General features: G+C 43.0%; 3 protein-coding genes across 4 annotated transcripts; 2 read left to right on the top strand and 1 right to left on the bottom strand.

The window, feature by feature from the left end:
* The first annotated feature begins 8351 nt into the window (after positions 1–8351).
* Positions 8352–25586, top strand: LTA4H (leukotriene A4 hydrolase). Of its 2 annotated transcripts, XM_080363584.1 has the most exons (19): positions 8352–8547; positions 10061–10191; positions 12263–12383; positions 12872–12940; positions 13611–13715; positions 16001–16053; positions 16682–16754; positions 17065–17205; positions 17424–17447; positions 18290–18360; positions 18474–18585; positions 20498–20642; positions 20728–20831; positions 21143–21213; positions 21795–21849; positions 22706–22801; positions 23327–23409; positions 24644–24748; positions 25057–25586. In XM_080363584.1, exons 1-19 carry the CDS (start codon positions 8392–8394, stop codon positions 25175–25177), a joined length of 1836 nt encoding a protein of 611 aa, XP_080219710.1. In that variant the 5' UTR covers positions 8352–8391; the 3' UTR covers positions 25178–25586. The 2 variants fall into 2 exon arrangements, with proteins under 2 accessions (XP_080219710.1, XP_080219711.1); XM_080363585.1 differs by lacking the exon at positions 17065–17205.
* Positions 25587–28144: 2558 nt separating this feature from the next.
* Positions 28145–40549, top strand: HAL (histidine ammonia-lyase; the record flags this gene model as incomplete). The annotated part of the gene is made up of 20 exons (XM_080363754.1): positions 28145–28391; positions 28808–28868; positions 29039–29066; positions 29371–29445; positions 29556–29628; positions 29712–29778; positions 29975–30012; positions 30092–30217; positions 31503–31642; positions 32377–32424; positions 32840–32987; positions 33072–33167; positions 33287–33345; positions 34153–34233; positions 35261–35326; positions 35419–35584; positions 37981–38115; positions 39158–39266; positions 39359–39428; positions 40400–40549. 20 exons carry the CDS (start codon positions 28145–28147, stop codon positions 40547–40549), a joined length of 1983 nt encoding a protein of 660 aa, XP_080219880.1.
* A 3844-nt stretch (positions 40550–44393) lies between these two features.
* On the bottom strand, positions 44394–57476 carry AMDHD1 (amidohydrolase domain containing 1; the record flags this gene model as incomplete). The annotated part of the gene is made up of 9 exons (XM_080363757.1): positions 44394–44508; positions 44954–45114; positions 45511–45604; positions 47687–47811; positions 48839–49064; positions 53604–53881; positions 54481–54545; positions 56039–56145; positions 57340–57476. The coding sequence occupies 9 exons, from the start codon at positions 57474–57476 to the stop codon at positions 44394–44396; spliced, it is 1308 nt and encodes a 435-aa protein (XP_080219883.1).
* Between the last annotated feature and the right edge of the window lie 13518 nt (positions 57477–70994).

Raw genomic sequence — 70994 nt, forward strand, 5'->3', positions numbered from 1 at the left:
AGGTAGAGACCTGCAGAAGTCAGGCACTTACAAAATAAATGTATTTGAGCATGTCTTCTGAAGAGGACTCTCAAATTTATTATTTCCCCTTAGTGAGACCATGTGATCCAAAATGACACCAGCTCCTGCTGAAAAGACCCATCTATGTTATTTCTTCGGTCCAGGCTCTGCAGTGTCTGTGCAGGCATCTCAGTGAGTGCTCAGGGTGAGAGGATCCCACTCTTCAGATGAGTCCCACCAGTTACAAGCAGTATTTCTTAACACGCCTTAGGGCCTGCCTGTACCTTAATGCTATTCTTGTTCAGTCAGAGGTTTCAGCTCAGATCTCTTGGGCTTTCTCGAACCTTTTTCTCTGCTTGAGATAGTTCCAGACAACTCAGCAAAGACCTTCCTTCAGATCGTGTGCTGAATAAAATGAAAAATCCTCTCAGTCAACCCTTGGCCATCTGAACTCAACCAGTTGCAGGCAACAACGTTACAGCCTCAAAGTTTTCCCCTGGGCTGGGGTTGTGCCCCACCTATTTCAGCAGGGAAGCCAAGGGGTATAGGGGGAAAAGTTTGCAGCTCATGGCCCTGAATGGCTCTTTGTAAATCTTCACAGGAGCCCTTTCCTCTGGGTGCATGCATGGCCTTTCCCAAGAAAGTCCTGCTTCACAGTTTTGGAGCTATCCCTGCACAGAAAGGGCAAGGTTATGGGCAGCCTGGTAGTAGCAACATCTCTTGGCCAAGGTCAGACATGGTTGGCCAAGAGGGGAAGACCAGTCCTTCTACTGAGGCCACCGCAGGCATGGAAACCTGGATGGACACTTGGAGTGCTCCACAGGTTTTTAGTGAAGAGGGTGCCACCTGAACAGCAGACTTAAATAGTTTGCAGGTTATGTTGCCTGTCATGCAAGAAGTTGGGGAAAAGACAGGAAGGCACTTCTGCCTTATGAAATAGCCATGACAAAAACAACGATGGGAGGAATATGAAAGTCACTGCCTGTGTTGTGAAAAGCTGACCATGCTTGTGGTAATCGCCTCCAGCTGTTCTCAGGCTCGGGACAGCCCCATTACAGATGAAGGGGGAAGTTTGCAAGCACATCCATTTGGGGAGTCTTCCCTTTATGGTGAGAACACTGTGTGGGCTTTGTGGCTGTTCCCGCAAAGGAACTGAGATCTCTGGGGCAAAGGAAGAGCAAATAGAGACAACTAATGAAGAGCATTGCGGGGAGCAGCACTTCAGAGTAAATGGTGGGACTGGTTAACCAGTAGCTTCAATAAGTGAAGGTACACCTGGGTTTGAGAAATGAAGAGGAGAATGAACTGTGAAGAAGTGGTTGCTGTTCACACCCTCACAGTCCTTCACTGAGAAGTGATCAAGACTCACATTATCATCCAGTGATTTTGGAGAAAGCATTTCTCTTCAGCAATTTTGATAAATCATTTGCTTCCTCTTTTTTTTTTTTTTTTTTTCTTTTCCCTCCTCTACAATAAAGTATTGTTTAATTAAACCTCTTCCATTGCTTACTGTGAAAAAGCAGAGTTTGTTAAGCGCTTGACCTCTACAAGTTGAAGCCAATGCTGCTGCCAGGCAAAGCCTAGCAGAAGGGTCAAAAAGGCAAATTCTGGTTTAAAATCATGAGATTCTTCTGTGCCAGACACAAAACCTTTGAAATTTGGAGGGACTGGCAACACCACGTAGGCATATGCAGTAATATAAACATTAGTCTAGTGCCAAGTCTTCAGACCGCACTCCAAGTCCACACTTAAGAGGGGGCTGGAATGTAAAATCAAATGGTCTGTGAAAATTTCCATTGGTTGGTGCTGCATTAACAGCAGAACACTGCAGATGATGTGAATGCAGTAAAACACACAGAATAAGCAAGCCCTCTGCAACCTCAAAAATTGTATAGAGAGGTACTGTCATGCTGACTGGAAAGAGGAAAGCACATGACTAAGTTTTTCTTCCAAAATTGTAACAGAAGCTTTTGCTGTTTAGTAAATATTTCTTCTCTGCTCCCATTCTTGAGTAAAGACATCTGTAGTTGAGATGTGTGAGATTTCTGCTTTTTGTTGAGGCCTTTGGGTAATATGGTATTTTCTTGCACAAATGTTTAGTTTCTACTTGTGTTCTTGGTCTGGTTTGCATTCCTGCTCTGAGCTTGGACATGAGGGACAAATATCCAGATAATTACATGCAAAATCTCCAAGAGGCATATATAAATAATAAAAAATCTTGTCTAGCTAAGGGAAATCCAACCTACTGATCTATAGACGTAGACTATTGGCTCAAAAGCAGCCTAATTACTGGATGTTACACTGACCAGAAGCCATTGTCTCATGTGGAAGTGGGAGAAGATGGATTTATTTCTGTGCATCTGTTGGTGAAAGGCAGCACCAGACCTAGATGCAATTTAATAACGCTCCTACCCTTAAGACAATACCCCGAGTTTATCCACAGGTCAGTTTGTATCGATGTCCACTTAAAGCTGAACTCTATGAAAACAAACATGAAACCTCACTTTGGAAACCTTTAGATAATAAACAACAGAGACAAAAATTCCTTTTGTGATCATGGAGTTTATTCTGCCAGAAGACGAGCATCTGCATCCTATTCAAGCAAAGTGCTTATGAATATGCTTTGTGTGAAACATATATACCACCCCTTATGTTTCAGTGTTGATTCCTGTGTGCTTAAAATCAGTATAAGCTTGTTTGTTTGGTACCTCATGGAGCAGAAATGACCCAATCACCCAGAAGTAGATGTTTTTAAAATGGATAATTGAGAAGATTATGAAGCTAATAATAGCTATAGATACATAGAAAACTTAGATGATTTCTTCATATACTGCAATTGTCTGTATAATGAAGTTTTGTGCATGCTAGTGTTCTCAGATGGAGAAGGATGCTGCAACCAACTGTTGGTAAATGTGAATAACGTGACCAGAAAGAGGGAGTGTTGCCATCCAGATTTTAAAGGTTTTAACAAAGAAAATATCTGAGCATAATCAAAGCTGTTGTAATAGACATTTAGCATCAAATTAACAGAAGAGTTAACAGTGCATCATCTGTATTTTTGTTTTTGTCCTTATCTGAGCCTGTTATGATGATGCCCCGAGGTTGCCAGATCTCTGCATACAATTAAATAACAGTCTCTGGAGAAGAAAACACACTGCACACCTTGAAGTGGTAAAAATGAATCATGTCATAACTGTGTAGAAATGCAAATATGGGCAACTCCAGTGGCAACTTTAATATTAGTTACTTAATAATGTAACCCAAAGTTGTAGGTTAACATTTTCAAATGTGTATTGTGATTTTTGGGTGCTTTAATTTTGAAACAAAATGAATGACTCTGAATATCAGGTCTCTAAAGTACTTCAAACACAGCAGCTAAAAACCAAGGCTAGTCATTCTGGTGGTGTAATCTGTGTGCATGCCTAGCAACATGGAAGCTCAAAATAAAAGAGGACTGCCTGTGCAAAAGTATTTTAAAAATCAGAAGGAGGAACTTAAATAATTGCAAAACAGCTTCCCTTGAAATGAAAAGGAGGATGATGGAAATGATATTTAACAGACCATCTGACATGTAGTAAACAGCTGTATGAAAAGGTTGTTGGCTTCTGCAAGGAAGACAGGACTGAGAAACTGTCTTTTTCAGCAAACCAGAAATAGAATAGATGCCCTAAAGCTGCTCAAAAACAAATGCAGGATAAACTATTAACAAGATATTGCTTTAAAATATTTTCCACTCTAACTGTCTCAGAAAACTGGATTTGCTACTGGTCGTTCATGTACAAAACCAAACAGTTCCTTGTAAATCATTATACTGGAGTATTAAGTGCTCAATATGTTAAGAGCTACTGAAGAAAAAGTGGACATCTAATTTACTTTCATTATAAGCTAACGTGGAAGGGTGCCAGGCTAGTCTGGAGGAGTCATAAAACCACAGCATGCATTGGAATTGAATGCCTGATGGTGGCCTGAGTATTTTTTAATTGGCAGATAGATCAGCATCCCATCTGGTTTAGATTAGTTTTGCTCCACTGACCCAAGTGGGGCTGCAGCCACGTGCAGCTCCTTCAGACCCAGACCTGTGTGAAGACATTGGAAATTTTCAATGAAAAGACTCAGTGGCCACCTCCTCGATGGCACGCCATGCCCACAGACCCACATCCCATGCCAAGCAGCCATGGCAGCGGGCTGCTCCTCGGGGACTGGTGGGGCCGTGCTGCAACCCACAAGGGCACAGCCCTGCAGCACCCACACCAGGTAAGCAGGACAGGGACAGTGGCAGTGACCAGGGACAGCCACGTCCCAGCTCTCATCCTCATGTGGCTCTTTTCCCAGCAGCCGATCCAGTGCTGGCATCATCGGGGCTGGTCAGGGGCACTGGCAGCCAGACTCCGCAGTGCAGGGAGAAGATGGCAGAGCTCATTGGGGTCCTCGCTGCCGACACTTAGTGGATGCTAATGATGACAGGCTAAAACTTTTCGAATTAAGATTAAATTCTTCCAGGATGGTTGTTTTTGTTTTTGTTTGTTTGATTGTTTGTTTGTTTGTTTGTTTGTTTTGTGGGATTTTGTTGTTATTTTATTTTATTTTATTTTTGTTTTGTTTGTTTTTAATTTACATAATCAGCTGGTTCACTATGTGCAGTGATCAGAAGCCTATAGCAGCTACTGGTGCAAATTGTTTCAGCACCTTCTGAGGGGCAGCCACATTCCTCTCTCCTCTTCTCAGACAAAAGGTTTAGCACCAGGAATCTCTGTATAAAAATCAAGGTGGAGAAGAGGGCTTATGACCTCCTAAATTGTCAGTTCATGACACTTACGTTGGATGTCCTGACCTGCAATAAAGCTTCTGAACAATTTGCAATTGTCTATTCCTGCTATTAGCCCTTGCTGAGCACTTACTGTGACAGTTTTTACTCTGCTCTACCTGATCACTCTATTCATTCATTAGTTTCCTTCTACGTGAGAACACAATTAGCATATTTTCAGTAGCTGGTTCTGTTGACGTTTCCCCATTGGGTCTGCCTGGAACAATTGAATTTATTGCTATAGTTATAAGTTTAAGAAGGAGGTCGTCTCTTCCTTGCTCTTAGAGTAACCAACAACATAAAACTTCCAAGATTAATAGTGCTCATGAGTTTGTGTTTCCTCATTACTAATGACATAAAGCAGTTTCCAACATTTGCAAGCAATATTTTTCCTTCCAAAAATCTCCCTGACAAAGGTTAATTAAAATGTTTGGCAGAGTTAAGCAGACATAAACCACACTCAGTTAAATACACATATGGATACAACACACAGAATACACAGTTACACAGTACCAAGGTCCTGAACATGCTTAAACAAGATGCTTTAACAAAATGCTGTTAACATGCTCAGGCTGAGCCTCCAGCCCACACCTCCCCTCAGGGCTTCTTTGCTACCCCCGCTGCACGATTTGCAGGGCTGCAAGTGGTATTACTTCACTTTCCAGCCTGCTCTTTTCTTGCCAGTTTGGTCACAGCTTTCTCTCCAAACATAATGCTGACACTGGCTCTCCCTGAGCTTTTGATAAGGTGATGATAATAAAACACACCCATGACAGCAAGCTGAGTGGGATGACTAGAAGCATCAAAAGAGATGCAGATGAAAGTTGGTAATTCAATAGGCATTCGAAGAAGAAATCAGGGCAAGATTTCTACTAGCGATACAACAGTGTTTGCTCCTCCAGATTTCGTCAGTGTCTGCTCTCATTCAAACTTCTACTCTGCAAAGACTGCAGGAGGCTTCCTGCCCGTGCTCCCTCACCTTGTGCCTCCTGTGGACTTCGCCCATGAGGAAGCCAGCCTGGACCTCACCATAATTCTCAGGGAGGTCCAAGGTGGTGTGAGCAGCTGCGGCTGCACTTGCTGGCATTGGGGGAAGAAAGGCTGACCTTGTAAAACCCTGCTCAGTGCCCTGAGCTCCTTGTTCCTCTTCTTTTTACCTTTGCCCTCTCACAAATGAGAATGACTTCCCAGGACTCTAGAAGCTGCATGTGTATAGCAAAACCTTGCCTCTTGGGTGGTTTGCTTGTGCACTGTGAAAGCGTAATCTAAAAGCAGGAACCCTGACTAAGCAGCTATGGAGGTGCTTGCAAGACTTCTTTTATGCCTGCAAAGCTCTGTCAGCATATTGCTATTTTGAATTAACTGCTTTTCTAATCGCTTATTTGTTTATGACAGCTGAAATTGCCTCACTGGATGCCAACACATATGAACTACTAAATGTTTGTTACATCTTACTTTGTGGTCCATCTTCTGTTTTGAAATAAACTGCCTACTAAACAAAATCAGTTTCCTTGTGTTTCTGGTAACATATATATGTGGATTTCGAGAAAGGGAAGTGGGCATGGGAGGAAATTTAGAAAATGCAAAAGGGAAAAAAGTCGAGGCTATTTTTGTCTTGTTTCTTTAATATGTGTGGCAATAGACCTACAGAAACTCCCTCTCCTGTCCAGGTTTATATGGACTTCTCTGTACGTGGCCCTGGTCCAGCTGGTTTATACAAAGCTCCTGAGTGTCACTGTGGATGACACTCCATGTCACATCCCGTCTTCTTCATGTTTTTCTTACATTCCCATCTCAGGGTCTCAACTGGATGGGACAGCTGGGGCAGTGGGATGCTCTCAGGAGGCCCATGGGCTTTGCCACCAGCAGGTAAGGCCATGGAAAGCACCTGTTGGTTTTGCACTGTACCTCAAGCCTTGAGTTCCCCCTGTGCCTGCAGCTCCTGGTGTGCTGCTCCCACAGCTGTGTGCACACAGGGTGCAGATGTGCTGTTTCAGGAACTGGGCATAAAGGTTAGGTTCTGCATTTGGCATTACATGTCTGTGGCTTCCGGCAATGTTTTGTCAAGAGCAATCGCCCTTGGTTGCCAAACTTTGCTATTAAATTGGATCTTAACTCTTACTACACAGAGATAATTTTTCTTATGCATGTCCTCACTTGAGCGCTTGCTGCTGCGTTTGTGTGGTTGATGCAAGTTCACCTGCGGTACAGAATAGTTTGTTTTCAATGCCTGGGTCAGGGTGTCAAATTCATCTTACTGAAACTGTCTGAGGGGACAAAGCCAGGGCTGGAGCAGGATCCCCTAGGCCCCCCGTGCTGAACGCCAGGCACACACAGCCCCTCACAGCCAGGGTGCCTTGGCCTCTTGTCTTGGATACTAATTCCTCACCCCTTTTACATGTGATCAGTGGCAGGGATCTTTCCTGACTTGGAGAAAGAGAAATATGGGCAGTTGCAATTACTGCTCAGCATCTGCTGTCCCCCCACAGAAGAGAGGAGATCTCTTTTGGTATCCTTGTGTTAAAACGTTAATCAATAAATAAATAATGCCTTTTGCCAGAAGGATTGAAAAAAAAAGGAGAGGGGTGAGTGTGCAGTGCCTAAAAAAGTCTTTCCTAGGATACTAAGTGAATGCAAGCAGGGGTGCTGGAGCCTCACAGTTTTTCAATGCACTGAGCTGGTGCAGCCGGCAACACCGACCTGCTGGCTGGACACACAGGCTCAGGCTGGGATTTGGTACAACCCTGGAGCTTCCCAGGCTCTGAAGTTCTTGCTTGGAGGATAAGAATGTGTTACCGCCAGCCAGAAGACTGTCATCAACCTCCCACCTTCTCTTATGCACCGTGTCCACTTGACCTGTCCTTCCCAGTGTTTCCACCTCACAGGTTTTGGTGAGGTTGTTTTTTTCCCATCTTGGTTTAAGAGAAAAGGTGAATGTTTTTGGATGGCTTAATTACCTGCCCTGTTCAGCTGTTTGATCCATTTAAATATGAAAATACTTTCCCCACTCACTCTTTCAGTCAGGCAGCTAAGCTTGTAAAACCCTGCTGGCCACCAGCTGCCTCAGGCCTGAAGCAGGTAGGCAACCAGGCAACGGCCATGTTATTTTCCTGGTTTTAAACCATTATATTTTTCCAGCGGCTGTCTGGCAGCGGCTTTGACTTCACGAAGTGCTTTTTGCCTTCGAGGTGAGAACCACACGGGGGAGGATAACAGCAAAACGAAAAGTTTGCGTACCTCCCCGTCGGGGAATCGAACCCCGGTCTCCCGCGTGACAGGCGGGGATACTTACCACTATACTAACGAGGAACAGTACAATTACCGTTACCTTACCGGCCACCAGATGGTTTCTCCAGACTCAGCCCGGTTGCGCGCCGGCCCCGCCCCTCGAGTTTCCCGGCGCCCCCCGCGCCGCCTTCCCCGCAGTGCACCGCGGGGGTTGTAGTTCCCCGCGCTTCCCGGGGAGGCCCGAACTACGCCTCCCATGGGCGGCCGCGCGGGCCCTCCTCCCCCAATCCCGGCAGTGGGCGGGGCGGCCGCGGCGTTACTCGGGGCCGCGCGGCGGCGGGGCAGACGGCGCGCGAGCCATGGCGGCGGAGGAAGACCCGTGCTCCTTCGCATCGCCGTCCCGCTGCCTCACGCGGCACCTCTACCTGCGCTGCCGCGTGGACTTCGGCACGCAGGCGCTGCGGGGCACGGCGGCCTTCACCGCGCGCGCCGAGGGCGAGGCGCTGCGTTGCCTGGTAAGCGCGCGGTGGGCGGCTGGTGAGGGGCGACCCCGGAGCCGCGGCTGAGGGAAGGGGGGGTGTCGGCGTCTGTGCCCGGGAACGCTCCGTCTCCTCCTGCCTCGGCGTCGCTTTCCCTCAGACGTCTCCCCCCGGTCCTGCCTTCCCTCACGCTGCAGTGGAGGAGTGGGGCATCTCCCTTATGAGGAAAGGCTGAGGGAGCTGGGGCTCTTTAGCTTGGAGAAGAGGAGACTGAGGGGTGACCTCATTAATGTTTATAAATATGTAAAGAGTGAGTGTCACGAGGATGGAGCCAGGCTCTTCTCGGTGGCAACTAATGGTAGGACAAGGGGCAATGGGTGCAAACTGGAGCACAGGAGGTTCCATTTAAATATGAGAAGAAACTTCTTCTCAGTGAGGGTGACAGAGCACTGGAACAGGCTGCCCAGGGAGGTTGTGGAGTCTCCTTCTCTGGAGACATTCAAAACCCACCTGGACAGATTCCTGTGTAACCTCATCTGGGTGTTCCTGCTCCAGCAGGGGCATTGGACTAGATGATCTTTTGAGGTCCCTTCCAATCTCTAACATTCTGTGATACAGCTGCTGTCAGCTGCCACCTCAGCCTCCTCTGCCCCTTTGGCCTGCTCTGTCCATGCTCTCCTGTGGCCCTGGCGTGCCCATCACCCCTGGCTGACAGCGCCTCACTGCCCCTGGGCATCCCGGGCTTGTTGCGCTTCAAGCCAGCGCTGTGTGTAAGGGAAGGGCAGAAACAGGTGTTTTCCTGTTAAAATGGTGAAGAGCCTGTTGCCAAAAAGAATCATAGAATCATTTCAGTTAGAAGAGACTCTCAGGATCATAGAGTCTGACCATAACAGATGGGAACCATAAAGATGGCAATAAACCAGTGAAAAGCTGTGCCTATAACCTTTTCTCCTGTGTTTATAGCATGCCAGCTACTTTCTTGGTTAGCTATGCACATAAATGTATACACCTCTTTATATTTCCTTTACATGCAAAGTGAAGTTTGGGGTTTGTGGTGTTTTTCTTTCAAGCTGGCTTCATCAAATCCTTTTGTGATTGGCAGGAAGAAATCCATCCTGTTAATAGTGAAGATCAGAACTTCCATCATGCTGCGCATGGGAGTGCTGCAGTATTTCATTCATCTTCTGTTGTTCGAAAGTCCTGATTCACAGTGGCAAGTTCCAGGATGGAAGCCTTGACAGGGGCCATTCTGTTATTCTCCTTATTTCATAGTAGCCCTGTGGAGACTTTTGCCTTTGTAGTTTACTTAGTAAACTCTTGTATCCACTTTTGCAATCAGAAGCTGGTTTTCTTCTTCTTCTCACTCCAGTTTTGTGAGTTCAGTGCTGCTCTCTTAAAATGGTTTGTGCTGCTCAACATAGTTGCTCAGTTTTTCTGGTTTTTCTTAGTAAATACTTTTTCCTTCAGAGAGACTTGCGTTTAAGATTTGATGAGTGCTACGTTAATTGTTACACTATTTAGCAAGTATGTAATATGTTCTTCATTACAGGTCTTGGATACAAGAGACCTACAGGTATTTAAAGTGACTGTAAATGGACAGGATGCAAAATTTGTTTTTGGAGAAAAGCACAGTTTCAAGGGGGCACCCCTGGAAATCACGCTGCCTTTTGAACTAAGAAGGTATACACTTCTGCCTATTCCTTTTGGTGTTTCCAAAATGCACTGTGTAAGCTGTTTGTCTGCCTGCGAGGTTGTTATGTAGAACTTGCAAAGGGAATTGTAAATTACGGTGTTGCATTTGTTTCATATGTGACCTAGTAGTTGAATTTAATATTTGGTTTCATTAGGCAGCCAAAACTTTGGGAGTCTTTTTACCAGTTTCCAAGTCAAATGTCATGTACAAAACTACTTGCTAAAGTAAGTAGTGAAATGTGTAATGTATCACAATTTTTCCAGTGCTTCTCATCAGTAATATTCTTTCTGCTTCAACAGCCTGAATTTTGTCATGTTCAGAATTGCTACAGTATGGCACATATGAAGTCGAAGACCCTATTTTCCTTTTTCTGTAGAACTGCAGGTTACCACTGTGATTAGATAGTGTAGTCAATACAATTAAACTTATTATTTGAAAATGTGTTTTTAAGTCCAAGTCCCTAAAAACTGCAACTTGACTTTTGGCAACATGATGAGGAATTAATTTAAACATAATCTACCTCTTAAGTTGCATGGAATAAGAAGATGTTGCCGAATTTTTTGGCAGTTTGCTTTGTATGTTTTTCCTCCATGGTATCTCACATGCCAAAGCTGAAAGCTGTAATTGTATATGGAGATTCCCTTGTTTGAATAAAGTTGTATACTAAGTTGCTTTTTATTGTTTTGCTTTCAGAACTGGTTAGTGCCTTTACAAAGTCATGTCTGGTTTGTAATTTTTATGTCTTTTTTTTTTTTTCTTCTCTGAGTTATTGCAGTTTAGAAACACACACAATGTGGAAGAGAAAGGAATGTCATACAATAGCCATCCCTTCTGCAGAAACACTTTTGATCTGATATGAAACTGAACAAATGAAATGCTTAAATAGACCGCAGCAGAAACATAGGCCTGTTTCTTTTGTTTGACTTTCAGCTTTTTTTTTAATTGCTAGATTTCCTTGTAAGAAAAAAAAAAAAAGCAACAGAGAGGGAGTTATGAGCTGTAATTGTAAGAATTTATAATCTTGTGTGAGATACAATCCCCCATCTAAATCCTAATAAAACAGCAATAGGAAAGGGTAGGAGTTACAACTGAGAGTTGGACTGTTCAGCATGCAATGTGCCTTATGGTGATACAAATTATTTTCTCTTTTCATGTCAAATATGTACTTTGGAATATTGGTTGTAAACCAGATATGTATACCTGGTTACCTTATCTAGGAGCCAACTCCTCTGATCAGCTGAAGTTCGTTCAGATTTATGGTTAGATTGTTAATTCCAGAGAGTTGCATGTATAAGCTGGAACGTTGCGATAACAGAAGTGAGTGCTTCTGTGTGCTTTTCATGCCAGTGATGGTTTTGATACGTTTTTAAAAAACAAGAGTATGAATGCATCAGGTTTGTGTGTGCTTGTTTGTTACCAGGCAGGCACTTGTCTGGCACAGAGCTGTTAGTTTTTCCTTTACAGCAGTTGTAAAACCCTGAATGAAATTTGAACATTTTTAATTTTTCTTGTTACCTTACTGTTAATAGGGTTTTCCAGTAATTGCTATTTTCAGTATTTTTTTCTGTTTAAGGATCATGCTTATAGAACATAACATTAACTGCAAAAATATTTTTTTTTAATTTACAGAATACACAAATCTTATATTATTAAGGCACATATTGTCTTATATAGGCTTTATTCACTTTTGCCTATTCCAGTAGGTCTTTTTATATTTAATGTGTACCATGTTAGATAGTTGTGACAAAACTGTATGTATGTGGCTGGTCCATTAGTTTAAAGAACAAGTCCGTGTTCTCCTTGAAGAGAGAAGAGGAAAAGTTTCTGCTTAGTTAAAACAGTAATAAAGTGTCTTAGAATGTTAAAATTGAAATAAGCCAGCTATTTTTTACAAGCATAATTGAAAAGGAGAAGTTGATTTTAATATGCTACTTGTTCTTATTTTTAATGCTTTTGAGACAATGCTGCAGACCTATTTTCTGGAAATCTTTATGGATGAATTTTGTTAGCAATCGAGAGTTGTGTCAAAACAGTCTGACTTTATTTTCTATTACACAGGGGACAAGAAGCAATTATTGAAATCTCCTTCGAAAGCTCTCCAAAGTCTTCAGCTCTCCAATGGTTTACTCCAGAGCAAACTTCTGGAAAGAAACACCCATATCTCTTCAGCCAGTGTCAGGTTGAGTGGACTATTTTTTTTTTTTTTTCCAAACTTGTTGTTTACATATCGTAATAATTCCCTCTGGTTTCCAAAGAACTGGAGAAAAAGGCAGGTAGAGGAAAATACACAATTAGAAGTTATGGGTTACTGTGTGTCAGAGGTCCTAAATGGAAACAATAAATCAGGGTATTGCTGAAATTTTATGATATGTTTGCAATTTAATAATTCCAGAACTGCTTTACCCTCTCCAGTATTCTTGTTGAAGAACATGCAGTCCTTTGCAATCAATATACGTGGCTATTGATCTTCCTTACCTGCCGTTATTTTAGAAAAGCCTTAACTATGAAAACTGCTATAAGTGATAGGATGTATTGGTTTGTAGATAATGAATTCTCTGAAGGAGCTGTATAAATATCCAATGTAATATACTAGTTGGATTTATTCCTAGTCTTTTGCATTAGAAAGATTGTTATGTTTTATCCTTTTTGGTTTTATTTCCTCTCCAGGCTACCCACTGCAGAGCCATCTTTCCATGCCAAGATACACCTGCTGTGAAACTAACCTACTATGCAGAGGTAGATGAACCTAAGTCACCTGTGTCTAAATAAACTAAATGGCTGAAATTTTATTTTTATGTAGCTGCTGACATGTGGCCTAAAATAAAAACAAAGTATATTGACTTTTAGCTTAATGTGCCAAAAGTGGCACTTCTCTAGCTTTGCCATTTTCTTTTAGATATCTGTAATCTCTTATTTTCATGTAGGTGTATCTTTATTTCCAAAAGACAAAAAAAAAATAAGTGCTGTAGTAGAAAGAAATACGTTCTTAAATCGGGAAAATCTGACAGTAAAACAACAAAGAGTGCTGTAAAGTAAAAATACTTGAAATGACTCTAATCTGTGCCTTAAGTAATATATTTTGGTGCATAGCTGGGGGATCTTTGGGGTCCTGGCATAAATAGTCTGATTGTTTTAAGGAAGCAAAAAACAAGTTGTGCAATGTGACATTATAACTCAGTACTCTAACAGTAGTTTAAAAGTTTTGCTTTCTTCAGAGGTAGTCCTTCTGGTTAATTAATTATTGCCAGCCTTTAAGACAAAATTTTCTATATGCCTTGTATTCTACTTGAGGGGGAGCACTTAACAACAGAACAAATCTGGGCTACTCTTTTTGCTGTTGTGGCTTGTAGTATATTGTATAATCCTGTGTGCTACTGGAGTTCCTCACAGTCCGATAACCTTTCAGATATCCGTTCCTAAAGAGTTGGTGGCTCTTATGAGCGCAAATCGTGAGGGAGAGATGCCCGACCCAGAGGACAGCAGTCGGAAGATATATCTCTTCAGTCAGAATGTAAGTGCTCCAAGCTAGTAAACAGGTGCCTAAGGTCTTATTCTGAACTCCTGCAGTTCACAAGCACTTCAGATATGGTTTTGTTATCACGATAAATCACAGGACTTACGATGGACCTTTGTCACTAGAAATATGAGGTATTATGAATCTCCAGGTCTGAAAAGTCAACCTGTTGGTGCTGGTGATGTTCACTTCTTGTTTTGGCGTTGCCAGAAAAGCCAAATTTGAGTTTTGAAAATGTTTAGTATACTCAAAGCTAGTACTGTCAAAACCTTTCCTGTCTGCACTGATTCTTGGGAGATAATGTGTGGACTTGAATAACATGGGAGCGAGTTTTGAAAAACAGCTTACCGAGCTTACCAAGATCTTAGCAGTGAAGCTGTACATTTGGACTGATTTTAACTTGAAGTTAAGCAAATTCTGACAACAGAGGTTAAAAGTTACTGTTCTCAGGATGAAGTTTTATTAAGTAGTTCAGCTAGTTTAATGATTGCACTGCTCCTAAAGTGACAGTCTCAATATACTGTCCTAGCTTTTTTTGTTCTCGCAGCTTTTTGGGTTACAGTTCTGATGTTTATAGGATCTCTTGGTGATGCTAGTTCATTTTGCTGAACAAGCAGATAAAAATTAACCTAAGTTTAAAAAAGAAATTTGTTTTAGCAAGCTGATCTGGGCTGCTGAGTGTCTGAATAAATGCAAGGAGGAATGGAATTGTGTGACTATGGGAGAGAGGAGGGGAACTTACTCTGAGCTGCAGCAGCTGTTGGGTTGATTTGGCTGCTGCATGAAACCTGAGAGGGGTGGTAGGGGAGAGAGAAAAAAAAATTGTCACCTTATTTCTGAGTTCTTTGATATGTGGTGTTCTGCCTCCTCTGGAGAGCCAAAACATTTGCCACTCTCAGTCTTGTGTTTAAGGCTTCTATGTGGTATGTTGTCCAGAGCTGTATGTTATCTGGAAATACACTGTTGATAAGTTGGGTGAACCTGTACAAGGAATAATATTTAATCTAATTGAAATTATACCACACTTTCTCGTATAGAAAACCATTAATTTGTTAGAAAAGCCATGTGTTTCATTAAACAAAAAAAGTCAAATGCATTAAGCACAAAATATAGAAATGAAAAAAGACAAATGCATTAAAAAAGACATACGTGTCATCCAACAGACAAAACCATGAGACTGACTTGCTAGAAAAGGCATGTGCTTCATTAGATGAAGGAGATAAATGGAGCAAACTTTTGGATGTGTATGTGTGTAGGGCTTACCTAAAACCACTTTTTTTTCTGCTCCTGCATGGCCAGGCTGGTAAGAAGTGCAGTGGAGAGCAGCTTCTGTAAAAATGAATTTACAACCCAACAAGCATTGGGATTTGAATTCATTTCAAAATTTCAGATTATCAAATTGGGCATTAAAATGTAGGGATATATTGACAAACTTTTAATAACATGTCTATAACACAAGTCAACGGATGTAAATCTTTTCAGTTGTGTGTTCTGTGGATTAATATGTAAAATTAAACCACATATGATGTGTATTTGAATGAGTGCTGTTGAAATGGTGCTGGCTTGGGGATGATAAATGGTGGAATAAAATTTTTTGAAATGTTGTCTTGGAGTAGTTATGCTTTAAAGTAATACTAATTTAACATTCTTTAGTCAGATAAAATGGAACTCTTATGGGGATGGCTGTACTATCCCTTTCTGTTTCCAGAGCACTGGGAGAAAGCAGTTCTCTGTAAAGATACTTTGGATTTTTTTTTTTCATTAAAGTAACAAATATTTAGAATTTATTTTCATTCCAATTATGGAAACTAAATTTATATGTTTTGATTTTTTGCTGAAATTTTGTATCCATAAATATTCTTGTTTACTTGAATTCATTAAAGCTCTTCTTTCTGTGTGATACAACTGCCTGTTATCTGAGCATCATCTCTTAAATTCTCCTTCCATAGAATTTAATGGAACTGGAATGAATATGGAAAACTGTCTTTCTTTTGAACAGTAACCAAACCAGTGGCATTTTTGTATGCTCTTATATATGCAGGTTTTTTTCAGAGATGATGCTTACAGTTTTGTGGCCTTTGCATGGAACAACTACTACTTGTAGATACAGGAATGTCATTTGGGGAGAAAAAACAATGCCTTTATTTTAACATATGGCAGGAAAATGGAGGAAATGTGCATGCTTCTTTATTTATACACCTTTGTTTTCCTTTAAGTGAATCAATTGTGTTGATAGCTCGCATTACAAATAAGATTTATTTTTTTCTCATGTTCTCCATTAGGTTCCCATACCTTGCTATTTGATTGCTTTAGTGGTTGGAGCTTTAGAACACAGGTGAGTGAATCTGTACCAAGTATAAACATTAATAATCATAATAAATCTTTAGAGTTATCTCTTATTTTGTGTTGCTTGGTATTGTTTCTAGTTTTAAAAGGTATTAGGGGTTCAATAAATCAGTTTATTTGCATCAAACTGCAGGAATCGTGATTCACTCTTGCATTTTTTTTTCTATAGAATGTATTTTGCCATAAGTTAAAGAAACACCATGAAGAGTTTGGGATTTATTCGAACTACTTAAGGATGTTTTCTAGCTTAGGGGATAGTATCTTTTTCCTTCAGTAACAGATAAGCTTTGTCATGTTCAAAAGGTATAACATGATAGCTTCAGCCTCGTTGTTCATCTGCACAAGGACGTGTTAATCTAGCCCATAATAATGCTTTTATATTAGAACTTTACAGCATTCTGAAATCTGTAGATGTGCTTCCTATTTGTTTGTTCTGAACGGTGGACGCATGGTTTGTTTTTTCTAAAGTTTTACTTTAGCAGTGGAGAGTGAAAAGAGAGGAAGAGTCTCTAATGAGTTTCTTCAGCAATGTGGGTTGCTCACGAGCACAGTTAAACAGTTTCCCATGGACTTTTTTCCAGTTCATAGTGTCTTAGTGGCATTTTTACTTTCAACAGAAAGATTGGCCCAAGGACACTGGTGTGGGCTGAGAAGGAGCTAGTGGATAAATCAGCCTATGAATTTGCTGAGGTGGGTAACTGACAAAAAATGTTTTGTAAACTGACTTTTTCATGTAGTATTGGAAAAGGAACAGACTGTAGTTCAGTGTTTTGTTTATCTATAGTCCTTCTTTCCCTACTTCAACCCCCTCCAAAAAGCTGTTCTTCTGTCCCAACACAAAACTACCACTGAATGTGAATATTGATAGTGTCTTATACTCGTTTTGCATGGGGGACATCCCAAGGTGAAAGAGAAGGAAATGTGGGATTAATAGCTTATAACTTGTTCAGTTTCTTTAGTCAGAGGTCATGTTAGAAACTAGTATGAATTCTTGTTCCAGGCTGAAGCTATGCTGAAAGTAGCAGAAGATTTAGCAGGACCTTATGTATGGGGACAGTATGATTTGTTAGTCTTGCCACCTTCTTTTCCTTACGGTGGTATGGAGAATCCTTGTCTTACTTTTGTAACTCCAACACTTTTGGTAAGTAACACTGATAAAATTCAGCTTTTCCTTAGGGCTTCCTAATCCGTCAAGTGAAGGATATCAATCCCTAAATTGGATTAATCTTCACCCTAGAAAGAACTCTAAATGTTCTTGCCTCCTTTGGAGTTTCAAATCATACATGAAACTGTATTAAGTGGTATATTTTGAGGTTTACTTAAACTGACAGCTGCCTTGTCTTTTTCTTTTTTTTTCAGGCAGGTGATCGATCTCTATCAAACGTAAGTGCAAAATAGCTTCATGTCCTCGAGTAGGACACAATTTGAAGTTGCATCTTACGTTCCTTTGTAATAGATACCTGAAAACTTGGTCTCATGTTCATTGGGGGAATTAAAAGTTAAGACAGTAACTCAAGAAGTCTGAGAAAGTGAGTTTTAGTTCTGAGTAAATGCTAGAAAACTGGAGACATATCTATACCTGTCTATGCACTAGAACTGACATTGTGTAGTTTTCTTTTAAAGTTAAAATTATCAGTATTATTTGAGTAAATTCTTTTTTTTCTGGAAATCTGACTACTGTGGATGTTGGTTTTTCTCATGTGTCTTTCTGCTAGACTGATGAAAAAAATTCCTTATCACAAGAATACTGAAATACTTGACACTGATACTTTTTAATCTATCTTGAATCATTATTCTTCTAGAGGTGACTGTTTTTCTTCCTTTTTGATATTTTAGAACATCTCAGCACTGCAGAAGTTGCTTAGTGACAAAGCAGTACTAGTCCATTACTTGGCATGGATCCAGTATTCTGAAATGTGATTTCATAAAGTACCTACACCGTGCTACCAGAGGAACTATTTTTGTTGATCAGTGTGGCTCTATGACTTGCGGGCTGGACATTCAAAATTATTTCTGGAGAAGATTTGGTAGGATAGTGTCAGTCCTCTAAATAAAATTTATATGGATAAGTTAAACAGAGCTGTTAATGCTAACTGGCTTTGAGAATGTAGTGTAGTAAATGAGATCCCCTTGGGATTTTTTTTTTTTTCTTTCTGTTGGGATTTTAATGTTCTTTTTCCAGAGGAGTATAAATGGTAGATCTGTCATTGTTTTCTGTGTTTTAGGTTATTGCTCATGAAATCTCTCACAGCTGGACAGGAAACTTGGTGACAAACAAAACATGGGAGCATTTTTGGTAGGTGCGATGTTCAATGCAGTATGTATCCTATTTTGAAATTAATCTGTGAAGAGACCAACTAATTTTGTTATGTCATTCTACCAGTGCTGATTTTATCAATATATTTCCAGGCTGAATGAGGGACATACTGTATACCTGGAACGCAGGATTGGTGGTCGGTTGTTTGGTGAGCAGTTCAGGCACTTCCAAGCCTTAGGAGGTTGGAGGGAACTGCAGAATACGGTAAATATTTTTAAAGTTACGCTAATTTTATGTTTAGGCATATATCTAAATAAAATAAAGCTGATTTTGTGTGTTTCCCACAAATAAGACTTCATAAAATCATAGAATCATTTTGGTTGAAAGAGACCCTCAGGATCATTGAATCCAACCATAACCTAACTCTAGCACTAAACCATGTCCCTAAGAACCTTGTCTAAATGCCTTTTCAACACTTCCAGGGATGGTGACTCAACCACTTCCCTCAGCAGCCTGTTCCAATGCCTGACAACCGTGAAGAAGTTTTTCCTAATATCCAATCTAAACCTCCTCTGCTGGAACTTGAGGCCATTTCTTCTTGTCCTATTACTTGCTATGTGAGAGAAGAGACCAACACCCTCCATGCTACAACCTCCTTTCCGGTAGTTGTAGACAGGGATAAGGTCTCCCCTCCGCCTCCTTTTCTTCAGGCTAAACAGCCCCAGTTCCCTCAGCTGCTCCTCATCATACTTGTGCTCCAGGCCCCTCACCATCTTTGTTGCCCTCCTCTGAACTATCTCTAGTATTTCAATGTCCTTAGGATGAGAGGCCCAAAACCGAACACAATATTCAAGGTGGCGACTCACCAGCACCGAGTACAGCGGCATGATCACTTCTCTAGTGCTGCTGGCCACACTATTCCTGATACAAGCCAGGATGCTGTTGGCCTTTCCGTTCACCTGGGCACACTGCTGGCTCATATTCAGCCAGCTGTCAATCAATACCACCAGATCATTTTCCCTCAAACAGCTTTCCAGCCACTCTTCCCTGACCCTTTAGCGCTACCTGGGGTTGTTGTGACCCAAGTGCAAGACCTGGCACTTGGCCTTGTTGAACCTCATACAATTGCCCACAGCCCATTGATCCAGCTGGTCCAGATCCCTCTGTATTGCCATCCTATTCTCCAGCAGATCAACACTCCCACCCAATTTGGTGTCATCTGTGAACTTACTGAGGGTCCACTCAATCCCCTCATCCAGATCATTGATAGAAATTAAACAGAACTGGCCCCAATACTGAGCCCTGGTGACCAGCACTCATGACCGGCCACCAACTGGATTTGTCTAGTTAGCTTTTGTAACACTTTCTTATTAGGCAAAGGACAAGGTGTGTGATCTCTTTTGAAGATAATAGCTTAATGTGCTCTGAGATAAAGCTTTTTGAACTGTTCTAAGCTGTTCTGTAAGGATGAACATATTTATAGTCTCCCAGTTGTTCTGGGTATGGCTAAATGGCAATATTACCTGTTAGCATCCTGGTAAGTTTGTTAAAATTATCTGCAAGCATGACCAGCAGAATTTCCAATGCCTCATGCAACTAACTGATTTTTTTTTTCCTGGTACTGTGTGATAATTGAGGATATTCTTAATCTGTTTGCTGTCTATGAGGTTTGTTTAGTTTTGTGTTTAGGCAGCATAGTTAAACTGTAGTTTTTCAGATTTCCAACCTGTGATATTTCCAGCCCTTATTCAGTTTGGTGGTGCAACTTACCAGATTTACTATGAATATTTCCTCATTGTATTTTATGCTTTATGCCACCCATTCATATCAAGTAGTTTAGGTTTTTAATAAAGGGATAAATATAGCTTATCAGGTATTTGTCATTGTGACAGACATGACAGTAATTAACCGCTTTGAGACAGCTGGAGCACAGGGTGATTGATTTTAATGTCTTTCTGCTTGATATGTGCTCAGACATTGATAAAATGAGAAAATAAGTTTAGTAGACTACCTTTTGTGCAGATTCAGATCTTCCAGAATAAGAACGAGAAATAATGCTTTGAAATGAGGCCATCTTAGTTTTGGATGGATTATACCTTAATAAATAGGATTAGTAGTGATTTCCAAGAGTGCTGGTTTTCCTAGATGAATATATTCTCTTGTGTCTTTGTCACAGATAAATACTCTTGGAGATAAAAATCCTGTAACTAACCTTGTTCCTAATCTGCATGGAGTAGATCCTGATGCTGCCTATTCATCTGTTCCATATGAGAAAGGCTTTGCTTTGCTTTTTTACCTTGAACAACTTCTTGGAGGACCAGGTAAGTAAGTGCTAGTCAGACTTTATATATCCTTGTTTCCCATTTTAAATTCAAACACTGAAACAATTTGGTTTTTAACTGTTAGATGTCTTCACCGGCTTCTTGAAGGCTTACATTCAGCAGTTTGCTTATAAGAGCATAATAACCGAGGACTGGAAGAAGTTTCTGTACTCCTACTTCAAGGACAAGGTTGGGTAGTATTTCAAACTAATTGCTTGAAACCTTTTAGTTGTGTGAAACTATGGCATCGCTAAGGAACTAGTTCTTTATCTTTCTCTTCTTTATTTCAAGTTCTTAATATGATATATGGGTTATGAAGATGGGTTTGCATTATGATGCATTTTTTTATTCCCTAGAAGGGAATATTTTGTTTTGAAGTAATTGGTTATTCGGAGGGATGTTTAAAAAAAAATAATAATAATTGAAACTAGTTTTTGTAGGATATGCTTTTCTCTAAAAATAACATTTAAAATTGAGGGAGAATTTGTGTTGCTTTGTAGGTAGATGTTCTTGATAAAGTTGATTGGAATGCCTGGTTTCATGCTCCAGGAATGCCACCAGTGAAGCCTACGTAAGCTGTGTTCTTTCATCATTCATCTTTTCCTTTTCCAGATGGCACACAATTTTCCGAACAGTTGTGAAGCAGTTTGTAAACAAAGTGAAAGTCTTCCCACAAAAGTTTTATTAGAAAATGTCTTAGTACTATGTAGAATTTGATATATGTACATATAGGATAAAAAAAAATGACACTGTTAATATTTTCAATTTTTTATTCTGGTAGAAATTTATTTTGCTTTGAAAGTTGCCAGGAAAGATTCTTTTTTTCTGACAGTTTGCTACAAAAATAGTCTCTTCCCAGCTGTAAGCTATAATATATGTATGAGCGTATATGCTCAGAAGTTTTGATCATTTTAAGAATGTTTAGGATCAAGGGGTAGTGTCACCTATGCACAAGAATATTGAAATACTTGACACCGATACTTTTTATATATTTCATTATAATAGATCTTTTATAAGTTGTGTTGCAATATTGAGTTTGAGCGTACAAACAGCTGTGGAGCCATTTGAAATTATTTTTAAGCATTCTTATAAAAGTATTATAGGAGCTTTTTGTGTTTCCAAAGTGTGATCTTTGTTTTTAATATTTGACAGGTATGATATGACACTATCAAATGCTTGTGTTGCCTTGAGCCAAAGATGGATCCAGGTGAGTGGTTAAAGAATGCTGAAGTGTCTGTATCTTGAAAAGCTAGCTTTCTTTATACAAAGTGAGCCATTTTCTTCTGAAATGTATAATTTGCTGAGACAGAATCTGTTTATGGTAGAATATGGCTGCCAAGGGTTTTGTTTTGTGGAGTAGCCTTTCATTGTAGAGTCTCTGGATTTGCTGTGACTTCTGTACACGAAGTGCTGTGCATACTTCAGGAAGGCACACACACAGAGCCAGAATTTTGTTATATGGATGTAGTAACTAAACTAAGAATATTCTTATATCCTTTATGAAACTGTGATATTATGACTTGATTTAAAAATGAATGCCAAGGTATCTCTACCGATTATGTTGTATTAGCAGTAATTTCCCTTACATTATACAGGAGCCTAGTATGCATTTCTCATCAAAAAACAAAATACATAAATCGTAATAACTAGCTAATACCATACAATTCTCTCATAATTTTAGCCATAAAACTCATACACCTACTGAGTTCAGCATAGCTTCCTTTTGTTGACTCTGTGGCTTTTCACTACACTTGTATGTTACCTTCAACTTTCTTCTTCAGTATTACTTTACATATAAAAAGTATTTGATTTTTCACTTAACAGAATGACAGTGGAGGTAGAAGGATCAATGGAGATAAATCAAGTGAAAGTTGAGGAGTACCAAATGTCAGACAGTAGCTTAAGTCCCTCCCTTCCCATTCTGGTAACATCCTGCACGAGTACAAATCAGGACATTTTTATGTAGAATGGCCCAATAGTAAATGCAGATATCCAAACAAAAAATTACACCTGATTGTACTTTGAAATACCTATTAAAAACTTAAGTAACCATTCTCTTTTAGGCAAAAGAGTGTGACTTGGGCTCATTCAGCTCAGCAGACCTGAAGGAAATGTCATCTCATCAGTTGATTGAGTTCCTGGCACAGTTACTTCTGGAGGTAAGTTCACATTTATGGTAACATGATTCAGGTATCAGAAAAACAGACACAGAAGCCCAGGTGTACTTTGGAATTAAATTGTCCATTTTCTTTTAAGTTTTGCTAAAATAAGTTGCTCTCACCGTACACAGTTACGAAAACATTCAGCTGTGCCTCCCTGATAATGTCTGGCTCTTCAGCTAATGAGCAACATGTAGAGTATTGTGGATTGAAAGGTAAAAACCAAAATCATAAGGTGCTTGAGTTTGTCTCTATTTGATGTAATAGCAAATAAGCTATAAATAGAATAAAAATACTTCCAGTTTTGAATGTTTTAGTAGTGCTGGATGTAGGAATTCACTGGCATTTATTCCTTATGCCTTCCCTAAAACTATGAGAAGGTGAAAGGAACAAATACAAGTATTTGTCATGATAAGCTTTTAATTCCTTTGTAGTGTAAATCTTGAATGAACCTGTTTATTTTTGAAGTATGTGTATGGAAGTGTTGCCTCTGGCTTATTCTGACTATGCAATTTCCTTTTTCAGGCCCCTCTTCCAGTGTCACATGTCAAACGAATGCAGGAAGTATATGACTTCAATGCTATAAACAATTCTGAAATAAGATTCAGGTTTGTTCTAGTCGGGGCATTTTTCTAATCTTAAATGCTTTCATAAAACAAACTGTCCTGCTTCATAAGTTGTCTGAGACAGACTGTTGTACAGAACTGGTGCAGGGGTTTGGAGGGGTGGTGTTGTTGGGGATTGTCGTGAAAGTGCATGTGCAATTATGCTTACCAGAGTGGTTATTCTGTTACTTATAAAACGGGTAAATGTAGTTTAGTAGAACAACTGGAAGTGAGCGGTTAATTAGCGCTGCTTTGTTTTCATCTGTCGTGCTAGCAAAGGAACCTGATGATCTGATAACTTATTTGGGGGGTGGTATTGGATAATGCAATAGCAAGCATCTCTGGTGCTCAAACATGCTTGCAAAATATTTTAAAAAATTTAGCCAGGAACAGGTCTCCTGGACTTACCTAATCAGTTCTGCTGATGTGCAGCGTTTTTTCAACACAACTTGGAACTTTTTGTTGTATTTTAATGCTTACTATCACAAAGTTTTTGTCTCCTCAAAAAAAAGTAAATATCAGTTTCTAAACAAGTAGGAAATGCTTCTAGCTCAATGGCGTGATTCTTGTGCCATCCTAATTTCTTCTGTTTTATATTTGTACATTGTGTTTACATGTTGCTTGTTAAAAAAAGGTATCGTTGAGGATGTAAGTAATCTTTGCAAGTACCTTGAAGTATTGCATGTTTTGTTGCCGTTACGTACTTAGATACATTTGCAATAGTGACAGTTATTCTGCCATAACTAACTTAGAGTTCCTTGTTTCTTATTAACAAAGCTAAGTATTTTAAGCATATAGTAAAGTTTCTACTTCTTGTAACAAGGTCAATTTCTTCTTATTTTTAAAACAAAAGAAGCACATCCCAGTTGCTGTTGATATTTTCTTTGGAATTTTTGTTGTGGTTTTATTTTTTAATCACTTGGTCAAAAGTGACAAGTGCTGTATCATTTGGCTCTAATTCTGAGTGGTTTAATAGAACACTACTATAATATAAAAGAAATACTTAGCTACAGAAAATAATCAGACCATTTTGGAGGAAATTTGAAGCATTTTTTTCTTATTTAATAGAAAAGTCCACTTTTGTAATGTGCTAGTCAGACACTAAATACTTTATGTTGAATTTAGCTAGAAACCCATTCCCATGATAACACAGCACTTCCTAGGGTATTTATGGGAACAGGATCATAACTAACCACTGCAATTGAAAATAAATGTATAATTTTTTTTTCTTTTTCAGATGGTTGCGCCTGTGCATCAGGTCCAAGTGGGAAGAAGCTATTCCTCTGGCTCTAAAAATGGCAACAGATCAGGGCAGGATGAAGTTTACTCGACCTTTGTTCAGGTAAAAGTAATCTCCAAACTGTAGGAGCTCAGGCTGTTGGCATTTTTAGTACAACGGAATGTATAATACTTGCCATTCGTTATGCTTCAGAGTTATATAATACAGAATTTTCTGCATACTGTGAAAAAGCTTACCTTCGGAGCTGCTTTCCACTTGCTGACTTTTTTTTAATAATCTCTCAGTGTGTACCTTAATGTGAGGCTTTCAAGGGAAAAGTAAAACTTTGAGAAAATCCCCATTGTGCTGTTTTCATAGAGTTTTGTAATGGTGTGGGGTTTTTTTATTTTTCTCTCCTCTTTCTTTTCCAGGGACCTTTACAATTTTGACAAGTCTCGAGATCTGGCTGTCAAGACATATCTGGAGCATAGAGCCTCAATGCACCCAGTCACTTCAATGCTTGTGGGCAAAGACTTGAAACAAGATCAGTGACAAAGTTATGGATTTCTTTGGAATTTTCTTCTTACTGAAAGAAGAGACTGATTCCACAAACTGCTGATATGTGTGCTTGATTATGCCCTTAAATGCTCTGCTGCTTTGGTACTAATTTAGCTTAAATTGAACTTTCCAGATCAGGTTCAGTACTTTCTATTTTGCACTTCCAAGTAAAACAGCAAAATTGCTAAATCTCTGAAATTGTCAGAATGGTTTTGTTACAAGCAATTTTTAGAACACACAGAAAAGCTCTTCTAAGATGTAACAACTTGTCAGTCATGGAATTCAAAAACATGGAAAATTAATTGGTGGATGCTATGGCTCTTTGTGCACAGCTTTCTTTTTCTAGCAACATGGTTGAAACTTCAAGTATCTGAAGACTAAAAAAATAAATCTTTTCATTGTCTACTTGTCTGACTGTTGATCTGTACGAAAAGTTTTCAAATAATAGTTTTGGTTTATTTGCTCTTCTTTGTGGTGGGAGAAGTTTTGCTGATGCTTTCAGGGGGACTACGAAGACCTGAGTGCATCCCAACATTCTGGTGTTAGGGCAGAATTTCCCTCTAGCCCTGTTTGTCATGGCTTTGTTCTATTACTCAATTATTTGCGTTAATTACAACATAATAGTTTTTAGTTATTCCTGTAGAATCCTATGCTGTGCACTAATAGTTGTCTGTCTGAAATAGGTTCGTGTTTTCTTTTTTTAGCAAACTTGGGAATTTTGCCAAATTTCAGGTTTAATATCTTGCTATGCTTTTAGTAACCTGAATTATTTCAACCCATTACATATTTTCGAAGATTCTAATTATTGCAGGAGTACTAAAGCCCAAGTCTTTCCTTCTCCCATTTGACTTTTTTAATATTTGCATTTTTTATAACCAATTCTAGGCACTACCACTTAGGCTAATGTAACAACTTTGAAATAAAGTGTGTTTCTTTCAATTGCGGCAGCGTTTCAAGTTGATGGTTTAGGTGACACTTGTGAATACTGCCATCCACAGGTGATTTTTTTGAAGTGAGTTTAAGAAGAACTGCATAAATTAAATCTTTTGAGGTAGAAGTTACCCCCCTATTAAGGAGTAACAAAAAAAAGTGTGCTGTTTTAGAGGAAGATGCCCAATCTAGGTTATGACAAAAGGTTTGGATTTAGTAATAGCGCACAGAGTAGGAGTGGAGAGTCTGTCAGTCAATTTATTTCTGATCCCAATCAGTACAAGCTTTCAAGTAGATGAAGTTATGTACTTTACCAGGAGATTATTTTTTGCTTGCTGGCAGCTCTAATATAAACTAAAACATGAACATATCTTCTTGATTATTACTGATTCAAGGCATCCTGAGCTCTTCCATTCAACTTCAATCTTCATATGTCTAAGTAGTTTAAATAAAAATGATAGATAAGTAAACTCCTAGGTGACTGAGCCTCAAAAAGTTTAAATTCTTTCTATGCATGTTGTGACACTTAGCTTTTAATAAACACAACAAAATACTGGGTGTTTTGGGGGAACAAAAATAGTGTAATCTCATTGTGCATAAAGAACTTATATACTTTCTTGTGTTGAAAACCCAGTGAGCCATTCATTCTGCTCTTCTGAATGAGTGATGACTTCTGTTGGAAAACTCGCTGAAAATAATTTTTCTATATTTCAGGTTAGAAATGTACACAGTTCCTTTAACTCACTCCCAAAATCTAATTAGGCTTCTGCCACAGCATCACCTGAATGAACAGGGATTCTCTCAAAATTGTGTTTTCAGGTGAGGCTTGGGTAGGAGGAAGTAGTATTGAAAACTCCTTTGTTTTAGAAATGTTTTAAGTTACTAATTTTGGGGTAACATTTTGTCGTAAAAGCCCATATATCATATACAGTGATTTGGCAGTTGGAGTTCATGCTGCCAGATAATCCTGGTTTCAGAAAAAAGAAACGGTGTCAGTCATGGCTTTCGTTGGTGATGTCCTGCTCTCCTGGAACAGCATCTACCACAGAGACGTTCCTGCTGATGAGTGTCAAGTTAAAATTCCTTATAAGACTTCCCCCCAGTAAATACACTTTATACTAGTCCCTTGGTCTGGGAACACTATTGTGGGGAGCATGGACTATGAGTTGTTTTGCCTTTGAAGACAAAGGTATCTGCAGTTTCTGTGTTTCTGCCAAACTTTATTTTTGCACCTTATTAAAAGGTGTTTCTCCACATATTCTCTCTTTTGTATCTTCCTGCAAAAGAAGCGTAATATAGCAGCACCAGGCTTGCAGCTGTGCAGGTGTGGCCTAATATTTGTTGCTGCCTGTTGCAGCAAAGTTTTCTGGAGCAGAAGGGAAAGGGCAATGGAAATTCCTGAACCCTTTTCCCACCTACAATACAAAATTATCTTCTCAAAACTTTAGCATGGGACTGAGAGCAGCAGGCTTACTTCCTCCACTGCCTTGCTTGTATCTTACTCTGAATAGAGATATAAAAGCAGTATAATCCAGTCTCCTTTCAATCCTAGCAGCCCTGAGCAACCCATAATAATGGGCTGACCATCTTCCAGGCATGTCCCTCATGGAGTTTTTCATTAGTGTGATCTAATGCCAGGTGACAACTCTCAACTCATGTTAAAACCTTAAGTTTTTAGAACAGTTGCATCCCAGCTTAGTCTGATTTCTTAATCTCTTCTTGGTACATAAGCTGCAGCTCCTGAATTTTTGTTTCTATATTCCTGATGTGATCTTTGGAAAAAAATTCCTGTGGCAACAGCTGGGAGTGGTTTTGCCTTTCCATGAAAAGGGTGTGCTCCCTGGGTTTGGTTTGATTGGATGAAGTCAGCCGAATACATCGATCTCACTTATTTACAAAAGTGGGGATTTTGCTTCTGATTGCAACACTGGACTCCAGCTAGATGCTGCTCTTCAGGTCATCACATGGTAAATCTAAAACTGCTGCACGCTGCAGCCCTTCTCTGAAAAGGGACAGTTTTGGAGCGGAAGCATGCTGAGGTACACCGTGCACGTCCGAGGAGAATGGCTGGCGGTGCCGTGCCGAAGCTGCACCAACACCATCAGGTGGCTGGGGAAGGAGGCTGTGAGACGGTACATGAAAAACAAACCCGACAATGGGGGATTTGCCTCGGTGGAAGAAGTAAAATTCTACGTGCGAAGGTGCAAAGGACTTGGGCTGCTGGATCTTGATGATACAGTGGAGGATGCTTTAGAGGACAATGAGTTTGTTGAAGTTGGTAAGCAAAGCCACAAGAAATACATCGCAGAGCGACTTGCATTGGCACGCGAGTCTGCAAACTGTGACTCAGTTTGTCTAAAATTGTGTCTGAGATAGTGTCTACAATTTTTATGGAAAAATGCCAAAATGCTTTAAGAATATTTAGTTTTTAGAAGCAAAAGTGTATAAGGTTTAGAAGGTACAGGATTCTATATGCATAATCTGTTTATGATGTCATATATAGTATATGCTTGGATTGGGCTGTTCTGCTTTTGCTTTTAGAGTACCTCAAATAAATACATACTTCTCTGTTATTTTCCTAGAAGCATACAAAGATGTTCAGTGCCGGTAACTGCAAATTAGAATTTTTACTGCTGTGTATGGTAATGAACGCAATTTAATCCTGTTTGTGTGTGTTCTGCCTATTTCTTCTAGTTATAGAAGGAGATATAATGTCTCCAGATTTCATACCATCTCAGCCAGAAGGAGTTCATTTGTATCCTTTTTTGAGCACTTTGAACTTTTTATAATTCCAGATTCACAATATTCTAGATTTCCATGTTCCTTTAGTGTTCCTTCATTCTTAAAACATGTTGCCAACTGTAATCAAATGGTTACTACCTATGAAATCCTGTTTACCCTTTATTTTCCTTTACAGACTTTCAGATACAGCAAATACAGAGAACCAGAAAAGGTAGGAATCGCCAACAATTTTACAACTGGGTAACAAATCCTGCTTATTCACCAAAACATGCCGAGAGCTGAGCCACTGCCACAATCAGGGGCTATTAGATTAGCTGGGTCTAGGAATCTAATATAATGTCTTTATTACATTTTTGTTAGAGAGTTCCTGTCTTATGAAAAGTGTGAGTGAGCTTCCTCTCATTGCTGAGTTTTGACTGGGTTTTGGTTGGTTGGTTTGTTTGCTTTTAACTCTGATTATTAAGCAACTTTATACTTACACATATCCCAAACTAAAAGGTGGCTCTTTGGTATAGTATATTTCTTTAGATGGCAACAGCTTAACAACGGAGGACTTGGTTGATCTAGGAAAGGGGCTCTACAAGATAAAGGTAAAGATTCTGAACAAACCCAGCTAAAAATTACATGTTTATCTTTCTACAATTAAAATTAAAATTAAATGATGACAGATAAACTAATATTTAAACTACTCACGTTTTAGCTCACACCTGAAGCTGAGGCTAAAGTCAAACAATCACGAGAAGTGATTGAAAGGATCATAAAGGAACAGACAAGTAAATATTTTTCCTCTAACTAATAATAGTTTAAAAATCTTTGTCGGGTTCCCTCCTTAACCAGTCATGTACATTTCTTGCAGTTGTTTATGGAATCACCACGGGGTTTGGGAAGTTTGCCAGGACCGTCATCCCAAACAGCAAGCTGAAGTAAGTTGTGTGTGCGGCTTTCTCCATCCTTTCATTTCAGGAAAGGAAGATAAAGGAACAGTTTGACCTTGTACATTTATACCCTGTGGTTAGATGAGAGAGCTGCTTCTACATTTCCCTCTGTTCTGTGCTAAATAAAACCTGACAAGTCTTATTTGTGGTTTTACTTTTTTTTTCTTTTTTTTTTTTCCCATAGGGAGCTTCAAGTGAACTTGGTTCGTTCACATTCTGCAGGTAATGAGAAGTTGCATGATGTTTCCCTTTTCTGCCGCTGTTGGTAGTGGGTTAGTAACCAAGAGGGTGTCTGTTTCAGGTGTGGGGAAACCTTTGAGCCCAGAGAGATCTCGCATGCTGTTGGCATTGAGGATCAATGTCCTAGCAAAAGGATACAGTGGAATATCCCTAGAAACGCTCCAGCAAGTTATTGAAGCATTTAATGGTAAAAAGATGTTTAAAGAAAATCCCATTCTCCTTTTTTTTTTTTTCTTTTAACTATTTTGTTAAATGGATCAAACTATGGATGTTGATAGTTGTGAGAGATCAGGATCAAAGCTCAGCTGTGACTGATTCTGTAGAAGATCATGGATAGAGACCATTCCTCTGTTGAACGTGTGGTGTGGGCAGAAGTGACAGGAAATGCTGAGATAAAGGGATACAGCAATTACGAGTTTGGGGAATGAGCTTCTGAGGGGGCAAGTAACTAGTTTAAGGCTAAGCCTGACTAAGAGCATGACTGCGACTCTGGAAAAGTTCTTCTACAAAGCCTCAAGTCTCTAACCTTTGTCCTGTTGCGTGTGCCACCATCTTCAGGGATGCCAAAATTTTGGGGTGGGGCTATTACCACATAGAAAACTGCACATGTTAGTGTTTGTTAGGCACGCCTGCTTGAGCAGCACCTGTTTTTGTGAGTAGACCCTCTGAGACCTGCACAAATGTTTATGAGCGAGGGTTACAAGGCAGCCATGCAGGAGCCCATGGGTGATCAGGCTCACGTGGCCATGGCTGTGAGATCAGTTGAAGCTGGGTGGCCTTGCCAGATGCTGCAATGGGGAAACCAAAGAAGTGGGTGTGCCGTTCATTATCTGCTGTCTGTTAATGGTTCCTCTGATGAGGCATCCCAGTGACAAGCAAAGAGCACCTTCTCCATGCAGTGGTGACCTCTGGTACACCCTCCTCCTCTTCCTCTTCCCACAGAGGGTGAAGGAGCTGCAATTCAGCATTCAGCTCTGCAAAAGAAGAGAAACAGACTGGTGGTCCCTTCCCTACTTTTTTCTGCAGTTCCCCGGGCTCAGTTTCTTCATTTTCACACATTCAGTGCTCAGTGTGGGGAAGAGGGTTGAAAGATGATTTTTAGGTGTTACCCAGTGTTTAGTGGGGTGAGAAAAGAAGAGATAGCTTTGTCTGTACCAGGTGGTCACCTTGCAATGGAGGGCTGAGAGGAGCGATGTTTTACCTGCCTGGCTGTGTGGCTGTAGATGCAATCACCCCAGGCTGGGGTCCACCCACTCCAGAACTAAATGCAGAAGGGAAATTATTTCTTTATAAACTGCAGCTAGCCTGGGAGCAGAGGCAAATCGCAGTCTGCAACAAGAGTAGTCCTGCTGGTGCCATGGACCGTGGTGGCAGGATGTTACTGTGACCACACTCATATGCTGACTTCTCTGTTTTCCAAGGAGCATATTGAAGGGAAGCTCTAACAGGAGTCCTTTTTGTTTTCTTTCTAGCATCCTGCCTTCCTTATATTCCTGAGAAAGGGACAGTTGGAGCCAGCGGAGACTTGGCCCCCCTCTCTCATCTCGCTCTGGGATTAATTGGAGAGGGAAAGATGTGGTCCCCAAAGAGTGGCTGGGCTGATGCTAAATATGTAAGATTCATGCACCTGATTATTTGGTTGTTTTGTTTTGGTTTTTTTCTACTTGCTGGCTCGTTTGCCAAATTGTGTGTAGCCTTTAGCGAGAGCTTCACACTGAGTATGGTGTGTATGTAGAATACCTCGTTGGTCAATTTGGGTCACCTGTTCTGCCCACCCTTCCCTGCAAGTATGACCCTTTTACAAACTCTCACTTGTGGAACATAAGAGGTCTATCAGTGACCTTGGTTGTTGTAGCAATAAATATAAACATGGGCCTTTTCTGCCTACCATTTCTACCGTTAGCTCAGTAAAAATATAAACATCAGGTGTTATCAGCGCTGGAGTGCACACTGTCTGAAAAACATGCTTCAGAAAAATGCAGTTACTTAGAAGGACTTAGATGAAAGGAAAATTCACTAGAAGACATTTGGTCTTGTTTTAACCAAAACCAAGCCAAGACATTAATAGGCTGTGACAGTATCTCGCTTCATTGCTCCTACTACCTTCTTTTGCTGGCAATGGGAAATGAGGTGAAAGTTTGGAAGACCAAAAATGCTTTCCTTTATTTTGGCCTAGCAGAAAAACAATATTTTAAATGTTTGTGATACAGAGCTCTTTTTCTCTCTTCACTTAAGGAATTTGTTAATATTTTTATTTATGGAAACATTTAGGATTTAAAGGCTTTGATGACTGAATTACTGAAAAACTTTTTTCATTAATTACCTTGTCATTAAACTCCTTCACAGGTCCTGGAAGCCCATGGTCTGAGACCAATTACCTTGAAACCAAAAGAGGTAATAAAGTATAATGAAGCCAGCTGAAGGAAAACAAGCATTGTCAATCACTAGGTGCTTTATACTTATATTGTAAGCCTGAAATGAATTAACAGTCATTTTAAATCAAGCTCCAGAAAGTTATTAACGAGGTATTATCAGTAGTGGGATCGACATTAAATAAAGCTCTTGCTTGGAACCACTGGAGCTCCGAGGATGTCTGTGATTACTTACTAGGGTGATGAACATTGCCAATCTATGTAGCAAAGATACCCAGTAAAGCCATGGATTTTATGATTTTGGGATGATCCAGGAAGCTAAGCAGAGGTCTTTAACACATGTATATGAGAAGGAGAATTCACACAGAGGTGAGTGATTGTCATCATGTGTGGAATAGCCACAATGAATTTGCTTAACATCTGGTCTTTCTTTGCAGGGTCTGGCCCTCATCAATGGGACACAAATGATCACCTCGCTGGGATGCGAAGCGGTTGAAAGAGCCAGTGCTATAGCCAGACAAGCTGACATAATCGCTGCTCTTACGCTTGAAGTCCTGAAGGGTACAACAAGGGCCTTTGACACTGGTGCGTACTTGGCCTTTCACCTCTGTTTGCTTAACAGCCGTTGCCAAGAGGAGCAAAACCTAACAGTCTGACTTGTTTTACTAGATATCCATGCAGTGCGCCCACACCGAGGGCAGGCTGAAGTGGCATTTCGATTCCGATCCCTTCTAGATTCTGACCATCATCCATCAGAAATAGCAGGTGAACAATCTTAACCTTCACCCTTCCCAGTTACACAGGTCTGGCTGGGTCTTGCAGCAGCAGCTCGTATGCTTTCATGTGAGGAATATTCGTTTTTTTTCCTTCCTTGTTCCTTCTAGAGAGCCATAGATTCTGTGACCGAGTTCAGGACGCATACACAATGCGCTGCTGCCCTCAGGTAAAAACTGACTTTTGCTTCCTTTTGTAGCACTACATAAATGATGGCGAGGTTCCCACACCAGAAATATGGCCAACTATGCACTGTGTGACTCCATTAGAGGAAGTGATTTTATTTTGCTTCAAAGATAGTATTAATGGAGATGTGTAATTAGTGGATCCCATGCATGCAGCTATCAGGCAGCATCTAACAAAGCTGTGTTCGAATCTGAAGGGGGTCAGGCATCAGAAGCAGGGGGAACATGCTGGTTTCCACACTTGCAGGCTTTGTAGGGCTTTTCTTCTGTATTGCTGCTAAGATGGTGAAGTACGGAAAAGTGTTTCCAGAAGCAACCAGAGTGGCAGGTTGTTCATCTACCAGTAGTATCTCAAACAAGCTGGAAGAACTCCATCCCATGACTCTTAATATGAGCAAAGCTATCAAATAAATGGAATTAATGAAAGTTAATTAATTAATGAGAGTGTTTTCTGTGGGGCCTTTGGAAGGTTACTTCTCCCATAATAACCCTTCTGCCACTGCATAAGTATCTTCCATTTAGGGTAAAGCAACCCAAACAAGTAAAGAATGATGTCATCAGATCACCCTTTTAGCAATATTGCCATATTAATAGTAAATATAGTCTTTCCATTGTCTTGGATGAGCACTGTTCCACAGTGATGCTCCTGATTTTAAGAGCAAATCCAAAACTATCTTCATGTGTGGATGTTAGAGACTGGGATAATGGGAGAGTGCCTGCAGCTTGGTCAGCATGCCCAAGATGAACTAAGTCTAAACACTAAACTTGGGTGCTAATGTCTTTTGTTCTAGGTCCACGGCATTGTAAACGATACAATTGCTTTTGTGAAGGACATAATGATGACTGAAATCAACAGTGCTACAGACAACCCTGTATCTTTTTTGATAACTTTATTTCCGTGTAAAATTTTGCTTGGCCTTTTTAATCTCTTTCTTCTCAAAAATTATTTGCATAGAAGGCAAAAAAGTAATAACTGGTTTCAGACAAAAACTACCTTTGGTTATGACAGCAACCTCTCCTCCCTAGTCCATGTCTGCATTAGTGCATGTGAGTGTGTTTTGGCCAAGGAAACAATGTGTGCACACAGCTGAGTGCAGGGCTGTCAAACTCATTTTCACCAGGGGCCACATCAGCCTCTTGGTTGCCTTCAAAGGACTGAATATTATTGTAGGACTGTGTAAATGTAACTACTCCTGCAAAGATGAGTTTGACACCCCTGGCTTAGTGTAATGCTTCCTAGGTGAGATTCTGTATGCTTATATTGAATATTAGATAGATGGGGCTTGGCAACCAAATGGACCTGGATGGTGACTTGTTGTATGAAACATCTGGCAGTGCAATAGGAGTGAAACCTGCACTCCAGAGCAAGATTAGTCCTCGGTCAGAGAGGGCAGACAAAAAGCCTCATCACAGCTCAGCCTGTAAACTCTGTGCACAGATTTGGTACTGGTGCTGAGCAAGGCTGGATTCCCCTTGGCAGTATAAAGATGCTGTACGTAACATCATATCGATAGCTGATCAGCATTCCTGCTTGTAACCTGTCCAAAATTACATCTGCCCTGGAGAGAATCTGCCAAGGAATGGGGAAACTATACCAGAATCCAAACACGTGTACCAGAATCCAAAATCCTAATAGTTCCCTGCCCTCCCCACTCCCCTTAATCAAGGACCTCATTTTATGTAGTCTGTTTGAAAAAACACATGTCCAAACTGTCTCTACAAGTTTGGAGAACTGAGATTGGGTCTTCATTTTCTGAAAAGTGAACAAACGGATGTAGTATAATGTGCTTGCAAATAAAAGCCTGTTAGCACAAACAATTATGATATTCTGATTACTGGCAGTTATCTGTCATTTAAACTGTATTTCACTCATGTTTATGCCTTAACTTATCCTTAAAGATGGTGTTTGCTGAAAGAGCGGAGACCATTTCTGGAGGAAATTTCCATGGTGAATATCCTGCAAAGGTAATTAAGCATTTGGAGAAAGAAAAAAAAAGTGGGTTTTTTGGGTTGGTTTGTTTGTTTTCTGTCATCTGGTTTAATGAGATCTTTTGTAGGCTCTGGACTATTTGGCAATCGGTGTGCATGAACTTGCTGCAATTAGTGAAAGAAGAATTGAGAGGCTCTGCAACCCCTCACTCAGTGAACTGCCTGCGTTTTTAGTCACTGAAGGAGGTCTGAACTCTGGCTTCATGATTGCACACTGCACAGCAGCTGCCCTGGGTGAGTGCTTAAGCAATATCATGAAGATAGCAAGCTAGAAAGACCAAGTTATATTGAGATAGTTGTGATTTGACAGTAGATACAAAGGCATCTTACCATGTTTTCCATCTCTTCTCCACATGCTTTGTGCTGTCTGGGTGAAAATTTTGAGTGTTGAGTGCAGTTGCAATTATTTCAGCTCGGGATTCTTTATTCTGCACTGACCCATGGGCATGTATAGTGCTCTGAGCATGCAAACCCTTAGGTGGACTTTGGTGGGAATGCTTGCCTGCTTGCATCTTTATGGGGTTGTCAGGTAGCACTCTGATTTACAGTCACCAGCCTAGGAGCTCTGGTTAAAATCAGTGACAGCTCTGTACCCAGGAGCCTGCAAATAAGCTCAGAGAGGGCTCTAATTAACAGCAAACACTGCAGGCAACAAGCATACATCTGTCTGAGCCACTCTGCTGAACCTAGAACCTCTGCTTGAATCTGTAAGCAGGGGTTCCTCACTGCTCCCCAGCATGGAGACACCACTTGTCTCAAGGCTGGGTCTGGTACCCTCAGTACTTGGCGTCTCCATTTGACAGCCAGTACATCACTGTGAGACTCACAGTCTGCAGGAAACTGGAGTTCCCAGGGCTGGTTATTAGAGGAGCACACTAAAAATGAGCATTAGTACATTTTCCCTCTAGTACATGTGCCTAAAGCAACCACAAGCCTGCTCGCCGCTGGGATATTACAGTTCATAGGTTCAGGAACGCATGAGCCATCATGGAATGAGCAGAGGGTGAATGATAAGAGATGCAAACAGACAAAGAAACAGAGGATTACAAATAAAGGTGTAGATAAACATCCTACAGAAAAAAAAAAAGTCAATGAACTAAATTGATGTAACAAAGAAATCCTGCTCAGAGACTGTGTTGGGAAGTGGGGCTGGACAAGGAGCTGAAGTTCTCATGCCCTTCTTTGAAGGCTGGAAACTTTTCCTTTCAGCTGGGCAGAGTTCAGGGTGGCTGCAGGCCTTAGTTGTTGCTTGGCTTCAAGTTCCGCAGCTCACTTCTGTAGCCTGGAGCGAGAGGTTCTGGAGCATTCATGGCTTCAGCCCCAGGGAATGGAAATTACAGCCGTGCCTCCTAAGCTCATTGCTGCAGTGACCCTGCGTGTCCATGGATTAAAATCACCTTTCCCTGGTCAAAAGAGCCAGGAGTTTATCTAAAAGAAAAGTTTGAGCTTTTTTTTTTTCTTTTTTTTTTTTTTAAAGCAAGGTATTACTAATATTTTTAAGTCACTCTCTAAGTTTCTAAGGTGGTTGTGTGCCCGTTAGTGTTGTCCACTCTCAGGGTAAACAGACAAAACTGCAAAAACCTTGCAGATGTTTTGCAACGCTGCTGGATGCGTCTGTCCCTTCCTCTCCAGCAGCGCTGTGCCTGCCAGACCAAACTGTTTGCAGTCGCCACGTGCAGCCTCTCTAGGACCTGCTATTGCCTTCCTAAATGTGCCAGCTGGGCTCTGGCCCTGGACTGTGTCACTTCAGCCTATTTGCAATCGGTGTCACCACCTCTCTGTTGCTCTTGTTGCTTTTCTGAAGCCCCTAATTTGTCGAGGGCATTCTGCAGCATCCTGCTGGGCTTTGGAAAGAAAAGGTCTGCGTGCAGCCAGAGCACTGTGAACGCAGACTTTGTTTCTTCTCTTCTAAAGAACAACTTTCAACCTCAAATTGTTATTGGATGGTGCCTACAGCTCTTCCTGCAGCCAAATATTCCTTGCTTTTGGGTGCAGCTTGAGAGACTTACTCCAGGCTTTCATATCCAGAGTACTTTCACCCTTAGGGGTTTTCATGCCCGGAGAAGGGACATGGGCAGCCTCATAGTGGGGCCAGGAGGGTGGGAGAGAATTTGTATCATGCTCCTGCATCTTCCTGGGGCAAGTTCTGCAAGTGCTTCAGCTCTGATGAGAAGAGACCAGATGCTGATCTTTAGCTCTTCCCTTGAAATCAGGGGAGGGCAGCATCTGTGATCGAAAACAGAGGGAACCAGTGCTCTTTACAAAGAGTTGCCTTGGACTAGCAGGCAAGACCAGGCTTGTATTTCAGTTGTGCTGTCCGCTCTTATTTCTTCAGTTTCCATCAGGCCTTTGAGCCCAAGAAACCCAACCCCAGAGAAGGGGAAGGAGTGAGCAGTCTTTCTATATTTGGTTAATATTTGCACCTAAAGACTGATATTGGTTACAGTTCTCAGAGACAATGTTAGTTTTCAATATATTTATTACAAATTACTCAGTTCAGATAAAGTATGGATGCCTTCTTGAAAGAGGAGCAGTAGCTGGACCTGAGGTGGTGGATGGGCTCTTTGCTCCATTGCTTCTGCTGTTTTGTGCCCATTCTGTCTTACACTCACTGCGCTGGGATTTTGCAGTTTCTGAGAACAAAGCCTTGTGCCACCCCTCTTCTGTGGACTCCCTCTCAACCAGTGCTGCTACGGAGGATCACGTGTCCATGGGAGGATGGGCTGCAAGAAAAGCTTTGAGAGTTATTGAACATGTGGAACAAGGTAAAATTAAAATTCTGTTTTCCAGACAGACCTTATGTATGTAACCAGATTAAGATATTAGATATTATTAAGATATTTTTAGATATACTTTAAGGAAAAAAAAAAAGAGTTAACGCACCTGGAGGAACTATCTAAAAATATTTATTAAGTACACATTTTACAAGCGTTCAGATCTTTCTAACAGAAGTGAGGTAAATCCAGCACTAAGTGTTTACTGCAGCACTGTTTACTGCAGGACACTCTGCCAAACTTTTCTCTCTTGCTTTTTATTTATTTATTTGGCAGATGGTGTCAGTTGTTAGAGAAAGAACAGAGTAATACACAGCACAGAAATACTGAACTCACTTGAGTTTATACATATGAATGCTCTGAAGATTTAGTTTTATATAACTACATTTTTCTGTGTGCGGGGAAATTGGTTTGAGAAACCGTGTGTTTCAACAAGGTGTTGGGAAAGAATGTGTCCTAGATCCAGTTTGTTTTCCCAGTTCCTTGGGTGGATTGGCTCATGAAAATGAGGACCCAATACCAATAATGATCAGGTGTGAGGTGCGCAGATACCGTGCAAAATTCTCCAGACAGAAGACTGTCTTCCAAAGCTCTGTAATTTTAGTAGGGCTTTCACAGGGGCTTTTGCAAGCTTTATGGGCAGACTTACTTTTATAGCTCAGGCCCTTTTCTTCTTCTCAGTCCTAAAGAATTTTTCTGATTTATGATGCCTATTACTTTGGGTATTCAAGATGCCCTAGAAGAGATTTTTAAGGATTCAATACTGTGATAACTAGGAGTTCCTGGTACACTGAAAAGTCTGTACAGCACATTACCTGAAATCTGCTTTCCAAAATACTGGATACGACCCCCAGCACCATCCACAAAACAATCCTGCTTCTGGGCTGCCTCTCTGAGGTGCGAGGATGTGCTGCTCTTTTCACATTACCTGAAACCACATCTCATTACCCAGAACAACCACCAAGGATAGCTTTATGAGGGAAACCTCACCTTAAGCTGCCAAAAAATCGCTTTCGCCATTTTGATTTCCTAGTTCTGGCTATTGAGCTGCTCGCAGCCTGCCAGGGCATTGAATTCCTACGCCCTCTGAAAACGACAACCCCATTGGAGAAGGTCTACGACCTTGTGCGTTCCGTGGTGAGGTAAGATTGCCCAGAGGTCACCCATCTGGAGACCGGCTGCTGGCGGTGGTGGTTAATGTTTGGCCAATGTTCACAAATGTGTCTCGTTACAGGCCGTGGATGAAGGATCGCTTCATGGCCCCAGACATCGAAGCAGCTCACAGGCTGCTCATGGAGCAGAAGGTGAGTGTTGACTTTGGGCATGAGCCACCAGGCTATTTGAGATTTGGTTTTCATTAGTTTTAATGGGCCATCTTTAGAAACTAATTCCTGAAGTTGCCCTATGTAATAAATAGCTTACATTATTAATTCTGTTGGGGGTTTCAAAGACATAGGTCCAGCTTTGAACCATTTGAAGGCAGGGTCCTATACCCCTGCAGATCTCCAGAGACATCAGTGGTTTCTCTCCAGACAGTGTTCCTCATTCCTGGGCCAATGAGAGCTCCCCAGCCTTGAGGCCCTTGGGCTGGTGGGCCACTGGAAGCAATACGTGGATGTTGGTGAGGGAAGAGCAGTGGAGAAATGTGTTAACCTGGGCCAAGTGTTTGTACAGTTATGTGATCCATCTCTTTTATTTGTTTGTAAAACATAAGTAACAGAAGAACTGGGGAGAGTAAGCAAATGGGAGAAGAAAATCCCAGCCTGTCTTCTGCAAGGCAGTTTGCCCTGCAGCCCTTGCAGGAGGAGAGGCAAAGAAGACTGTAGAACATCATCCTTTTCTGCCTTAAATCTCAGCCACCATCCCTTCCCTTTTTCTTTGTCCTTGCCAGCTGCTATTTCACTCCCCCAGCCCCTTCATGACCAAGTGATTTTTGTAGCAAGTGGCAGTGATCCTCTCCCAGCTGTTGCACACAGAGTGTTAACCTGGTAACAAGAAAAGATGCAATGTTTTCACCTTGAATCCTTTCACCTCATCCCCCTGGAGCTGTGTTTTTTACCATCCCCTGCCAAATCCATCCACATGCTCTTTCCAAAGCCTCACTCTGGCTGCCTATCTGGTTCTGCTGACTGCACACAACTTATCTTTGTAGGCCCATAATTCTCACCTCCATCCCATTAACTCTTCCATGGGGTTTCCTGAACTTGTGCATTGATGTCTGACCTGACCTTTTGTTGTGCTCCTGACTCTACTGTTTCACTTTCTCATTTGGCAGGTGTGGGAAGTGGCCGAACCTTACATTGAAAAGTACAGGAGGGAGCACGTCCCTGAATCGAGACCCATTTCACCAACAGCCTTCTCCCTGGGACCACTGGAAATGAACACAGGTGTTAGTCATGACCATGGGTATCAGGATGAACTTTAAGAGTACGGAGCAAATGGTACAAAGCACATCCCTGTCCAGGACCTTGCCTAAGGGTGGCTGTTCTAGAAATCAATGTGGTTTCTCCAAGTGACACAAAGGACATGACTGTAGGAGCACCTACAGATAGTAGAGAAATGGCTCACTGCTTTTCCTCGCATGTGAAAGACAGCTTTGTCACAATAGTCTGGTTTTGGCTAAATTTCCTGAGCTTCTCAACACAAAACATGCAGACTCCTGCTGAAATGAGTGGATGTTTTGTCAGCTATTCACTTGTTTTCATTTTGTGCCAATGATACTGAACAGCATACATCTACTAGTCTCACTTTTTTTTTTCCTTTGTATACCTGCTATGATCCCCTTCATTCTGCCACAAGCAAAGTTATCTTTACACTTGGTTCACTCTTTCGCAGATCATATATGAGGCACAGGTTCTTGTATAGTAAGAGCATTTTAGAGCAGGTGCTTCAGAAGTCTGAAAATATGTGTGCATAAAAATGTGCTATGGAGATCATCGGTCCAGAACAAATATATTGTACTCCAGTGATGAACTGCACTTAATGCAGCTTTCTAAGAGCTATGGGCTTACACCTGCAATAAATAAACTGAGGCTTCACATACAGCTGTAGCAATCTCTTTTCCTGTCATGTGTGATGATGAAAATGTAAAGCAAAAGTTTAGCAGAGAAATAAGGAGGGCAGGTGGGACAGGGGCCAGGAAAGGGGGAGGAAGAGAAGGTGTAGGAGTGGTGGATATGAACCAGTGCGAGATCAGCACTCCCATGGCTTGCCAGGGACCTGTCTGTCTGCCCAGGGCCCCATGCCCATGGAGTGACTCGTGTCACACCGTGCTCCATGTTACAGCACTGGCCTCTGGCACGGGACTCATTCTGCAAGGGAAGAGTCAGGACTTAGACATCACTTGGACACGCACAGGCTTGTTAACCACCACCAGCTTCAGCACCGCTGGCCTGACACCCACGGCTGCAGGGGGTTCACCGCAGGCTGGAATTTCCCCAGGCTGCCGGCGGTGCTGCAAGGGGCAGCTAAAGCACTAGTGTGGGGCTGCCCTCGTGTGTCTGAGACCTGCTGTGTTCAGTGTGCCCCGAGGAGAGGACTCCTGCCTGTTGGCAGGATGGCAGGGAGACACCTAACCTGGCCAGAAGACGTGGGAACTAACGTACCCACCCATGGCATGTGAGCTCCCAGTTCAGCTCCTTCCTTCTGTGCCTGATTTGCAGCATCTCCAGCCTCTGTCTCCCCGTCATGTGCCAAGTAAGTCCTGACCCTTCTAGCTTGAGGGTCTATGCAGCAAGCGTATCTCAGTCTCCCCCTGAAGCTCTTCCATTTTGTATAAAATCAGGTATTAATTAAAACAAGTGTGAGAATGAACAGCCAGGCTTATACCTCGTAGGGTCAGCCATTTTCCCTCAGCCTCATGTTACAGCTAAACAATATGGTTCCCTCAGCAGCAAAGCCAGCAGAAGTTCCTACCCACCATGCTGTTACCTACGTCCTGTTCGCAGCTGTGGCAGGAGCCAGCACGGTGAATGTCATTGCTGAAGTGAGCCACATTAAAAACAAGGAAATAAAATCTTCCTACGTTTCAGTCTGGTGTGCCTTCCCTGGCAAGGACCGCACAGCGGGCCATCAGGAACCACTTAAGCCAGCCGCTCCACTGCAGTATAACCACATCCTCTAACTGCAAACCTGCCACTAATTACAGCCCTGGGGTGGACTCCCCAATGGCTACTGGATTCAGCCAAACTTGTTGGGCAAGTACATGGTTTGGTGTTCCCATCAGACCTTGTTCATGAGAGCAGAATCCTCCCACATTGGTAGTTTCAGGCCACAAATGCTTATTCCTTTCCAGCAAGAGGATATTTGAGGTTTTCCTTATGCAATCTTGGGCTCTCAAATGCCTTCAGCACTTCAGAGAGGAGGTGCTGGGCATTGCTTCCTGCTCATCTCCAGTTTGGGCTGCCTGGGACCAAGGAAGCACCAGCAGGTGCTGCAGCAGGGTGGCCTCAGCTTCGCACCCACGCTAAGCCGAGAGGCACCACACCAGCTGCATTTCAGAGACGCCCATGCTCATAGCCAGACAGCTTTCGCCAACAGCCTGCATAAATGCTATTCACAAGTGTCCTCCTGGGTAGAACGGACCGTGCAATCACATACCTCAGGTGTTCTTCCCAGCTCTATAAAAACAAAGATCCGCACTCACATCTGGTGCAACATCTGCTTGCAGGAAAATGCGTCTAGTGGCAGGAATGCCATTGAATTGTTTTGAAAACTGATTTATTTGGCTAGCCAGGCTCAAATAAAGCAGGAGAAAATATATTGCTTGGGGTGCCTTACATATTTTGGTTGTTAGCAGATGTGCCCAAGGCTCAGGGAGATCAGAAGGTCACAATGAAGCTCATACATGTTTGTAATGGCTTTCAAATATCTGTTAAGCAGAATGAGACTGTTGTCCTTCCTCAGCAGTCTGGTTCACTAAAGCCCTTTGTACCAGAGGTTATGTCACCTGCTTATATCAATAATGATCTTTCATGCCAAGTTCTTCATGCTCATCAGGTGTAGTTTTATGACTTCACCTGCAGAGTTAAGCCTTTTTGTTTCTGCAGCCACCATCCATTTGAAAAGTTGAAGAAAAGCCTCAGCCAGTGTGCAGAGACTCTCCCTTCCCCAGACTCTGCTTAAACACTGCAGCAGCTTCAGCTCCAGAGCTGTATCATCCTTTTTTCTACATACCACGTCCTCAAATGATGTTTCAAGCCCCAGAAAAAAATAGTAGCTGAAAAAACCCCAGGATTTTAAGTTTCGAAGTTTCTCCAAGTAGGAGTCATCATACTCATCATCAGAAGCACAAACTTACATGCACAATCATGTGTTGTGTTATTTCAGATTCAGCCTAGAATAAATGAGATCAGGTCTTTTTCAAACTTCTGTATGAGATTGCAAGTGTTCTTCTTCTAAGTTTCAAGGTGATTAAAAGTTGGCTGTACTCACCAGGCTATAACCTCGCTGGCCTAACTGCCATGAGGGGTAAACTGTAAGATTTTGGCACCATTGATTTACAATAGTAGGCCTAATTCAACCCCTAACCAACAGTGTGCTCCAACTTTCAGCAGCCCAGTGAGTAGTGTACCTGATCGCATTTTTCTCACCTCCTTTTCCTCGTGCCTCTACAGCCCCAGAGGAGCTGAGACCCTCAGCAAGGCAAGACCAGCTGGTAAGCAGCACCTTGCTGGGCTCCCAGCTGCTGGCTCCTGTTGAGTGTCAGGTCCTCAGAAACCAGGAGACTTGGTATTTTGGAAAGACACTGTGCTTCCCACCATGACTGTGGTTCCTGGTGTCTGCTGAGTTTGAGACTGAGCAGACTCAGGAGCTGCGAGTGTTTCCTCAGGATGCTGTGGCCTCCCAGCACCACCAAAGACCATCCCAAATGTGCGCACCTGAGCCCCCGGCTCTCCATCACAGGTTACTTAACATCATTCTTCCCAATAAATCTTAACCTGGATGCAAACATCTTCATTCATTGGTGGTTTGTTGGGGCTACTTTCAAATACAGTAGTTTTACAGATTAAAATTGTATAGGAAACCATATTTGCAAACCGTCTTATTTCTAATTGATACAATTAAAAATTATTTTCATGCAGTGGAGACAAGAACAATGGACATAAAGATGTACCAGACTGGTAATGCTTGATAAAGTTTATTTCAATAAGAGGGCTGGTAAGGCGAGCAGGCAAGCAACTTAACAGTAAGTACACATCTAATTTGTCTGTTGCTTTGAAATATTCCATGCTAATTTGATTATAGTAGCTTGCCAAATTAGCCTTCTCTCAGTAACTGCTCATTGTCCCACACCTCTCATTTTGATAGACAACTTTTCCTTTAACAATAACATAGTCGATCAATGCTTCATGTCCCCCAAACTGGTAAATCAAGTGCTCCCACCTAAAAAGACAATGATATGTTTAAGTCTATCAAGACTTAAAAGTAGGTCACATACCTAGTATACTTGGCAATTATAAAAGATTTGCTTGAACCATTGGAAAACCCTATTCCCTGTTTACATGTTGATTTCTTGGTGCATGAATACAGTGAATGTACAAATCAGCAGAGAATTCCTTCCACAAAATAAACAGGTATTATCTTTAGATAATTTGTAATTAAGCATGGATTATTTGTAATATTAGCCCCCAAATTTTAGGCTCTATTTCCCACTGGAGTGATTAAGGAGGAGGAAAATGGGTCTAAAATGCTAGCAGTGTCCCTTTTTTTGGATGAAAATAATTTCTAAAGAACGAGGAATTCATTAACCTCTCCACTATCCACAATATGGTGGAAAACAAAGTCCCTTATGTTAAATCACATTTAAAGCAACAATGGAAAGACAAACCTTGATGAATTTATGATGACAAGATCCCCCTGCTTGCCAGTCTGTATGGAGCCATGTGTGTCGGATTTTCCCAGAGCATAAGCTGCGTTAATGGTGGCAGCTGCTAGTGCTTCATTCATTGACATCCTCATGTTTACGCAGGCCAGATGCATCACCATAGGCTAGTAGACAAGTTAAGTGGAAAATGGGAGTTACCAGTAACACGAATAAAGCTGTTCGTGCCTCTAACCCCTAAGCACTCCCTCCCTGTGCAACAGAAGTTGTCCCGCATAATGTAAATCTTGCCGGCTCCAAAATGAGAACTCTAAAACCAGGAACTTCTAGAGCCTTTTTTATAAGCTTCTCGATGCAACTGAAGAATAGAACCCCTTCTGGTTTCAAGAGTTTCTGGCAAAAAGTGCCAAGTACATAAATAAGCATGCACAATTGCCTAAGCTGGGCATAGCGTTTTCTTTGCAGTTACTAAGACTGTTTTAAGTGCTCAAGATCTATACGCAAGTCGTACTGGTAAGACATTTCATAATTTTGTGGTGTTAAAAGTATTAGGAATAGCTTACCATTGAAAAACAGTATGCATTAGGATTAAAGTCACTGCCAAGAGCAACTATAACTCCTTCTTCTAACATTTTTCTAGCTGGAGGTTGCTTCAGTCTAGTGGGAAAAAGACACTTGTCAGTACAATTTACTTAGTTATTACATGATAAATTACACATCATCACTCGGTTTGACTACATTCATGCCTTCAGTTACACTAATGCTTTGGAGACAAAAGGCCAAATTCTCCTCTTGGCTCTCTACCTGTCAGCCTATGGAAAGCATAAACAGGAACTGTGATCCGCCACTTTTGCAGTAACAGCATGTGGCAGCAGCCAGTGTGCACCATCAGGCTTCAGGCCACTGAAATTCTGGGCCAGAATTTTTATTCAGACCACTTAAGGATTTACAAGGTAAAAATCTTGTTTTCTCAAGAAAGTAATTTTCTAGTCCTTATAGCTTCAAAGACAGGCTCCCAAACATTTGCAGTGGCATAAGTAATGCAATAGTCCTTTATTGATTCTGTTGGCAATTTGAAATAGTAAGTTGAGGCTGTGAATTTAATTTGTGTCGATTGGAGTATTTTCTCTCTTAGCAATGTTAATGTAAAAAAAAAAATCTTCAATATCTGGAATAACCATTTCAAAATCTTTCAGCCACTGCATTAGTCTGTGTTTGCAAGGGTGGGCACTAGGAAATATGCTCTCTAAGAAGTTTTAGCCACAGTTGCTGTAAAGCTAATAGTGCCAAACATTGTGTCCAAAAAAATAAACCAGTGTAACAGTAAAAATGGAACCTCAAAGCAACTGCTGCTAAAAAAGTAGTATGAAAAGCACTGCAGTTAGCAGAAAGGAACAATAAACGAGACCTCGATCCCTCCAGCTGCATTCCTTGGCCCACTTCTGGCCAGCAGGTGAAGCCCTGGCTGCTACCCCTTCTCTTAAAACCAGGAGACAGTCTATGGGGGGGACCTCTTGAGGTCTGAGCTCTCACCATTGGGACTGAAGGAGCTGAGGGAGGTCAGCAAAGGATGCACCACATCACCACACAGCAACTTCTACACACTGCACAGCTGTTGGCCCTCTAATGCTCTTTTAACCCATCATCTGTTGTGTCTCTTCTTCATTTTTGGGCGTATTAGACTGGGAGGCCTGTGTTCAATAAATAGACACCAGGACAAACAAGGCCTTATCTCCCATGGCTCATTATTATCTCCATCTGAGATTTATCCTGAGGTTATAAACCTTCCACCACACAGAGTGTGTGGAGTAACACTTGAGTTACAGCCACAGCTTTTTCCACAGGTGGCTGCCTCTCTGTCATCTCCTTTACCTCCCTGCCTGGGGGTCAGTTTGCAGGACCACAGGTCCTCTCCGAGACCTGTATCCTGGTGGTACATGTAGTTGCAATCAGCCAATGGTTCAAAAGCATGGGCACGTGCAGCTAACCACAAATAAACACAAGCACGGACACATGTGGACACAGGTGACAATGGTACAAGCCTTAATGCCTTGGAAAGCAGGCTGCTGAAAATAAACCAAAATTAGCTGAAGGATCTTCACAGGAGGGAAGATATTATTGAGTCATGGTCCTCATCATCTAGTTGGCTGATTTTTGGCACTAGGGGTAAGCAGGCGATCCATCCATGTTTATCTGGAGTATCTGCATATGGAATATAGTGTTCTTCAGGGGATTTCCCTCAGTGTTGCCTGGCTAAAACCAGATGGGATTCTAAAAATGCTACCCACAGTCTTTCAGTGCTTTAGATAACCAAAGGATCCAAGTCCTAGCAAAACCTTCTGCAATAGAGAAAATACATACATTGCAGATTTAATTTGCCTGAAAATAAACCAATAGAGTTTAAAGACTAAAAGTATTACAGAAAACCACTCTAGTTCCCTCCTTAAATGAATGCCTGATTATCACCTTAGCCTGACATAAGGGTTAAATTCCAGTGTTGACTGAACCACTCGAAATCTACTGTGAGACTTCTCAGAAGTAGGATATTGTTTCATTTTTGAGGAACTCCACCAAAACCAAGAGATGAGTAGGCTCATTCAGCTCTTTGTGATCATCTTCACTGATCCAGCTTGACCCTTAAGGCATAGATAAAAGCTTATGCTTTTATATTAAAAGAGACTAAAACCATAAGCGTGGTTGTGCTGTTACAAAAGTTTTCCTCCAAGCCAGTGGCCTCACCTTAGCATGTAGGCAGTTGTTGGTAAAAGGACAGCGGCACACTTAGCTCTTGCCATCGCTGTGATACCTTCATCACTAACTTCTTCCAGGTGGCTGATAGCCCGGGCTCCCAGTTCAGCTCCAAGCTAAGCAAATGTTGAAGAAATTTACTCACCATTCTCGATTAATTCAGTAAAGCAATGTGGTTTTCAAATGATCGGAGGAGGGAATTCACTATTAATGTAAATTTACTAAAAGAAAAGTCATGAAGAGTGCTTGAAAGAACAAACCCAATACAGAGACAAAATATTTGCTAATTTACTACTGGAAAAGTTAATCACAAAAAGCTATTAACCATCCACTGAGTGAAAGCACACCTTCAGTGGTGTTTTTAACAGAGGAACATGCAAACCATGGGTCAGCTATGGATAAAACAACTATCCACTCCTGCTCACAAAGTATCCAGCAAAAAAGGGCTGACAAAGCCGACCCTGGCTGCAAAACTAGTAGGGCAACTGCTGCCTTCAGTGGCAAAACACCAAAAAGGTTTTCATGATCCATCAAGTTTTGGTTTTGTTTATGGTTTGTTTTTTTTTTTAGTTTGTTTGTTTTGTTTGGTTTTTTTTTTCTTGTTAGTTGGGGTGTTTTTGTTTTTAAATAGAGCAGAGGATAACTTGAGCAGACCTCACAGGAAGGAAGCGATGTTTAAATGACGGTGAAACATGGTCTCAGAGTAACTTTATCAGGATATTTGGGAGCACATTTTTGACTAAACCATCCCTCTGAGTGTGCTCATCACACATCTGACTTGTTGCTGCTAACGGGGCACTTAAGGAAAAAAGATTTTTCAAGTTGCATAGAAACCATGTTTTTGTCATTCTTGGGTTCACAGATATCCACTTTCCCCATCTGTATCCCACGTGGGAGATAAGCAAAGTCAGTGTTTGATCAGGCAGCACGTGTTAGTCCTGGAGGTCAAGGCTTCCTCCCATGTTCTTAAACCAGGGGCTGCACTTTCTGTCATCTGATAGAAACAGATATCTATGAATGGTCTATTTTATAAAGTCTTAGAAAACTTTGGGCTTGAAAACTGCAATTATTTCAAAGATTCAGCTCCCATGAAAGCAAAGCAAAAAGCAAAAATGGCTTAACTGGATGTTAAGAAAGACGTACCTCAGCAGATTTCATCGGATGGAGTTCATCACCATGGAAGTTAATCTGTAATCCTATATCTTTTCCAGCTTGAAGAATTCTCCTAGTAGAATCCAGATCAAAGACTCCCTTCTCACAGAACACATCTATATTGTTAACATGTATTTCACCACTTAGTTTGAGTTCTTTCAGTTTAGGGAGATGGTTATTGATAATGTCATCTGTGGCTTCTCTAGCAGTTTTCCCTCTAATGAAAAGAAAATGTTACAGATCCATAAGAACTACATCCTTGAAGTCTGGCAAACATTCAAATTATACATACAATTCCTAGCTTTTTTTAGAAAATTATGCAAATAAAAATCACTCAACTTTCCAATCAAAAAAATTAAAACTACGGTAATTCAGGTACTCAAAAAACCACTAATTGCTTTCCACTCAAAGAATATTAGATTGTATTACTAGATTTTTTTATAAGGTTACCTTATTGAATGCTAACCAAGACATGGGAACCTTAAAATGAACTCTTCTGCTTTCTTATTCATATATTGCGACCTACTTATACTGTAGTGTAAAACGCATTTAAAATATGTATATTATTATTTAAATATTTTGAATGGTATTAATACAATATTCTTATGCAAGTATGAAAGCTCAAAGGGGATATGCAGCACAAATCATTATTTTAAATTTACCTCTTCTCCTTTTATATCATGCAGAGTGATGGCTAGATAACTCTTTCTAAATCAGAGGGGTCTCGATTTGCCAAAGTCAGAAGCATTTATGAACCCCCTATTACACAACGATAACCCAGGAGAGATCAGTAAATGCCTTTGCGAGAGGGAACGATCCCAAAATGTGCAGTTGAGTTAGCAGTTTGCAATTTTAAGATCCAAAGATAAGTGACGTACTGCAGCTAAATGTCTGTGATGTCTCAATCCTCATTTCAGGCACTGTATTTTTGTTTTTTCAGAACAGTATTATACGGGTGCCACATGTGGGCAAGTTGGGAGCTTTACAGTGGCAATATATTCAAGGAGCCAAATTCTGCTCTGATTAACAGGCTGTGCAGTTATAAAGCTGAACAGAATCCAGCTTATGGTCCTTTTATTCACATCTCACTGCAATGGTCATTGGGGTTGCTCAGGTTTTTACCATGCCAAGCCTCCTCCTTTTCCTTCTTTTATTCAGCAGTCTGTGGAGGAATTTGGACTGAAAGGTTAGGATCAGAGAAAAGACAAACCAGAGGAAAACATAAGTCTTGGTTTCACTTTTTGGGGGGAACATAATGCCCCAAAATTCAAAACTGACATTGCTTTAATGCAAGAGACTTCTACTCAGGAAATCACTTCGAAAGTTTCTTCCTACAGATGAAAAGTGCACAGCGAGGCTTTGCCAATTAAAAAAAAAATTAGAATCAGACATCCTCAGAATCACTGATTTGATTCAAAATGATGACTGGATACATGACAGACCAGTTATTTCCTTTCCACCCTGCTGTGAGCTTTTTAGGTTCAGTTCCTAAAGAACTGGAAGTTCTGAGGCTTGAAATGCTTTTAAAAGTGATGGACAGGAACAAGGATCACTATGAACAGAGCAGCCTTATTTTTCCTTAGGATGGCTTAAACTAAGGTAGCCTGCACCGTTTGGCACATACTTCAGTGAGTACTGCCTGCTACCAATGCACTGTATCATAGTCCTACAGAATAACTCTGTTTGTAAGGATGTCTGGAGCTCATCTGATCCAACCCCTGGTGCAGAGCAGGGTCAATTTGAATCATGTGTCAGTGGTGCCTTCTAGAAGCAGAAAGTCAGACTGAATTACTGTATACCGAGAATCATGAACAGATACATGCAGCAAGTTCTCAACGTTTTCTCAAAGTTAATTTACAGGTAAGAAAAAAGAATAACCAGTGCTGGCAAGTCCGGAGTAGGCTCATCTTAAGACTCCATAAAAGACATATTGAAGCTTTATAAGACATAGAATCATAGAATAGTTTGAGTCGGAAGGGACCTTCAAAGGTCATCTAGTCCACCCCCCTGCAATGAGCAGGGACATCTTCAACTAGATCAGGTTGCTCAGAGCCCCGTCCAGCCTGGCCTGGAATGTCTCCAGGGATGGGGCATCTACCACCTCTCTGGGCAATGTGGACCAGTGTTTCACTACCCTCAATGTAGAAAATTTCTTCGTCATGTCTGACCTCAATCTCCCCTCCTTTAGTTTAAAACCATTGACCCTTGTCCTTTCACAACAGGCCCTGCTACAAAGTCTGTCCCCCTTTTTCTTGTAGGTCCCTTTTAAGTACTGAAAGGGCTCACTAAGGTCCCTGTGGAGCCTTCTCTTCTCCAGGTTGAACAACCCCAACTCTCTCAGCCTGTCCTCACAGCAGAGCTGTTCCATCCCTCTGATCATTTTTGTGGTCTCCTCTGGACCCTCTCCAACAGGTCCATGTCTTTCCTGTATTGAGGGTTCAACACCACATATTGCAAGACTTGGCAGCATGGAAGAGTTGACACTTTAATCAATTAAATGAACTCTCTGGTGATGCTTCTGCTCTAAGAGGCCAGACTTGCAACAGTAAATTAAGCCAAGCGTAAGAAAGCAAACAAATGGTTTAGCAAGTCCCACAGGGGTCTAAGCAGCATGTTCCATAATCAAGCATAACATTTCTCTCTTGTTTCACATTAAGCAGAATGATTTTAAATTGATTCAATGGTAGCAGATAGGCAGTAACAAATTTGCATGAATATAATCATTCCAAACCCATTAGATTATTAGACTTTGAATGCCTATCTAGTCAAGAATTACCACTAAGTACCTACAAAAAAGGGCACTACATTTTAAGACCTATATAAATGAAGAAGATTTAAATAAAAATAGTTATATCAATCTTACTCTTTTTGTTTGCATCATTCATGTGTAACTGAACTACAGGGCAGTCTTATGGAATATAATGATGAAAGAAAACTGGCACGAGCTTAAGTGACTTGGAAGATGTCTGTTTAACAGCTTCTAGAACCTACAAGATCATCATCTCATCTGCATAAATAATATCAAAGAGCAATTTCCAGCCCCAAGCCTGCAGGCATCATGCTCCCCTTGCGATCCTCCACAATTACTAGAGCTGCAGGAAATTCAGAGTTCAAAACTGAAGCTCAACAAAGCGGGATGTTTCCCTCAGCACGTTACTGGCCCAGGTGTTCAGCAGCCAAAGGCTGAGGACTCTGGCTCTGAACATCAGGCCTTGGATCAGGGAAGAACTGCGGGATTCCTCCTGGCCAAGATAAAAACCCGAGGCAGAGACTAAGTTTGAAGGGTAGCAGAAAATTCAAGCAAAATATTCTAGACATAAACATTTGAATGAAAAGAGGATTTAAGAAGACCCAAACTGGAAAATATAGATAATTCAGTATTTCCTTCAGGAAATTTCCTCAAATGCCCAACTACCTTTTATCCTTACTTAAAACACAATATCCTCACTACCTGTATTTTGTTATGCTTGACGTGCATCAGTGGGGACAGAACTGTGCAGACAGTGAGATGGTACACCTGTCTTTTTAACACATAAGATTTGAAATATTTGTAAAAACACTGGAATTTATTTCATTAGTTTATAGAAATGCTTGAAATATTTTTGTGGGAAAGACTATCAGGATTTTTACTGAAATCCTCCCAAGGCTTTCTAGGGGAGAAGGAAACGAAGAGCTAAGAATTCTATACAGTTTGGGCTAAAATCTCAATTCTATTTTACCATTAAGTCCTCCAAATGTCAGTAGAACTTCCTGAAAAATATATTTGATGTTTTCAGCAGATTTTAGTTACTTTATTCCATCTTTATACCATCTTCCAGTTACTGAAGGAATCCTTTTAAACAGTTACATTAACAAAAGATAATTTCCCATCCTGCTCCAAATATACAATAATTAGACTGCAAATAATTTTTTCTAGGTCATGTTTTCTTGAATGTTGGAAAAGGCAGATTTTTGGGGGGAGTATTTTTTATTTTAATTAACATCTCTTAATTATTGCCACAGTATCTCTGTGATGCTAGGCCTGCCTCCACCTTACATGCTATGTTTTGCAGCAGCCTACTGCTTGGTCTGGCAAAATATACATTTCACATACACCTACTTAGTTAAAACTCCTCATTAATTCTTTCATACAATGCAACCTGGTAACTTGAAGATGCTATTTTCATCATAGAGAAAAAAGTGTCAAAGTGAGAAAGGCTTGTTACGGTACGTCTACTTGAGCTATCAAAATAGTTGTGATTAAGCCCACTTGATCTTCTACTCATCTCATACCTATAAGATGTATCTTCTACTCATCTCATACCTATAAGATGTAGGCAATTCTTCATTGCATGGAAGCACAATTAAGCTTTGTTTACTGAGGTATAAAAGGATTAAATACAATATATTTTTTTCTGTTAGCTGTTCAAAATAAAAGCTCATGGCAGAGACTAAACTTGAAGGGTATCAGTAAGCCCAAGTAGAAGAACTTTCTGTACAGGAAACCCTGTAATCCATGTTATATTCGGAGTAAGCATCAGCTTAGGCAGTGATTCTGTGCTAAGCTTTTACTGGCATTTAGTAGCCCTTAAAAAAATGCTTCCCCATCTTCCTTTGAATTAAAATTTAGGAGAGCCTTAGGTAAATACTTGCTCTCATTTCAAATATGTTATATTTTAGGAGAGCTGGGCAGAAGAAACCTTTCTGAAAACAACAACCAATTTTCAATGCAAAGCAGTAATACTTAAAACAAGCAAGAAAAACCAAGTCATGTTACTTCGGCACAGAGTGAGCTCCACAGTACGTTGAAGAAATGCCAATATCCATGGATTGCTGAGCACGTTCGATCACCCTGAGCATTTTAAGCTCTGTTTCCAAGTTTAAGCCATATCCACTCTTGCACTCAACCAACGTAGATCCTGCTCTGCGCATGCGTTCGAGTCGGTGTTGGAAAGTATTGAACAGCTCTTCTTCCGTGGCTTTCTGAGTATGTTCCACGGTAAAATGTATTCCTCCTCCAGCCTGGTGGATCTCCATATAGGATGCACCTGCCAGCTTGGGGAAAAAAAGAAAACAAAAACCAATCCCCCCATACAATTAGCTACTAAATGTGCATTTTCTATCCAAGGGACACTGGAAAGTGCTTTGAGGTCCCTTTGTAGTAAGAGAAAAGAAAAGGGGGGGGCCTGAATCCTCATTAATTCTTCCTCTCTTTCCTTCCTCTTCCCTCCACTTAAGTAAAGAACTGATGTAAGAAGCAACACAAAGAGAATTACTCTGAAGATTTGCTTCCCGCTGAGCCCAAAGGGAAAACCTATATCTAGCTAAAAGATTCATTTATGTGGAAAAAAAAAAGAAAAAAAATCAAGATTTAGATGGTAATAGAAGGCAGTACTCCTGTATTGCTTCAATCAGTGCCAAAATTTATCAAGGCTGGCTGAAAAAGCTGCAGTTATACTCCTCTCTCAGCCTACTAGTATTAAAAAGTCATCCTTCCTCCCTCAGTTAGATTATCTGACAGAAGTTATATATTTTTCCATAAATGAAAGATGGGAGTCACTAGAAAGTAGAAATAGTTAGTTATGCACAATTAAAAAAAAAAAAAAAAAAAGAGAGAGAAAGAAAAATCCAGCTGTGTAATTTTATGCCATTACCTTCATTGCAAACTCATGAACCCTATCACCAGCCCACACTGGGTGTGTATGTGCATCTACCAGGCCTGAAGAAAACAAAGTAAACATATACTAAGGTTATTTCACTGTGTAAGAGAAAATCTTATGAACATGCAAGCAAAGTGTAGAGCAGAAGCTCCCCTACAAAGCCTCTATTCTTTAGAAGAAAAAGAAAAATCAAACCAGACAAAATCTAGGATTTTCTTCAAAGGCTATTAATTTTCTTTCTACTTTTTTCCATATGACATATGACTTTCCATATGACATATGACCATATTTCCATATGACATATGACTTTTTTCCATATGACACCTTATGTAAAATGTCTCTAAGTAAGTGCATCAGTTGCTGAGCTTTTCATTTTGTTTTGATGACATTTTCAAACTGTCGAAGAAATGATATATTACAAAATTCATTACAAAGGTCATTAGACTTTAAGTTCAGGTTCTTTACAAAACAAAGCAAAGTGTTTAAGGTGGGCTTAGTACGTGATTACTCTAGTAATAGTCCACTTATTCCAGCGGGAGCTTTTTCTATGAGCTGTGAAACCAACTCTACTGAATGCCCGAGGCCACTGCAAACAAAACAGTGGTCTAACAGCTCCTGTGCCAACACCACTTGTGAAGTTTAACATGCAATATACTTGCCCAGGTTTATTTTTTTATCAGGGAAAGTTGCAGCTTCAGTGACTTAAAATCCTGTGCTGCCCTTTTGCCTCAAACCAGCTGTGGGCAGGAGGGAGAGTCTGAGCTCTGGTGTTGAAATGGTACAGAAAATAGAGGCGACTCTGAAAAGTCACTCAGCGGGCCAACTACTTTACTGCTGTGATCTATCACAGTATCACAGAATGTTTGGGATTGGAAGGGACCTCAAAAGATCATCTAGTCCAATCCCCCTGCTGCAGCAGGAACGCCTAGGTGAGGTCGCACAGGAACATGTCCAGGTGGGTCTTGAATGTATCCAGAGAAGGAGACTCCACAACCCCCCTGGGCAGCCTGTTCCATTGCTCTGTCACCCTTACTGAGAAGACGTTTTTTCTCAAATTTAAGTGGAACCTCTTGTGTTCCAGCTTGATCCCATTACCCCTTGTCCTATCATTGTTTGCCACCGAGAAGAGCCTGGCTCCATCCTCGTGGCACTCACCCTTTATATATTTATAAACATTAATAAGGTCACCCCTCAGTCTCCTCCAAACTAAAGAGCCCCAGCTCCCTCAGCCTTTCCTCATAAGGGAGATGCTCCACTCCCTTAATCATCTTTGTTGCCCTATGCTGGACCCTCTCCAGCAGTTCCCTGTCCTTCTTGTCCTTCTGTATCTATGATACAGAGAAACAGATGTAAGATGAACCGAGAGACAGAGCTCCACTATGAAGCCCCCCAAAAAATCCCAAGTGCTGGAATTTTCTCTTTGTAGCAGTCCGAATGAAGAAACTACAATACTCTGCCCCTCAGTGCAAGATATTGTCAAACCAGTACTGAATACAGTCTCTAAGTGCTTGCTGCCATTCAGCATTTTGACATTATGAAAAAATAAACTTACCTGGTAACACGCACTTCCCAGAGCAATCAATTATTCTTTCAAATGTTGCTTCTGAAAACTGATTGCGAATAACGTCTGCCTGGCCCACAGCTTTGATACAACCGTCTCTGCAAACAACAGACAGCGACCAAAGGCAGCGTGAAGCCTGTTGAAAAGTCAAGCGCTCATTGTCAAGAGCTCCTGGAGCAAGAACTCTCTGAAAGCAGAGGTAGGGACTTTCAGCCTGACTCAAGATGCACACAGGAGGTGGTTTGATAATTTTACGGACACACAGAAAATGATGGGGTAATGCCATGCATTCTAAGTTGTTTCCCATAACACTTGTCATATTCTCTGCTTAGATCCCTCAGGATGATACCTTGGTACTTTTGTTCTATTTTCTGCTAGACAACATTATTTTTCCCTTGTGGATACAGCACTCCTCCAGCAAGTACCTGCAAAACACACCTCACAGAAATCAAACTGTCAACTCCAACCTCCACTGACTGGACATGACTCCTACCTTTGTGCCCTTGGAAGCCATAGAGATAAATCTCTTGGGGGCTGATATTCAGTAAACCAGCAATTTTCTCCCAGTGAAGCTCAAGGATGGATCTGAGAGATCCTCTCCAGCCACACATGGAGCGACACTTCACCTACACAAGAGGGGCTTCCCAGGGCACAAGCGGCTCCTCTCTCCTTTCAGCCTTGTCTTTCTCCAGCTCTCAAGCCATTGGAATTGTAACCAGGAGCCACCATGGGCACCTGACTGAAGGCATCCCCACACTACACAGCAGAATTTTTAGGAGAGAAATGGCAGCTAGGACATTTAGAAATGGCAGAGATGTAATTATTTAGGTTAATTATTAACTATAATTCCTTTAATTACAGAAATTATTTATATGACCGTTATTCGTTCATGTTCACCTACAAACAATGCAGAGGCCGCAGAGAGCAGCAGTTACAGAATCACAGAATGGTTAGGGTTGGACAACCATCAGGCTAGAAGTTATCTTTACAAGGCTAGATGTACAAATACAGCATGGTAAAGGAAGTCATCACGGCAAGGATTGAAATAATCGAAATTACGAAGGCACATTTCAGTGCAGGCAGGATCGCTGCAGTCCCATCACCACCGGGCACAGACAAGCACCGGGCATGGGCAACCACTGGGCACAGACAAGCCCCGGGCACAGGCAGGCTGGCAGCCGGCGGTCAGGCTGTGTGGACGCGGGCAGCCCGCAGAGACCCGCTCCCGGCGCGCCCCCCGCTCCCGCCACCGCTCCGGCCCCGGCCCCGCGGCCGCCCCCGCCCGCACTCACAGCCCCACCACCAGGCTGGCGCCCCGCAGCACGGCCAGGCTGGCGGCCCCGTCCCGCAGCAGGAACTCCTCGCCCCGGCCGCAGACCAGCACCAGCTGCTGGGCATTCTCCAGCAGGAGCCGGTGCCGGCCCGCCATGGCAGCGGGCAGCGCGGCGGGCGGTGCGGGGGGCGGCAGCCGCTGGGATCAAAGTCCCCCGGGGCGGCGCGGGAGTAGCCGCCTCCTGCCCCACTGGGCTGCCCCGCCTCGGGCCGGGCCTGGCCCTGACCCGCACCCTGCCCTCAATATCACGCTGCGCTTGTTGGTCATAGAATCATAGAACCATTTTCGTTGGAAAAGACCCTCAGGATCATCGAGTCCAATCATTAACCTCACATTGGTACTAAACCATGTCCCTGAGAACCTCGTGTATATCTCTTTCACACACCTCCAGGGATGGTGACTTCACCACTTCCCTGGGCAGCCTGTTGCAATGCCTGACAACCCTTTCCGTGAAGCAGCTTTTCCTGGTATCCAATCTAAACCTCCTCTGGTGCAACTTGAGGCCGTTTCCTCTCATCCTATCACTTGCTACTTGGGAGAAGAGACCAACCCCCTCCATGCTACAACCTCCTTTCAGGTAGTTGTAGACAGCGATAAGGTCTCCCCTCCGCCTCCTTTTCTCCAGGCTGAACAGCCCCAGCTCCCTCCTCCATAAAACTTGACCTCTAGTCTTTACTAACCAGCTTCCCAAAAGAGGGTGAAGACGTGGAGGTGGGAAGTAAAGCCAGGGACAGGCTGGATGAGTCGTCTGGCACGTGGAGGAGGTGGGTGACAGTGACCATCCTCACCCGTGCCACATTCGGCACTTGTCAGAAAGTTGGGCTGAAAAAGCTACAGGGCTTTAAGAGTGAACTTGGTAGCAGCCTGCCCTAGGAGAAGGATGCTGCTCTTGGTGTGGTCCAGGGCAACATGACAACATCTATACATTGTGTTGGTTTATGATAAGCTCTGAAGCATCAGTTTGCCAGTTGGAGATTCCTGGAGCCTTCTGCCCACACTGTACCACCTGGAGATTTTCCTTTGCCGAAAAAACAGAAGTTCCTGCAATCAGAGCATTTGTCTGCCCACATTCCTCCTCCTCAGCATCCATCACCTTGCTGATGTCCATCAACTTGTCCACATCCATCACCTTGCCAGTATCACCAGCCCCTGAGGGACCATAACACTTCTCACCACAGAGGATATTCAGGCACACATTAATTTATCCAGGCAGGTATTGATTTATCCCATTCCACAATTGAAAAGTTTATGTGATTCTGCTGCCCCCTACAGAATTAGGGATGGGAGAGCTGGGGAGCAAATATTTACCCTCTACATGGATTTTTGGTTCTCTTTTCTCTCCAAACATTCGTAGTGGGCCTAGGGCTCCAGTAATTCCCAGCTGGAAAAGGGAGTGTGTTTCTAAATAAGTGGTCTATCAACGCCTTTCTGGTTGTGGTAGTCTACTTTAGACATTTTTTCTTTTACAAAAAGGATTGATTTAAAATGCTTGTAACACACTCATATGCATATACATATTCCTGTACAGCAGAAACAGATGAATATGTTGGCTCTTTGAATGAGCCTTTCTGCTGAAGTCTTGTTTGTAAAAGAGACAAGGTATGCAGCTAAACCACAATAATTTGCATTCAATACAAACTTGAAAAGTGAGTAAAACTATGGTAGTGTTGGGTGTTATCTTGTGATACTGCTCCACTGGCTCAATACTGCACCACGGCATAATCTTCATCTTCCTCCTAAACATTCTCTCTCACTACACATGCAAAGATTGACAAGTGAGGTGAGAGATGGTGCTTTGCTGCCGCCAGGAGTTCCTGCTGCTGACTTCAGCTTTCCCCGGCAGTATCAACATTTGAAAGCTGAAATTAAAGAGGAACCTTCCAACAGACTCATAGCAAAGGCAGATGGACACTCCATGGTGGCTGGGGATGCTTAAGCACAGTGGTGGGGTGAGAGCTGGTGGGTCAGGAGTGAAACGCAACATGCTGTGGTGGAGTTGAGCGCTCGCCGGATCGATCCTGCCAAGAAAAGCAGTGGGGAGAAGATGATCCAGCTGGAGCAGAAGGGAGCAGCCCCCACCTGCACGCAGCTCACTCCTCTGTGTGCAGTGGGGTGGCAGCAAAGGGAGAGATTGGGAGTGAATGGCTTCACCGTGGCACTGTCCTATGGCAGTGTAAGCCCTGCAAAATTGTCTTCCTTGTATTCACAAATATTTCAGGCTGTATGTTCCAGGACCTGCTCTTTCTGCTCTTGTGTGGACCACCAGTCAACATTAAATTCCCACCTGTATTTGCACATCCCCATGTTTAGTTGCATGCCCGACCATCCGCTGCTTCTGTGACCAAGGGCTAGAACTTGAACAGAAACCAGCCTGAACATTTCTTACATTTATCTTTCTCACATCTACACATTTTTGGCTTTTTGTCTCTTTCAGCAATACCAGGGAATTTCAGAGAGCAAAGGTGACATCTGCAGCTCCATTTCTGGTGATCCAATCTCAGACTCTAGTAATTTATCACACTGGTTTTGGTGAAAGGGGGGAAAAAGGCAAGATCAATTCTGTGTTAAGCTTTATACCTGTGAGAAGTGTGTTGTTACACTCTACAAGGGTGGAATTCAGTTCTGTACACTGGACTTTTCCAAGAACCAAGGGCAGATCCTGATTTAAATCCTTAGAATAGGTGAAGATTTTGTGCTTACAAGGTAAGAGTTTATTTCATTCAGACAGACAGTGAAAGACGGAAAGACAATTCTTTAAAGAGCTGGTGGGTGTTTGCCTGTGGAAAAGGTGTGTGTTCCTAAAACAGCCTGAGATATTATATCCTATGCTCTTTTTACTTATGTTATTATCACTGGATGTTTTAAGTTCCTTCAGTTTGCCAGTTTGCGTTTGAAATAACCCATTTCACCAAAAAATTAAACACAAATTAAACAAAGTAAGGCAGGAGAAGGAATGGAGGAAAAAAAAAAAAAAAGTGGAAATAACGAAAAAGGTCGATTTACTATCAGGTTATTGTTTTCAGAAATTTCATCTATTCTTGCTGGTGCTTTGTGTATGATACACTTGTTCCTCAAGGCACATATTTTCAAATATACAGTCAGGGTTACTTTGAATATTTATTCTTGTAAACAACATGTAGTTAAATACAGAAGGCCCAAGGCTGGATATGAGTCTTAGTCCAATAGTCTTAGTCCAGTATTTGCTACATTTTCCTTAAATTTTTATGTAAGTTTTTTGGTCTACCAAATAGACATTTACAATAACACACATAGGATGATGAAATGTCCCAAAAGGAGATACTATGCATGGCTTAGGAATGAATTGCTAGTGGAATTTACTTAATGCTATTTCCCTGTTTACAAAAGTAGCAGAGTTTACTGGACCCTTATGATCAAAAATCAAAATTGCATGATGTGGATAAAACTGACCTTCAGATGTGGAACTGACCAGACAAAACTACAAATTTGTTGTGTGCTCCTGGCTCCCCTCATATCAGATTTTTACGTTAGATTTACGAATATTTTTTGTGCAGTTTTACAAAAGTGAAGTAATTATGAATTTTCTTTTTCCTATTCAGAGAAACTTCGCATCTCTCAAACCATGGAAACATCGCATTTGCTCAGATGAACTTTCTGAATCCTCCCTTTTGTTCCCAGCTTCTGTCTTATAACTTCTTTGGAAAAGTTGGTAACCCCCTGGGGATGGGAGAACCTTTCAGAGGGAACACCACAGCCTGCCCCAGGGGACCTAATTCAGCAGGAATGGTTCTCTCTAAGCATAGTGTGACTAACTAACTCACTCTCTTGCCATATTGGCTCAAAAATCTATTGTAAATATTTCAAAGTTGCCAACTGAAGTGTGAAAAAAAATGCATTAAGTACACAGCTACCTACAGTAGAAACTAAATAACTAACTTACGAGCTAACTAATTAACTAAGTAACTAACTCTCTACCCTACTGGCTAAAAAGCCTCTTGTAAACTTAATAAAGCTGCCAACTGTCATGTGAAAACAAAAGTGTTAAAAGCTCTCAAGTGCCCTTTCTGCAGTTATTTTGATGCCTGTAGCATATAACATTCCTTAGACTTCTTCATGAGCTGGTGAATGTTCTTCAGAAAGAACAAATACTAATCTTGTTTCTTGTAACTTCTGCTAGACCACCCAGCTGAGCCAAAAGGGTGACAACATGAGGGTGGATTCTTCAGCCATCTCTTCAACCTGCCTTGAGAAAGATGGGAGGAAAAGACAGGCATTAGACACTAGGCTGAGAGGAGAACAAGAAACTTGTGTTTTGACATGAAAGCCGGTACCCATCCACAGTTCTCCTCCGCAGGATTCCTTAGAGCTGGGTATTAGGCTTTGGCATTTTTTCTATTAATTATTTAGATTGTGGACTAGATTGTTGGACTAGATGACCTTGGAGAGTCTCTTCCAACCCAAATTATTCTTTGATACAATGATTCGAAGTGCAAAATGGAAACTGCCAATGCTGGAGTATCTTTTCATCCAGACATGCACCTTCTGCCAAGGGCAGGTGACCGCTTCCTCTCTGGGACCATCTCTGGGCACCACAGAACAATTTCCCATACTCAGAGCAGCGTGAAAATTCCCAAGAGGGAGAACAGTCTCTGTTACACACCTGGGTTTCTTGTTCTCCTTGCCCTGCTTGGGTGGTCTCACTTACCCATTGCTGAGCTCTCTGTTCACAGCTTTTGGCTTCGCTTGGGTGGCGGGCCACCGACCTCCTCTTCGCAGCTGTGCTTTCTCTTCCTGGGGGATGGTGTTTCCCCTTGCTGCGAAGAGCTTGGACACCTGTCCATTCAGGAGGATTGTCAGACAGGCACAGCCATGATCACCGTGAATCAATTCTACTCTTAATCACAGCTAGCTCATGTCACCTGCTCTGCCCAGAGGTGCTCTCCTGGGGTTCACATTCTGGAGCAACTGGAGGCACCTGCAATGCAAACGTAGAAGATGACACCTGCACACTCTCCATCTCAGCTCTAGCAGGCAGATGCCTTGGATGGGTTTGCTCAGCCCAGCTGTGCCACCTCTGCTGGGATTACTGTACAAAGAGTGATGGCCAAACTGCATCAGCCTCACTCGGCACTTCTGCAAAGCTGCAGGCTGGCGGATGAACTTGCTTGTCCCTGCAGCAGCAATCCCACCTTCTGAGGGGGAGGAATTCTCTCACGCTGTTTGTGGACCTCACATACCTGTGCAGTTTCAGGGCACACTGCAAGCTCCCCAGGGTGGTGTCACGGCCCGAAGCATGACAGTGTTCAAGAAGAGACTGGACAACGCCCTCAGACACATAGTTTGATCTGTGGGGTTGTCACATGCAGGGACAGGAGTTGGACTTGGTGATCCTTGTGGGTAACTTCCAACTCAGGATATTCTATGATTCTATGAGTTAATTCAAGAATATCACTCCTGCAAAGTCCCAGTGATGTCACGAGCAGTTAGATTATCTTTAAACTAGTTTATGAGTGACAGCACAGCGGGATGTCTTATTGACCTCCACTGTGCAGTACACAGCTACGTACAGCAGAAACTAAACTAACTAACTAACTAAGTAACTAACTAGCTCTCTCCCATTGAAATCAGAGCCAAATTCAGTGGGACTTCACAGTGAACGCTGAGCAGCTTCCTAGATCTTGCGTATGAGAAGGCATCTGGTTGATAGAAGATTGCCCCAGAGCAGGTGCTGGGTGGCAGCTGGCACACTGGCCAAGGAGCAAGTAGGACATGGACAGGGTAGGTGTTTCCTTGCTTGTAGTGAAAATCAACCTCATTCTAAAATACCTTGCTACTGAGGAAATCAGATTTCTGAGATCAGAGAAAGGGAGTACATGTAAGGGAGATTTTTCTCAGGTAAATCATTTGTATAGAGTCGTTCTGCATGGTATATTGTATACTAATAACCAATGTCCAGAGCTTTATCTTACTGAAATTGGTCACCTACTAAAGGACCTGGGCTGGATTTGTGGAGCAAATTGGTGTTCACTAGGACACCCAGGACATATTCTGCCATGTTGCTTTCCAGCAGCTTGGCCAAGCTGCTTCGGGTCGCAAGTCTATGTGGATGTGTCCTGGGATGCTTCATGCCCATACTGGTGCCATCCGCAGTCAGTTCCACACTCTTTCTGCAGGTCTCCTGGTGCCACGGGCATGAGGATGAGGATGAGGAGGGCATGTTTCCTGCAGCCAAAGCAGTGGTGCAGGTGGAAAGGCTCTCTCTTGTTATGGGACAGGGAGAAAGAGGATGCACTCTGTTGACAGGGTCCAGAGATGGAGTTTCCACAGAACTCCATCTTTGTCTTTTTTGCCTAGGTCCAGCTTTTTCACACCAACTTTGTTCTTCCCATAACATCTGGGTGAAAGGTGGTGGTGGTGGTTCATAGAATCGTGGAATCACAGAATGTCTTCAGTGTGAAGAGACCCACAAGGATAATCATGTCCAGCTCCTGTCGCTGCACAGGGCAACCCCACTGTTCACACCATGTGTCTGAGGGCATTGTCCAGTCTCTTCTGGAACACTGTCAGGCTTGGGGCCATGACACCTCTCTGGGGAGCCTTTTCCAGTGCTCCACTGCCCTCTGGGTGAAGAACCTTTTCCTAATGTCCAGTCTACACCTCCCCTGGCACATCTTTCTGCCGTTGCATCAGGTTCTATCATTGGTCACTAAAGTGAAGAATTTGGTGCCTACACTTTGTCCTTCCCTCTGGAGGAAGCTGTAGACCACAATGAGGCCTCCTCTCAGTCTCCTCTTCTTGAAGCTCAACAAACCAAGTGACTTTAGCTGCTGTTCATATGACTTCATCTTTAAACCCTTCACCAACTTGGTAGCCCTCTTCTGGATACTCTTGAGTAGCTTTGTATCCTTTTTATCCTGCGGCACCCAGAACTGCACCCAGTGCTCCAGGTGAGGCCGCACCAGTGCAGGGTGGAGTGGGAAAATCACCTCCCTGTCACCTCAGGTTGGCGATGCTGTGCTTGATGCACCGCAGGACACGGTTGGCCCTCTTGGCTGCCCGGGCACACTGTTGGTTCATGTTCAACCCGCCCTCAACCAGAACCAGATCCCTGTCTGCAGAGCTGCTCTCCAGCATCGCGTCCCCCAGTCTGTATGTACAGCCAGGGTTGCCGCGTTCCAGGTGCAAAATCTGACACTTGCCCTTGTTGAACTTCATGAGGTTGGTGATTGCTCAGTTTTCCAGTTTGTTCAGATCCCTTTGCAGATCCTCTCTGCCCTCGAGAGCGTGAACAGCTCTCCCCAATTATGTGTCATCGACAAACAGAGCAGATCAGAAGTGTGCAACCCAGGGGGATTGCCTTCTTCCCACTCTTCCTGGCATGCCTGAGACAGTTGGTAGACAGAAGAAAGCTGTCCTTCTGCCTCCTCGAGCAAGTCCTGTTGTCTCTTTGGCTCCAAATCTATGAAGCCAAGTCAGGAGAAGCCAAAAACCCCAACCCAAACTGTTTTGTTCCATTTTGTAGAAAGGGGGAAGGGAAACACCTAATAGAGTTCTCTCCTTAATTTTACTAAATTACCTCTTGAATAGGCAAGTATGGTTTTGATTATGTCCTTAATTTTAGGTTTTGCTAGATACACAAAATATCCTATATTTTCAAATGAGTTGAAAATTATGTCTCAACATGGTGATTGTGACCTTTGATTCATTACTAAAAGTAACACTAAGAGTACTTTTTTAATTAATAACCTTTTGGCTTTGCAATTGAGCATTCTAGTAGGTATTTATGCTACTGGATCTTGCCTTACAAAAGCAGGCTGTACAGTGTTTGCTTTCTGCTTCTGGGAACTGAGTTTGTTTCCAGGGAAGGACACCTAAATGAAATTACATCTTTTCTCTTCGGATGTTGTTGTGTAGTGTTTAAAAGATAAACCAAACCAAACCAAAATGGATGTCGTAGGGAAGCATGTTGATAGGGAAGAGGGAGAAATGGGTTGGAAAAAACTGTCTCATGGTAGCGGGAGCTTCTGGAGTATGGTAGTTACATCTATCCACCCGAGGCGCTGCTGCACCCCCTCACACACGAGTATAGGTGGATAGAGGTTCTTTGTGTTGTGGGATCTAAAAATTCAAAGGAATAGACAACTACATTTTATTCAGTTCTAAAACCAGAAAAATAATGGCCAGAGTAAATATCAGGTAAGCATGTCCCTCTCACACCCCCCGACCTCCAATCCCTCTGGCTTTTATTAAAATAAACTTTAGTTTAACTGAATTATTTTGAGCATTTATTCATTTTTACAGAAAGACACAGGTTCCAGTACTTTTCTGTAGGTGTGCACTCTGACATTTCTGTATAGTGTCTCCTAGAAATAATAACGTCTTCCATGCCTTACTTTCCGCCCTCATTTGGAATCATTACCTGAGGGACTCACAATGTCTTAATAACACTCCAGATCAAGAGAGCCAGTACTAAAATGTAGTGACCCTCAACTTGTGTGCTTGGCTCAGCGACAGGAATAGTAGTCGGTTACGTGGAAATCAATATTTTCAGTTCGCATCTTCTGCTAGCTCTGATGTAATTTCAGAAAGCCTGAAATGCTTAGGGGCCAACAAATCCTTCTTTGGACCGCATCCTCTTCTGACGCGGCGCTTTGCTTGGAGACGAAGAGTAATCACAGTCATATCAGAGGCAAATTCGGTGGGATTGACAGTGAACACCTACACCTACAGTAGAAACTAAACTAACTAAATAACAAACTCTCTCGCCAAACTGGCTCAAAACGTTATTGGAAATATTTGAAAAGTGAAAACTGCAATGTGAAAAAAAGTCTTCAGTAGACAGCTACCTACAGTAGAAACTAACTAACTAACTAACTAACTAGCTAACTAACTAACTTCTTAACTTACTATCTAACTAACTAACGAACGAATGAACGAACTAACAAACTCTTTCGCCCTAGTGGCTAAAAACACTGTTCTAAACATCTGAAAATTGCCAACTGGCATGTGAAAACAAATGTGTTAAAAACTCTCAAGTGCCCTTTCTGCAGCTCTTTTCATGGCTCGAACAGACAACACTGGTGGGACTTCTTCATGGGCTGGTGAAAGTTCTGCAGAAAGGACGAGGTGTGATCTTCTTTCTCAGAAGCCCCACTAGACCATCCAGCTGAGCCAAAAGGGTGGCAGCATGAGGGTGATTTCTTCGGCCACCTCTACAGCCTGCCTCGAGAAAGATGGGGGGAAAGGACAGGCATTAGGCACCGGGTTGAGAGGCGAACAAGCAACTTGTGCTTTGACGTGAAAGGCAATATCCATCCACAGATCTCCACTGCAGAATTCCTTAGAGCTGCTTATTAGGCTTTGGTGTTTTTCTCTTAATTGTTTAGATTGCTGAAGCTTGGGGAGGCTTAAGTGAACACACGAGCTTTTGACTCAACTGCTGGACAAATCTCTGCTGTAAGGGCCAGGCCTGGGTGCAGCTGCAGTAAGAATGCAGGGTGGTTGAGAGGTTGTAGATGTCCCTTCCTTGGAAACATTTAAGGCCAGACTGGATGGAGCTCTGAGCAACCTGATCTAGTTGAAGATGTCCCTGCTCATAGCAGGGGGTTGGACTGGATGACCTCGGAAGGTCGCTTCCAACCCAAAGTGTACTGCCCAAGGGCAGGTGACCGCTTCCTCTCTGGGACCATCTCTGGGCACCACAGAACAATTTCCGATACTCAGCGCAGCGTGAAAATTCACAAGAGGGAGAACAGTCTCTGTTACACACCTGGGTTCCTTGGTCTTCTCACCTGGCTTGGGTGGTCTCACTTACCCATTGCTGAGCTCTCTGTTCACAGCTTTCGGCTTCGCTTGGGTGGCGGGCCACCGACCTCCTCTTCGCAGCTGTGCTTTCTCTTCCTGGGGGATGGTGTTTCCCCTTGCTGCGAAGAGCTTGGACACCTGTCCATTCAGGAGGATTGTTAGACAGGCACAGCCATGATCACCATGAATCAATTCTACTCTTAATCACAGCTAGCTCATGTCACCTGCTCTGCCCAGAGGTGCTCTCCTGGGGTTCACATTCTGGAGCAACTGGAGGCACCTGCAATGCAAACGTAGAAGATGACACCTGCACACTCTCCATCTCAGCTCTAACAGGCAGATCCCTTGGATGGGTTTGCTCAGCCCAGCTGTGCCACTTCTGCTGGGATCACTGCACAAAGAGTCCCTACAGTGGCAATCCCACCTTCTGGGTGGGGAGGCATTCTCTCACGCTCTGTGTGGACCTCACGTACCTCGGCAGTTTCTCCTTCTTCTTCTGGTGCCGGTGACTCCTCGGCCTGTTGGCTGGCAAGTTCAGCCTCGGCCGCTGCACCTGGAAGCTCAGCCTCCTCCTCCTCCTGCTCCTCAAACAGTTCCTCTTGGTGTTGGATGAGGAACTCAACCAGCTCCGACACCTGCGCACAGTAAACCATTGGTTGCCAACCCGCTGGCTGCAAATGGGTGCAACAGCCCTTCCCAGTCCTGATCCTGCCTTCTGCACAGAAAGCTGCAGCTGTGGGGCTGCTCTTCACAGCCAGGAAGCCCTGAAGAGCAAAGCTGGCATGGGCCTGGAAGGCTGCAGCGGGCTGGCAAACACAGCGTACCTTCCCTGTCACCTGCATCAGGACATCCAGGGCCAGCGTGTCCTCCTCGGGTGGGCTGAGGAGGTTGGGCCCCACGCAGATGGCCAGGTTCCTGGCAGTCATCTTGGTGACAGGGACATTGGTGCTGATCTTGTGGAGCAGGCTGAGCAAGGTTCGGAGGAGGAGGAGGTTGGCCTCAGGTAACTTGCTGGCCACCCTGCAGGAACAGGAACGCAACGTGAATGGATGAAGTAGGTGTTGTCCGGACAGGTGTCCCATGCTGGTGTCAGCCAAGCCCATCCCAAGGAAGGCTCCTTGGCCAAGCCGGCTCTACAGCAGAGGGACTGCCTTGGCTGAGATATGGGCACGTCCCTCCCTGCCAGCCCTTCTGCTGAGAGTCCCTTTGTGGAGCCACCCCCAATGCCTGCAGGCAGTGCTACAAGGAGACAGACAAATGCTTTTCTGTGCCCCTTTCCCCCCACAATGCTGAGCCCACAGCAGCAGCAAGAGGTGGGTGGCCAAAAGCACGGCTTGTTCAGGCAGGCTGTGGCTTTGCAGGCAGCTGTCGGGCTCTGGCAGTCCCTGTGGAGCCGCCAGGCTGCTGGCCACACTTACTCTTTGAGCCCCGCCAGCCTCTCCTGCCTGCTGGTCTTCTGCAGGGCGTCCATCCACTGCTGGTAAAGCTCCGAGTGGAGGAGCTTGGAGGGGATCTTGCGGAGGAAGTCCTGCAATGGCAAGGGCTGCTGGTGAGGCTGCGAGCAGTGCCGCCGGGAGCACAGGCAGCATCCCCAGCACGCTGGGCGCCGAGCAGCTCCCGGGTTTGGGCTCCTGCTCGCACAGCTGCCCATCAGCAGCGCCAGACTCCAGGTCAGCTGGGCTCACCTTCAAGATGACAGCCAGGACGTGCACCGGCTGGCTGGCCAGGTGGACCTGAGCGCCGGTGTCCAGGGCCTCCCTGATGTCCCGGGAGGCGCGCTCGCTGGCCGCCAGCCGGAAGATCCCCTCCGTGGATGGGCCCTGCTCGTGCAGCAGAGCCAGCAGGTCCTGCAGGGCAGAGAGGAGGACATTGCTGGGCTGGAGACAGGCCCTGGGACAGGCCAAGCTTCCTCAGGGGCAGGAGGGAGTGTGGATGGTCTGCAGCTCTCCCTGGGGCTGCACACAGGGGTGGCTGGAGTTGGGTGACGTGGAGGAGTGCGTTTTATTCCCAAGGCTCATCTGGGATGCCTCCAATGGGGACGCTGCCTCTGCAGAGGATGCAGCGGGATGGGGATCCCCTGGCCGGGCTTGCTCACCTCGATGGGCTGGGGCAGCGCAGCATCCTGGCTACAGAGAGCTGCCAGGGGCCGGCCAAAGAGAACCCCCGTGTGGGCAGAGGGCGACGGCCCCTGTGCCTCTGCAGCCGCCGAGGTCCCTGGCCGCGCAAAGCGCCAGCGCAGCCACCTCCTCTGGCTGCGGGTCTCACCTTCTGCCAAGGAGAAGAGAACAAAGCAAGGTGGAGCAGAAGCACCAGATCAACGCTCCTGGAACCTCTCACACTGTACCCCACCCGCCAGCGCATGGGACAAGTGTCATTTGGGAAGAAGGGACCCCGGGGGCTCAGGTCTCCCTTGCTGCAGAATAACAGGGACAGGCTTGCCCTGCAGGAAGGGCAGCAGCAGCCCCAGGGCAGCATGAGTGCCCGTCTGCAAGAGCAGGAGGGAAGGGCTGTTCTGCGCCCGTCTTCTCCCAACTCACCAGCCAACTGGCCACTTCTACCTCGGCCACCAGAGGGGGTGACAGGTGGGGGCTGCTGCTCTGCATCAGCCTGCAAGAGATGTGCTGTGCTCGCCCAACAGCCCTGCAGCAGAAAGGGCCCCCAGTGAGCTGCATCGAGCCCTGGCCACGTGTGAGTGATGGGCATGGCTGAGATTTCTCTCTGTGCGATCCTCACCGTTGCCTGGCCCTCAAGCAGCCTCTCCAGGCTGGCGGTGTGCAGTGTCATGGCCTGGGCAAGCAAAAAGAGAAGAAGGTAAGAAGTGATGCAGCTGGTGCTGGGCTGGAACAGGCTCTGGGGACCGAGCGGAAACAGGAGGGACGCTCACAGCATTGCGGCTCCTCAGCTCCTTTAGTAGCGCCTTGAAGGAGGGCAGCTGGGTGACCTGGGCTCCCTCCACTCCTTCCGGTGGTCTGTGCGTGGGGAAGGAGCAAAGAAAGAGCTGTGTGAGACACAAGCCACATTTTCCCTCCCCTGCCAGCCCAGGGAGCCCTTCCAAACTGCCCAAAGCACCCAAGTACCACTCGGAAGCCGAGCGGAGAGCAGCAGCAAAGGTCCAGGTGGGGTTGGGCAGGTGTTGTGTGGACACAGCTGGGTGAAGGTGCTCCACCAGCTTTGCCCACTCAAGAGCTGCCCACCGCCCAGGGTCCAGCTCTTCTCAGCTGTAGAGCCCTGTTTCCACACCGTAGGGCTATGATACCTAGAGCATCCCCCTATGATGTGAGCACAGGTCCCCCAGGCTTCACTGCCAGGCAGGGCTTACCCAAGGAGAGCGCTGAGCCAGAGCTCCTTCACTGCCCGGCAGCTGCAGAAAGAGGAGACACAGCCTGAGTGCCGCTGCTCCCCAGCCTGCGGGCACAGGCAGGCGCTGGCGCAGCCCTGCCCCGTGAGGATGGTCACAGGGACAGGACGAAGCCGTGGGAGGTGGCACCCAGACTCACCGGAAAGTGATGACACACGAGCCGCAGGGCCAGACGAGGAGGAGTGAGGTGGTGTGCTTGCCTTCCTCCTCTTCAGAGGCATCGCCGGCTGCCCCCTTGGTGCTGCCCAGCACCTGCAGCTGGCCCAGGGCCAGGCAGAGCTTTGGGCGCGGGGCGCTGCCACGTCTGCAGAGAGGAGCGGCAGGGAGTGAGCTGGAGGAGCCGGAGCCCGCTGGCTCCCCTCCCGAGTCCCCCTGCCACAGTCACGGCCATGGCTGTATCCAGCATCAGGGTGCCGCTGGCCTGGGGCTGCTCCTGGGATGACGCTGCCCTGGTGCCAGGGCCAGTGCTTGGG

This window comes from Nesoenas mayeri (genome assembly GCF_963082525.1).
Source record: "Nesoenas mayeri genome assembly, chromosome: 1".
Lineage (NCBI taxonomy): Eukaryota > Metazoa > Chordata > Aves > Columbiformes > Columbidae > Nesoenas > Nesoenas mayeri.

What these genes read in the sequence shown, in the direction of transcription:
- LTA4H (XM_080363584.1), top strand. Translation starts at nt 8,392, where the DNA reads ATGGCGGCGGAGGAAGACCCGTGCTCCTTCGCATCGCCGTCCCGCTGC. An exon ending in ATCTCTTCAGCCAGTGTCAG is followed by an intron (nt 12,384 to 12,871) that starts GTTGAGTGGACT and finishes TTTCCTCTCCAG; the next exon opens with GCTACCCACTGCAGAGCCAT. An exon ending in TGGCACAGTTACTTCTGGAG is followed by an intron (nt 22,802 to 23,326) that starts GTAAGTTCACAT and finishes TTCCTTTTTCAG; the next exon opens with GCCCCTCTTCCAGTGTCACA.